Source organism: Sparus aurata, chromosome 1 (assembly GCF_900880675.1).
Source record: "Sparus aurata chromosome 1, fSpaAur1.1, whole genome shotgun sequence".
Classification (NCBI taxonomy): Eukaryota; Metazoa; Chordata; class Actinopteri; order Spariformes; family Sparidae; genus Sparus; species Sparus aurata.
This window is the reverse complement of record NC_044187.1, coordinates 3,505,978-3,576,780: the sequence shown is the minus strand read 5'-3', so window position 1 is coordinate 3,576,780 and position 70,803 is coordinate 3,505,978. Positions and strand designations below refer to the sequence as shown.

The 70,803-nt window shown below is 42.9% G+C and overlaps 4 protein-coding genes and 1 long non-coding RNA gene across 13 annotated transcripts in view; 4 read left to right on the top strand and 1 right to left on the bottom strand.

Moving 5' to 3' along the window:
- LOC115592217 (uncharacterized) overlaps nt 1-6,102 on the top strand; it is a 7,426-nt gene extending 1,324 nt beyond the window's left edge. For 2 of the 3 annotated variants that reach the window (XM_030434776.1, XM_030434784.1), the window contains 5 exons: nt 1-83; nt 1,028-1,178; nt 2,043-2,158; nt 4,931-4,957; nt 5,371-6,102. The exon at nt 1-83 is cut by the window's left edge. In XM_030434776.1, coding sequence (XP_030290636.1) covers nt 1,095-1,178; nt 2,043-2,158; nt 4,931-4,957; nt 5,371-5,926 — 783 coding nt within the window. In that variant the 5' untranslated portion in view covers nt 1-83; nt 1,028-1,094 and the 3' untranslated portion in view covers nt 5,927-6,102. Of the gene's footprint in view, nt 84-506; nt 1,179-2,042; nt 2,159-4,930; nt 4,958-5,370 lie in introns of those variants that run through there. The other variant, XM_030434791.1, reaches the window with a different exon arrangement.
- A 37,882-nt stretch (nt 6,103-43,984) lies between these two features.
- LOC115592245 (uncharacterized) lies at nt 43,985-47,723 on the bottom strand. The gene is made up of 3 exons (XR_003986095.1): nt 47,578-47,723; nt 46,913-47,005; nt 43,985-44,097 (listed from the first exon to the last, which is right to left on the bottom strand). It is a non-coding gene; the product is annotated as an uncharacterized LOC115592245 (long non-coding RNA).
- Nucleotides 47,724-48,857: 1,134 nt separating this feature from the next.
- commd1 (copper metabolism (Murr1) domain containing 1) lies at nt 48,858-53,486 on the top strand. The gene is made up of 3 exons (XM_030417650.1): nt 48,858-49,066; nt 50,426-50,716; nt 53,125-53,486. Exons 1-3 carry the CDS (start codon nt 48,893-48,895, stop codon nt 53,230-53,232), a joined length of 573 nt encoding a protein of 190 aa, XP_030273510.1. The 5' UTR covers nt 48,858-48,892; the 3' UTR covers nt 53,233-53,486.
- A 1,685-nt stretch (nt 53,487-55,171) lies between these two features.
- On the top strand, nt 55,172-62,537 carry LOC115592197 (N-acetyllactosaminide beta-1,3-N-acetylglucosaminyltransferase 2-like). 5 transcript variants are annotated; one of them, XM_030434860.1, is made up of 4 exons: nt 55,492-55,509; nt 57,864-57,984; nt 59,273-59,446; nt 59,540-62,537. In XM_030434860.1, exons 3-4 carry the CDS (start codon nt 59,411-59,413, stop codon nt 60,749-60,751), a joined length of 1,248 nt encoding a protein of 415 aa, XP_030290720.1. In that variant the 5' UTR covers nt 55,492-55,509; nt 57,864-57,984; nt 59,273-59,410; the 3' UTR covers nt 60,752-62,537. The 5 variants fall into 5 exon arrangements, 4 of the variants coding, with proteins under 4 accessions (XP_030290872.1, XP_030290720.1, XP_030290796.1 ...); XR_003986140.1 differs by lacking the exons at nt 59,273-59,446; nt 59,540-62,537 and adding an exon at nt 58,064-58,220 and having other exon boundaries at nt 55,172-55,509; XM_030435012.1 differs by lacking the exon at nt 59,273-59,446 and having other exon boundaries at nt 55,489-55,509.
- A 701-nt stretch (nt 62,538-63,238) lies between these two features.
- On the top strand, nt 63,239-69,871 carry LOC115578918 (uncharacterized). 3 transcript variants are annotated; one of them, XM_030412290.1, is made up of 10 exons: nt 63,239-63,472; nt 63,567-63,597; nt 64,244-64,842; nt 64,966-65,416; nt 65,899-65,940; nt 66,037-66,137; nt 66,248-66,309; nt 66,382-66,548; nt 66,707-66,862; nt 69,393-69,871. In XM_030412290.1, the coding sequence occupies exons 1-10, from the start codon at nt 63,281-63,283 to the stop codon at nt 69,776-69,778; spliced, it is 2,187 nt and encodes a 728-aa protein (XP_030268150.1). In that variant the 5' UTR covers nt 63,239-63,280; the 3' UTR covers nt 69,779-69,871. The 3 variants fall into 3 exon arrangements, with proteins under 3 accessions (XP_030268150.1, XP_030268134.1, XP_030268143.1); XM_030412274.1 differs by having other exon boundaries at nt 64,244-64,881; nt 64,969-65,416; XM_030412283.1 differs by having other exon boundaries at nt 63,240-63,472; nt 64,244-64,863; nt 64,969-65,416.
- Nucleotides 69,872-70,803: the final 932 nt, after the last annotated feature.

Sequence of the window (70,803 nt, the reverse complement as noted above, 5' to 3'; positions counted from 1 at the left end):
AGGATCAACACAAGAAAAGCCGACGCTACTACAAGAAGAGATGTGTGATACAAAGTCCTGCTCATTGTTTTGCAATAATTACAGTATGTAAAACGGCAAAACTTAAAAAAATTAACTGCTCTTTCCTCTTTATTTGTGTGAAAAACTGAAGTGTAGAAGACGGTAGCCTGACTTGAACTTCCGTCTGTATGTCCGTATCTCCATCTTCAATCTTTACGTCAGAATGAGCAGGCAGATCTGGTTTTACTTTCTGAGACACAAAACATTTTGTCCTCAAAGAAAGTATCAGTTCCTTTTTGAGGCAACAACAAACTGACTAGAAGACACAAAATGATCACAAAGAGACAAAACAGTTCAAATCCAACCTGCAGCCCCTGGTGCATATCATCCCCCTGCTGCCTCATCACTTCTCGTCACAATTCACAACATATAATAAATAAAAAAGGCCAAAAAAAAAAAAAAAAAATCATGACTCCAGTGACCACAAAAACACAAACGTTTACCAGAAATCAAAATTATTACAAAGAACTGTGACAAAGAAACGACCACAAAGAAGAAAAATTCCCACAGAGACAAAAAAACTAAAAACAAAACGACTACAAACAGAAGTCACCACACTCTGGCCTCTATGTGGGAGCAGTCGGGCCAATTGCCTCCAAAACCATCCATGTACATGTATATGATTGATTGATTGATTGATTGATTGATTGATTGATTGATTGAGCAGTGACACCATGTTTTGATGACCGATTTCAATTCCTCAACACTCAGTGTGATTAATGACAACAAAAGTTAAAAAATGTTCTAACTGTATTCATTTGTCAAGCTTTTTACTACTCAACCTAAAATGGGTAATTTTAAAGTCAAACCACAGCTGTTAGATGCATTAAAAAGTTAAAGTAATCTCGTTCTCAATATGTTTTCTTTGGTCCAGATGTAAAATCTAAGATGCATATCAAAGACAAGACCTCCTACAGTCTCAATATTCTTTCATCTTCCTAATTTTTGCTAAATATGTTCAAATAAGGTCATGGTGTGACTCTGAGGGGTTGGATGTCATCAACTTCTCCTCTATAAAAACGCCCTTCTTACTGATGGTTTGCATTGAAGCAGCACCTGAGAGGAAAACAGAAGAGGTGGGTGGCAGCATACGTCAGACATCTTTCTCTACGAAGAAGGTAAAAGATTTTCACTTGGCTGCATCTGGCTTTATTCTCAGGAGGAAGCAACAGGCTTCAGTGATCATTGTTTCTCAATGTATGCAGTTATTAGGCCTTTAATGGATCTAGTCTCTCCTGACAACTTGTAAGCTTTGTCAACAGTTTTCCAAAGAGTTCATAAAGCCACATTTAACTGTAAGAGGCTGAGAATGTCCGTGGTTGGCAGAACTTCTCTTTTACTGTTTTTTTACCTTTAGTCTTTTTCAGTTTACTGGATTAAATCCATCCAGCAGAATAATTCTAAGATGGTTTAAAGTATGTGGTGTGTTCACATCTCCATGCCTTGATTTTACGATTTTAAAGGAACATTCAGTAGTTTTGGTAAAACTCCTTTTTAATGAGGCAGTGGAATTTCTCAGGTTGGTGCAGGTTGGCCAAAAATAAGTTTGAAATATGGACCATAGTAACTGTAAGGCCTTATTTTAATACATATTTTCCATATAAAATGCCTATTCAAGAGTCTCACCAGCCCTTTCAGTTCCAGAAAACATCATTAAGCCACATTAAAGTGAGACTGTAGCTCTGAGCAGAGTCCACTCTGGCTGCAGGTGGCAATTACAGGATAATAAAACGTTGAATTTCCCTCAATTTCCCATGATTGTCATGAGTCAGCAGCTTAATGATCTTTTAGCAACAACAACCATTTCCAGTGTCCTTACTGAGCTCGACAGTTAATTTGACTTCAGGTTGGACTTATGGGACAGAGCATTTGTATATTTTCTGATAATCAAATAATTATTTATCACAGTAATCACAGATGTTATTCTACTGTACTGTAATGTACTAAATGCTCTGTGCTGATGCTGTTTGTGTAACACTCAGATGGCTGGCCAGTGCTGGGTGGCTGTAACACTCTGCCTGTTGCTGTTCGATGGAAACAGTTTGGCAGCTGTGGACCAGAACCAACTTGCACCACTTGTAGATGAGATCTTGTACAGGTGAGTCGACATATACACAAAAATAAAACCAGTTCCTAAAAACAATACAACAAGAAATCAAGACAAACTCTAGTCAAGTTACTTTTTGTAGTTCTATTTCGTAATCTCAAAAAAGTAACAGCAGTCTGAAGAGTCGTTTTATCTCAATTGAGCTAATAAAACTGAATTGGGCGAGTACAAGTCTTTCGTATTGATACATTTCTAATATAATGTGGTGGGCCGTTTGCCAATTGCATGACCAGTGCACCTTTCCACTTATCTAGGGTCAGATCAGGTTTTTTTTACCCCGATCCCGATTTGAGTCCTTTAATATTTAGTATCTGCCGATACCGAGTCCTGATCCGATACTCAGCCTTAACTAATGTTTTCCTAGATAATACAGCTGTATTAAGAAAAAAGGTACATGCAACCAAGCTGCTCCTTAATAGCTTTTTTTAATTTTGTTGAAACAAAATATTTACTTTCATATGACTCCTTCTTATTCTGCATATGCTATAGCAACATCAGCAGACCACATTCCTTGTGTTGGCAGGTGAGTCTGTGACGCTGCACTGTGACAGCAGACCCTCGTGTTCAGCCAGCTGAAGTGTGTGAGAAGCAGTTCACGCTTGATACCTCCATATCATCCATTTCCTTTTTCATATTCCTTAATGGGATAGTTCAGGTTTTTCTAAAGGGGGGTCATATAAATTACATATCTATAGTCGATCTGTTTCCTACCGTAATCACCGAAAGAAAGCGCGGTCTGACAGCGATGTAAAGCGGTGTGAATTTTACCTATACAACGTATAACTGAACTGATGTTCAAATTTTTAGGTGAGCCTTGTTTTAGGTGGTTAATTTCACTTTTTTGCTGGACCCTGTTCACTGCAGTACAAAGCTGCAAAGCTACAAAGCTACAGAGCGTCTGGGCTGGAGCGGCTCTCTACTTCTCCAAACTGAGGCTGCGCTGATCGGTGATTACGGTAGGAAACAGATCGACTATAGATATGTACTTTATATGACCCCACTTAAAAAAAAAACTAACTATCCCTTTAAGTTATCATGGCAAAAATACGTGGACTCGTTGCTTGTCTATTTCACACACATTCAGCATCTTCTCAATTGCCTGTCTTACATGATCTGCTGTATGAGACTCACGAAAGTGGAGTAAATGTAATGTAATGCAGAGATGGTATGGGCATACCAGGGATTCAAAAACTCCAGATGACGAAGAAAACCCTGATCCTCTACCACGGTGATGAGCTGGTTCTCAAGAGCGATTACTTCCAGGGATGTCCCGATCCGATCTTGGCATATATCCGCTGATCGGAATCAGCAATTTTGAACGTGGACCCAGGCCCGATTTTATTTTTTTTTTTACGTCAGAGCACAATTTGTGGCAGAAATCAGATGCGCGCGTAACGTTACTCTGGCAAACCTGTGGATAAAATGTCTGCAATGTGGATATAACTTAAATTAGATAACAAAAGCAGTCCAACAGCGACATGTAACATCTGCAGTGCGACCGTTTCACGGAGCAGCATTTAATACTACTCAATTTTTACGGCAAAAAAACACTTAAAGAATACAACGTATTCACTCGAGAGTACAGGCAAAGACACTGAAGCAACAAATACTCGCGGATACTTTCAAAAGGAAAGAGAAATATCCTCGAGACAGCGACATGGCCACAGACATTACAGAGAGGTAATTAAATTAATCGCTCTGGATAACCAGCTCATCTTTGTGGTTGAGGATCAGGGTTTTTGAATCCCCGGTATGTCCTGCCATCTCTGCATTACATCACATTGACTCCACTTTTGAGTTATAATGTGCCGGTATGCGCACTAGTTTCATGGGTCTCATACAGCAAAGCATGTAAAACAGGCAATAGAGGAGACGCTGACCACGTGTGAAATAGACAAGCAACGTGTCCATGTCATTTTACGTGACAGCATAGGGAATATGTAAAAAGAAATAGATGATATGGAGGAACCAAGCGTGGGCTGCGTCTCACACACTTCAGCTGCTGAACACGAGGGTCTGCTGTCACAGTGCAGCGTCACACACTCACCTGCTAACACCAGGAAGGTGGAGGCCAATGCTGTAATAGCATATGCAGAACAAGAAAGAGCCATATAAAAGGTACAATGTTTCAACAACATAAAAAAAATATATAAAGGAACAGCTTGGATACAGGTTAATGCAGCTGTATTATCCAGGAAAATATTAGTTAAGGCTGAGTATCGGATCGGGACTCAGTATCGGCAGATACTAAATATTAAAGGACTCGGATCGAGATCGGGGTAAAAAAACCTGATCGGGACATCCCTAATTAATTCAGTTGTCTTCTCTGTAATGTTTTTGGTCATGTCGCTGCCAAGTACATTTCTCTGTCCTTTTGAGAGTATTCGTGAGTGTTTGTTGCTTTGGTGCCTTTGCTTGTATTGCTTGAGTGAACTAGTATAACTTAGAGTGTTTGTTTTTTTATTTGCTGTATCAAAAAGCAGCTCTTTTGTTACCCCTCGCAAAACGTCATATTGCAGATGTTACATGTCGCCATTGGACTGCTTTCACTTTCTAATTTAAAATATTTCCACACTGCAGGCATTACATTGACAGGTTTGGCTGTTTGAGTAATGTTATGTGCGTGTCTGTGTGCACAAATTGCGCTCTGACATAAAAAAAAATAATAATTAATCGGGACATCAACTATCACATCAGGTTCTTATCTTCAGTATGAAATGATCAAACATATTAGTAACACTTTGCATCCGTTTCTTGTTGCAGGTACGGACCAAGCTACAAGGGTATAAGGTCAGTAATGAACTAGTAAAAGTTACTCATGTAGTGCTTTTTAAAATAATAGTTACAATTTGCTCTATAGCGGAGACAAACAACAGAAACAGGCAAACACATAAAACAAGCACCAGCAACTGACAGAACGCTACTTTATACAAAGTATGACCTGATGATTTTCTTTATTCTTGTTTTTAAATTCACAATAACAATGTATCTACATCAGGATAAATAGTTTAACGTATTTTAATGTTTGTTATATATATTATGTGCATATTCATACTATTTTTTATAAATGTATTTTATTGGATGATCAAACAAAGAGATGCCGGCAGTGGCAACAATTTGGTTTGGTCTCCAACCTCCTATATTGCTCAACTGTTTTGAATAATACCTGGTTTATGTCTTTTGGATTTCTTTTGTTCTGACAGAGGAACCCCAATGTTCAGCCTGGCAGTAACCATCCCATACAACAAAGGCAAGAAGATATATGACATCAATCAACTTGACAATTCAAGGAAAACAGTCGAGAGGAAGTTTCGTTATTGTGAAGTGTACACCGGCACGAGGGTGGTTGCAGCCACAGTTCTGAGATGGCCTAATGTTGTGAATCAGTGTCCTGGTGGACGTGTGCAATGGCCTGATGTTCTGACAAAATGTCCTCGAGGGGTTAAGACCTGGGCTGACGTTAACAGACAGTGTCCTAATGAAGTTTGGAAGGGTAGAGCAGATCATGCAGAGTACCGTACTCTGCAGCACATTAACACCTTGGTCAATCGTCTTAACAAAAATGATTTGTTGCTTTTCTACGTTCGTGCTTCCCCATGTGATAAAAGATGTACAAACGAAGAAAATAATTTGAACATTCTTGACAGCATCAAAGAGATTAAGAAATGGAAAAACTACGCTGTTGTGTTTTCTGACATATTCCAGCCTCGTAGTGGTTATGTCATACCTGAAAAGAATCTAAAGGGAGCCCTCGAGTGACTTGGGGGATCAATCGGTCTGAGCAACATATTCCGTTGTGATAAACAGGATAATAACCCAGAAAGTGCTATGCAGTGCACCAGCTGCTCTAGTGGTGGACAAGTTGCCCACAATTGTTATTCAAACAATTCACCAGGAGGCAGCGGAGGAGGTGGCAGAAGAGGTGGCAAAGGCTGAGGAGGTGGAGGAGGAGGTGGTAGAGGCAGAGGAGGTGGAGGAGGAGGTGGCAGAAGAGGTGGCAAAGGCTGAGGAGGTGGAGGAGGAGATGGTAGAGGCAGAGGAGGTGGAGGAGGAGGTGGCAGAAGAGGTGGCAAAGGCAGAGGAGGTGGAGGAGGAGATGGTAGAGGCAGAGGAGGTGGAGGAGGAGGTGGCAGAAGCAGAGGAGGTGGCGGAGGAGGTTGGGGTCTTTGAGGATTCGGCAGACGCACAGGATGACGGGGTCTTGGGGGATTTGGTAGGAGATCAAGATGGGGTCGTAGTTAAGTTTTGGGAAAGCTGTGATTCAGGTGAAACAGATTTGCTGGAACTTCAGCAGCTCCACAAATCCACCTTGACTGCAACAAACTCCCTCGCTTTGAAACAAAAAACTTTACTATATTACTATATTATTACTATATAGATCATGCATAACTCTCAAGTAATTTCTCATACTGATGCTATGACCTTTTTTTTATTTTAAAAAATAATTAAAAAAAAGATTTTACTGTCCTCAGTATTTACAGTACTGATGTCACTGTACACATCTCTTCATGTCTGTTTAATCTGAATAAAGCTTCACTAAGTATCCATTCTGGTCTGTGTGTCAATCATACCACTGAGATCAACTGCAGCAGAAAGATGTGGTCGAGAGCAAACTCTTCACTGTGCACACCCATAACACCATATCCAGATGAACTCTTCAACCTCCATCCTGGAATCATCAGCTGCAGAACTTCAGTACATTTATTTACTGTGTATTGCAGTTGTAACGCTTCATGTTCCTTTGAACAGAAACTCTCGGTCCTGCGGTGTGTTTACCTCAATTAAATCCAGCCCAACACACCACAGGATCATGCTGCCTACCAGCTGCTAATAGCTAACTAGCTCTCCTGCTGATTTCAACACGGATTTTTTGTGACTCACTGACACTAGAATTAAAGCTTCACAGCTGTCTGCCTCCACCCACCAGTCAAGTTGAATAATAATAAATTTTTTTGCAGAATACTAAGATGTCACAGTGACCTTTTGTAAAAAGAGATTTGACATTTAAAAGCAACATCAAATTTTGGTAAGTAGAGCTTGCCATAGAACTACAACTGTCAAATTCACAACTTTGACTCATTTTGGTATGCAGCTAAATTTTTGTCCTTACTGAAATATCGCAACAATTCCAACACAAAACTACCGCTGTGAAATTTTGCAAAGACATTCATGGTCCCCAGCAAGCCCTCAGCTAATGTCACAGTTAGCCCACTTTGGGATGTGCCAGGAGTGTTTTAGTGTGATAGTTTTCTCAGCCAGGGGATAACAGCTCCTCCTCCTTAGCATCAAGCTTCCTTTAGAGTGACTGATGTCAGACTGACTTAGAAAGCAGGTTGAGCAATACGTTACGGGTAAAATAAGACACTTCATAACACAGAAATAATGACAGATGCAGCAGCAACACCAGCAGTGGAAGACTGACATATACTATAACCTGGATATGTAAACAAAGAACTAAAGACAGAAATATTCAAAAGAAGAAATGCTACAACTGGAAGCCCACAGGAGAAGCTGAAAGACACCTCAAGAATGGTGCTGCAGATATATGGTACTTTAGGCAGTAACCATATGAACAATGCAAATGAGTAGGGCTGGGTATTGTTAAGAACCTCACGATTTGATTCGAGTTCTATTCTTTAGTTCGCAATTCGATTCAATATCGATTCAATTCAATACTGATTTAAATGCTTTGATATCGATTCAGTAACAAGTAGTTATAACCAAACAATTCATTAGGGTGCCTGTTGATAATTTTTTAATTCAAAAAAGTAATCTTAAATTATAAATCTTTCCTCTAGGAGGTTCTAGTCTGATTTGAAATGTAAACAAAGGCACACAATGTGTTGTTGCAACCATAGTTAAGCCGAGAAAGTGCCATTGTTTCTGGGACTGCATGGTTCATTTTTGTCTGACATAAACAGACATCACCGCTGTCCCTCCGCCCTCCGGCTAGACGCGAGGGGGTAAAACGTTGACACTGAACCCCTCTCTCTCCCCAGAGGAGAGTGCATCCCTGCGGGCGCACGGTGCAGCAGCCAGGGTGAGACCGGCTGCGCTGGGAGTTCACAGTCTCTGAAAGAGCGGTGTGTCAGGTATCGGCTACCCGGACTGAGAGGGGTCCGGCGAGGGACAGCGGGTGGTTGGGGGCTGCTGCTTGCCTGAATCAATTCAGAGGATTTTCTGAATCGCTTATTACATGGCTACTTGCCAACATGAAAAAAGACTTCAGTATATCATTACTAAATCATGTGCTGTTCTGATCTTTCTGATAAAAGCTTCACTCAGCATCCATTCTGCTCTGCTATGTGTCAGTCATTTGGAAACTACTGCATTACAGAATTATGGTTACCTGTAGTTTGATTTAAAACTGTGGTTCAACTGTTCAACATATCAAGCTGTGTCGTTGTAATCAGCACTCCATGTAAAGAGTACTAGTAAAGACAAAATAACATTATGCAATTTAAAGTGAAACTCTCGCCAAAAAGCAACCAAGGCTTTATTTGGGATTGAATATGAGTCAAACCTTTGTGTGAAAGCATAATTACGACGAAAGAGGCACTTTTAAGATTTACCGTAGTTTCTGTTTTGGGCACGTTAATTTTGAACGGGAGAGCTAGGGGCAGGACACGCTAGCTTCAAAATCGCTATTTTTAGAACACTAAGAAGGCTCGACACAACATGAAACTTTGCTCGTAGCATCACCAGGGTCTCTTCTCATGAACAAGAGCATTGAGAACATTGTTTGTGTACATAGAGTTTATGAAAAAGAAGGTTTTTGAACTACTCATGTTAGCTGTTTCAGCTCCTGCGCGTTGCCGTCATGGCAGGCAAAAAGTGTGAAAAGTGATCCCCAAATGCGACCTGACAGGCAGGAGAGTAATGGTGAACCGCTCCTCAAGTGTGCCTGTCAGGTCGCATTTGGGGATCGACACTTTTTGCCTGCCATGACGGCAAAACGCAGGAGCTGAAGCAGCTAACATGAGTAGTTCAAAAACCATTTACTACGGTAAATCTTAAAAGTGCCTCTTTCGTCCTAATTATGCTTTCACAGGAAGGTTTGACTCATATTCAATCCCAAATAAAGCCTTGGTTGCTTTTTGGCGAGAGTTTCGCTTTAACTTTGACCGATGTATAAAACAACTACTGACTCTAATTAGAGATGCACAGTAGGGCTCAACCAATATGGATTTTTGAATTTACTACATGTAAAACATATCTCTCATCATTAAAGCTCTTCTTGATGGGGGGTTGCGCTATGATATCACCGCGATGGCAAGGGAACTCCGCCTCGCTCCAAGTAGGGAGCGAGAAACACACACACCCACGTGTCCAAACCTCCAGCCAGGTGGTCGCTGAATAAAACTGCTACAACACCACAGAACCACAGAACAACATCAGCATTACTTAATCCTATTAACAGTGTTCAATACAGCTATCGTATGAATACATACAGCCACAATGGCAAGCAGTTTTATAGACGAGGCATTCGGCATTCCTGTTTACCATTTGGTCCCACAAACTTGTTTAGCTATAGTTTCAGGCAAAACACATATAGAGCATGCATTTGGCATTCGTGTTTCCACTTTCAAAGTGTATGGCAATATTTCAGCTAAGATAAAACAGTTAAAAGATGCTTTGAAAGTTTAAAACTTACCGTTGTGTTCAAGAGCAGGCACATAAAAAAAGCCAAAATCAGCCGATAATATCGGTTGGCCGATATATCGGTCTATCACTTATGCACAGTCTCATCTGCCAATTCCAACTGCTAACGATTCCAATTTCCTTTCTAAGAACCATAACAACTTTAGCTTGTGCTGCCTTTCTGAGAAAATGCTTGTTTTTGTTTTGAGTGTAAAACCAAGGGTGCCTTTTCATCATGACTTGTAGATTGAGGATGATAATTTTGTCAGAAATAGAGAAGAGAGCCAGGGTGGTTTCTACTGCCTGTGTGAAAGAGGAACACTTTTCTACAGCGTGCGAACACACATAAACCTTTTGAGTACACATTCCAAATATAAGACAGTAGAAAGAAAAAGAAACACAAATATACGTATAAGGTTTGTTTTCTTGTTGAGGCAAACCCAACCAAAAAAAGAAACACAGCATATAAGTTTGAAAAGACTAAATGTTACTCGTCAACATAAGCAACATCCGTGTGTCTCTGCTGCCCCTCTGCATGGACCCACAGTGAAAAGCACACAGAGTAAGAGGCGTTTGAAAAGTGACAACCAACCAAAGTTAAGACCCGAACTCTGAGCTGATATTAAAAGGAGTGCACATAAATTCAGTAAATAACATAAAATTTTCAGTTCAGACTGGTGGCCCTATTAAAAAGTGTGTGTGTGTGTATATATGTGTGTATACTAGGGATGGGCAATGATTTTCGATTATTCGAATAGTCGTTAAATCATAAATAATCGATTAGTAAATCATGTCTGAAAAAAAATATTCCTCTGTTTTACTGGCACCTTCCACACGGGGGCAGTATAGCATTTGATACGCTGTGTGATGGACTGACGTTAGATGCCACCGTAGAAGAAAAAACAAGCCGGAACCATGAAGAGAGTGCTGCAGCCGTCAAAAAGTTCAGTGTGGAACCATTTCAAAAAAACAGATGAAACAGAGGTGCAGTGTAATCTCTGCGAGGCAAAGCTTGCATATCACAAGTCTACGTCAACCATGCACAGTCATATGAGAGCGAAGCACCCAATAGAAAGTGGAGGCCCGTCGTCGTCACAGCAACAGTCAATGGCCAGCTATCTCACTACTAGACGAAGAACATGTGATGCCAGACGCGCGGAGCAAACAGCGTCCCTCATTTCAAAGATGATTGCAAAAGACATGCTCCCCATCAGTTTCGCTGAAGGTGAGGGTTTTCGGAGTTTGATGGCATTTGTTGAGCCAGAGTTCACAGTCCCATCAAGAAAAACCATTACAGCAAGACTTGAAAAACTTTTTGATGCAAATGCAAGTGAGCTGCGCACTCGGTTACAGAGTGTTGAAAAACTGTCTTTGACCACTGATTCATGGACAGCACTGACAACTGAATCATACGTAACAATCACTTGCCATTACATTCACAACTGGGAAAAACGGAGTGCTGTTCTGCAGACCAAAGCAATGCCAGAGCGACATACTGCTGAAAACATCGCCAATGTGCTTTCAACCGCTACTGAACACTGGGGGATCAACGGAAAAGTCATCGCGTGTGTCCATGACAACGCCAGCAACATGGTGCTTGCCAACACCGAGCACACAGAGTGGGATTCTCAGCCTTGTTTTGCACATTCGCTGCAACTTGCCATAAACGATGGATTCAAGCTTCAAAACATTAACCATGTGGTTGCATCTGCCAGTCGTTTAGTTTCACATTTCCATCACAGTACAGCCGCAACACAAGCGTTGAAACAAAAGCAACAACTTCAGCACTTGCCTGAGCACAAATTAGTGCAGTACTGCCGAACAAGGTGGAATTCTATTCATGACATGTTCCAGCGACTACTGGAGCAAAGATGGGCAACTTCTGCAGTCTTGTCAGACAGAACATTCACTAAACTATCAGATGCACGAACCCTCGAATTGACAGATGACAGCTGGAGTGTAATGGAGGAGCTCATACCTGTGCTTCACTCGCTGAAATGTGCTACTACTGCGTTGTGCGGAGAATCCGGAGTCTCCATCTCCATGGTTTACCCGGTTACAGCAACTCGTATATCAAAAGACCTCAAAGAAACTGAGGGAGAGTCTCCCAAAGTGACTCAGTTCAAGCGCACCGTGTCTGCTTCACTGGAGCGGCGACTTGCACCTGCAGATGGCAGCAGCGCCAGCAAAGTGGCATACATCGCATCTTTCCTGGATCCGAGACACAAACACCTGAGGTTCACATCTGGTGAAGTTAAACTTGCTTTGCAGACAAAGGTGTGCAATCTCCTCTCGATTAGCCCAGAGGTCGTGGAAGAGCTGGTCGCAGTTGAATCCGAAGGGGAGACTGAGCTAATGGCCAAAAAAGCACAAAGTGATGCTGCGTCTGACTCTGCCATCGCAGTCCTGTTCGGTGAGGATTACAACGTGGAAACAACAGATACCACTACTGAACTAAACCAGTACTGCCAGGACACCCCTCCACATCGATCCCATGGACTGGTGGAAAATGAACGAAAATAAATATCCCCGACTGGCAAAATTAGCAAGTGCATACTTGTGTGTTCCTGCCACATCTGTCCCGTCCGAAAGAGTGTTTTCCACGGCGGGACTTATTGTAAACAGACTTCGTTCCCGTCTTCATCCTGAGCATGTTGACATGCTGATTTTTCTAAATAAAAATATGGAATAGGTTGTAGTCCTGAATCATCGCTCGGATTAATCTTTATGAAGACGGGCATGTTAAAAATGTTCATGTCAGCAATGCTGTCTCTCAGGTATGTTCAGAAAAACATGTTCAAAATCAGTATTATTATGGCTTAAAGTCAGCGCACAATTTTCCCTATGTGTTTACTGTTTGTTGTGATTACGTTATTACGTGATTTCTGAAAAGATAAACCCGCACAAGCACCTTTTGACTTGAGTTGTTGTTTATATGTGAGAAAGACAGTATAATATGTGTTCGACTGTGCCTTTTGCATATAGCACAGGGTTTTGTTAATTTATGTTAGGCCTGGAGAGTGAGGACTATGTTGCATGAACATACAGAGTTGTAATAGCCTTTGTCAGGCTGATTCGCAATAACCTGTCCTGAGAATCGCTTTGTTCTATGGGTTATGGAGAATGCAGCATAGTTAATTATATCCTGTTTATAATGGGGTTAAACAGTGTAACAGTTTATGTACATTATGTTGTGTTGTGAATTCGAAGTTATTCCAGCAACACTTGCATCACTGTCAAAATAAAAAGACAGAGTTTGAAAAAACGTGGGTCTCTTTCTGTCTATGCTGCTGCGGCGGCGGCGGCGGGGGGGGCGATTATTCGAAAAATAATCGACTACTTCCCTGTGATTATCGAATAGTAGTTCTGCTTGAAATGCCCATCCCTAGTGTATACGTATATATATATATATATAAAAACATAGGAATATATCATAAACATAGGAATGTTTATTATTCATATAAATGTAAAATTACGAAGCGACAGGGAGCCAATGCAGACGGGCAGAAGAGCCGCAGATAAGCAGATAAGCTACCCCAAACAGTTAAGCTAGCAGTAAACGTCACAATAATGCACAGGTTTTCTCACAGACACATGAAACCAAACTCAAATCCCCGCAGCTCGCTTGAGAGCACTTACCGCTGTCTTCACAGTACTTCCAGGTCCCCAAAACATGTATCAAGCTCTAAATAAAACCAACCGTCCGCTACACCTTGAAAATCCGTTAAACTTCTCAATAGCTGCCGACCCTGAACAGTTTCAAACAAAGATGGCCGCCGGAAGTAACTTGTAGTCATTTTCTCTCTCATTTTGTAAAATATGAAACCGATAATCAAAATATAACAACGCAATTTGTTATGAGATTACTAACAACACACACACACCATCCTCCAGGAACGCGAACTCCAACATTTAGATGTTTTTAAAGTTTTGTTAAATCATTGAAAATGTGATGAAAAGAGGCGGGACCTACAGACATGATGTGTGACATCACAACTAGTTTGGAAGTTATTAAAGTTTGAACATCCGGTGAGTCACAAGTGAAAACATGTGTTTACTCTGCGTGTCCTTCTTTAGTGTTCACTTTGGATGAATAATATTTCTTTCTTGCAAATTCACATTTTAAATACTTAAATCACACAAGAAGAAGCAGGACTGTAAATGGAAGCTTACTAGTATATAAATTTGTCTGGTTCATGCTGAATGTTGTCATTAAAAATCAAACTCTTACGTTGTGACTTCTTTAGAGGAAACCACCGTCCCTCCATCCAAACAGATGAAGCTGTACAGACTCCACACAGCCGCCCTCTGCATCCTGGACTCCCGTGATTCCACCAGATACGTGTCCGTGGTTCCGCCACTTTAGTCTATGTGTTAACTTCCACCAGGTAGTACTGCGCCGTGGCAATAAATAATAGGAATAAATAAATTACAAATGATATAAACTGGAAACAAAACATCTCCAAAGCGTCTTTATGGTGAGCTGACCTCGTCCTACTTCTTCACGTGGGGGATCTTGTTCTCCACAGTGTTAGCTGGCTGGTTCAGGAAGATGACGACCACGTCGCTGCTGCTCACATTTTCCCCGACCGTCACCTGGAGGCAGAACAGAGAGTGGTGAGTGTAGGAATCTTCTTATTTCACATTTATATTAAAATATTCTTTGCTGAATCACATATAAAATCCTGAAGACATTAATGTATTAAGGTAAGACTATTTAAATAAATCATTTAAATTCAGTTATTCTCACAATGTGACAGACATGACAGACATGTTAAAACTGTTTTGTCCAAAAAATATCCCCAAAATCAGCAAAAAAAGTAATATAAAGTGTTGTTTCTCTCTTTTTTAAATATTTGAATAAACTAGAAACACAAGAACACAGTTGACCTTTGACCTTATGGATATAAAATGTCACAACTTCATCATTTTATCCCATTGGACATTTGTGTAAAGAATTTTGTCATAACTATCATATGAATTGTCGTGAGGTCATAGTTACCTTGATCTTTGACCTCCAAAACCTAATCAGTTCCTTCTTTGTGCACACGGACAGATGGGCAACCCAAAAACATAAGGCCTCTGGTCAGCACAGAGGCAGGACAACATGCAAAATAAGCTTTCTTCCCAACTTTAAAATATGCTAACTGTTTAAATGTTATCATCTCTATTATTAAAAAAAGGTGTTAAAAGGCGTGTGTAGTTTTTGTGTTGCCTCACTCTTAACGTTGATCCTTTTCTCGTACAGCCGATTCATCTCTTCCTTCTTTGTGTTTCTACTGAAATCTCCTCGATCTGCGATCAGGATGAAGAAGCAGTTTTAAAGATCAACACAAGAAAACCTGACACTACTACAAGAAGAGATGTGTGATACAAAGTTATGCTAATTGTTTAGCAATAATTACAATATGTTAAACAGCAAAATGTTCGTGCTGCTCTTCCTCTTTGCCTGAAAAGCTGAAGTGTAGAAGATGGTAGCCTGACTTTAACTTCCTCATGAATGTCCGTATCTCCATCTTCAATCTTTATGTCAGAATGAGCAGGCAGATTTGGTTTTACTATCTGAGACACAAAAACATTTTGTGCTCAAAGAAAGCATCAGTTCTGCAAAGGCCTTTTTCTGAGGCAACAACAAACTGACTACAAAAATACGGAAAAATACTACAAAGAATTACAAAATAGTTGCACCAAGCAACATTTCTGAGTTGTTTTTACATCTGTCTGAGATTCTGAGAGTTCTGGTTCACCTGCGTCACATTGTTCTGTGTCTCCCCCAGTCTGGGGCTCTGGCCTCTATGTGGGAGCAGTGGGGACCTTTTCCGTGTTTGTGCCGAGGGGCCAATGATTACATGATTGATTGATTGCTTGCTTGAGCAGTGACACCATGTTTTGATGACCGATTTCAATTCCTCAGGACTCAGTCAGTGTGATTAATGACAACAAAAGTATATTTTAATGTGTAAATGCAACTGTTTATACATTAAATTGTCAAGCTTTTTACTACTCAACCTAAAATTGGTAATTTTACAGCCACAGCTGTTAGATGCATTAAAAAGTTAAAGTAATCTCGTGCTCAATAGGTTTTCTTTGGTCTAAATGTAAATTCTAAGATGCATATCAAAGACAAGACCTCCTACATTATCAGTATTCTTTCATCTTCCTAATTTTTGCAAAATATGTTCAAATAAGGTCATGGTGTGACTCTGAGGGGTTGGATGTCATCAACTTCTCCTCTATAAAAACGCCCTTCTTTGTGACGGTTGGCACTGAAGCAGCACCTGAGCAGAAAACAGAAGACGTGGGTGGCAGCATCCGTCAGACATCTTTCTCTACGAAGAAGGTAAAAGATTTTCACTTGGCTGCATCTGGCTTCATTCTCAGGAGGAAGCAACAGGCTTCACTGATCATTGTTTCTCAATTTATGCAGTTATTAGGCCTTTAATGGATCTCATCTTCCCTGACAACTTGTAAAATTTTTCAACAGTTTTCCAAAGAGTTCATAAAGCCACATTTAACTGTAAGAGGCTGAGAATGTCCGTGGTTGGCAGAACTTCTCTTTTACTGTTTTTTTACCTTTAGTCTTTTTCAAGTTTGAAACATGGACCGTAGTTACAGTAAAGCCTTATTTTAACACATATTTTCCACATAAAAGGCCTATTCAAGAGTCTCACCAGCCCTTTCAGTTCCAGAAAACATTATTAAGCCACATTAAAGTGAGACTGTAGCTCTGAACAGAGTCCACTCTGGCTGCAGGTGGCAATTACAGGATAATGAAACATTGAATTTCCCTTAATTCCCCATGATTGTCATGAGTCAGCAGCTAAATGATCTTTTAGCAACAACAACCATTTCCAGTGTCCTTACTGAGCTCAACAGTTAATTTGACTTCAGGTTGGACATATGGGACAGAGCATTTGTATATTTTTTGGATAAAAATCTTTTGATAATCAAATAATTATTTATCAGTCAGTGATCACAGACGTTATTCTACTGTACTGTGATGTACTAAATGCTCTGTGCTGATGCTGTTTGTGTAACACTCAGATGGCTGGCCGGTGCTGGGTGACTGTAACACTCTGCCTGTTGCTGTTTGATGGAAACAGTTTGGCAGATGTGGACCAGAACCAACTTGCACCACTTGTAGATGAGATCTTGAACAGGTGAGTCGACTTCGAATTCCTAAAAACATTACAACAAGGAAACATGACAAACTCTAGTCAGGTTACCTTTGTAAGTCTATTTCATCATCTCAAAAAAGTAACAGCAGTCTGAATAGTCGTTTTATCTCTGTTGTGCTAAGAAAACTGAATTGGGCGAGTACAAGTCTTTCGTATTGATACATTTCTTATATAATGTGATGGGCCGTTGTGTGTTTATTGTTTATTTTTCATACCAAGCTTGTTTCTGACAATTGCATGACCAGTGCACCTTTCCAATTATCTAGGGATGTCCCAATCAGGTTTTTTTTTACTCTGATCCAAGTCCTTTAATATTTAGTATCTACCGATACAAGTCACAATCCGATACTTAAACTTAACTTATTATTTTCCTGGATAATACAGCTGCATTAAGAAAAAAAGTACCTGCATCCAAGCTGTTCCTTAATAGTTTTTTTTATTTTGTTGAAACAAAGTGTATACTTTCATATGGCTCTTTCTTATCTGCATATGCTATTGCAACATTGTCCGACCACATTCCTTGTGAAAATGCCCATATCTGTCCCGATCCATCCCTACAATTATCACATCTGGGCCTGTATTCACAAAGACTTTTATCTTAACGTTAGGAGTACTCCCAAATCGGACTAAAAGTTTTTATGTAGGAGTCGTTTCTTAAAAGTAATTCACAAAGCCGCTGAGACCTACTTTTAGTTATGAAAACAGTGAACTCCTAAACTAGAAGTAACTCTCTGTTGCTATGGATGACGTCATTTTATAAGGACGCACTTAAAAGCAGTGACAACGGTGATTGGTTGTTGAGTGACAGGACAGCCCATTGAAAAGTCATTTAGGCTATGCAATGCATGAAGTGAAAATAAGGAAGTTGCCTATAAGCCCATGACAAAGCCTATGAAAAGATATTGGATAAATAAATGTATTTATGAGGAGAATTAAGTGCCCCCCCCCCCACCGAAAAAAATAAAAATAAATACAAATTTGAAGATTGCGATGAAAAACGTGAATTGCTCGAAAAGCTGCGTCAAACCACTCTCTATTAAAATTCGGGTCCCGGGCCATTTTCCAACAATGTCCAGTATATTGTAACATGCGTCAAAGACAATTTGTGTATTGATGGAATGCAACTTTTTCCAATTGACAAAAGCCCTATTCGCACGGGACTAGTATAACCTGGGGACCTCCGGTAATTTGTAATAATTGCAGAGGTCGTCTGTGATCTTAATCCCGTGCGAATCTGCCACGTCCGTCATTTGTAAAGTAAAAATTCTACCACAAATTACCTACCATATTTCTCCAAACACAGAGGTCAGGTGATAATCTTAGTCCCGTGCGAATCGGCATCTCTGTGATTTGGGGTCGTTTTTTGTTTTTCTTAAGGTTTTTTGTGCTTTACACACCTTTTTCTGCCTTTTTCCCAGTCAAGAATTATGGAGGCTGCAAATTATAAATGAAAGTTTTGACAGCATTTTGGGTGCAAATTCTGTAGGATCATCAGAAGAGTGAAATCTCAAAAAGATAATTAGATGGATAACATGCATGGCAGCATGTGGTAAGGAACATTCTTCTATCTTTCAACAGGCTCACCAGTTATTATATCAAAAATATCCATATCAAACTGTTGTGCTGCTACAGCAAGGAGATTGGGCCCAGCAACGGCTCCGGTGCGATCTACCCGGGGATAATGTCAGTAAATACGAATTAAAACACAGACTACACTCATCCTGTGTGAATGCGCCCCACGAAACACAGACGTGGTGGGGTAATTTCTAAATCACTTGAGTCCCCAGGAAGAGCTGCATTTTTCCTGTAGCCAAATACCGGAGTGTTGCCAAACATTTTAACTCCGGCATTATCGGATTGTTTCGGTTGGTTGGGGACTTTATTGAGTCCCTCACCAACTCAACCACGGTTCATCTGACATCGTTTTAATAATTCCTTGTTATTTAGCACCTCCAAAATATTCGGCTGTGACCAGGGGCCTCATTTATAAAACTGTGCGTAGGATTGACGTCAAAAGGTTGCGTATGCACGAAACACAGAAAGTGCGTACGCACAAAAATATCCTGATTTATAAAACAGTGTGCACGCAAGTCCTACACCGATTTCCCTTTATAAATCAAACTCCACTCTAAATGTGGCGCACCTGTGTGCGGGTCATACCACGCCCATATTTGCCTATGAATATTCAGAGAACCGCCCACAATTAATATTGAATCATGACTGACAGCGTGCCGAAAGCAGAGAGAAAGGCGAAGAAGCGCAGTTCCACTCAGTGTGAGGTGGAAGTTCTTGTCGGGGAAAAGAAGAAGAGAAAAAGAATCTTTATCTGTCAGACATGAAACATACCTGAAATTTGTCCTCTGCATTTAACCCATCACTAGCTGCACATTCTAAGTATACACATACATACACACACAAGCTAGGAGCAGTGAGCTGCTATGTCAGTGGAGATGAGGAAGGCTGTATTATTACTGTATTATTGTACTCCCTGGATGAGTCGCCAGCTCATCGCAGGGCCCTTACTGATGGCAGTGGCTGCCACGAAGGTGCCAACTGCACATCAGAAGCAGTGTTGGGGTTGGGGTTCAGCATCTTGCTCTAGGATGCTGCGGCTTGTAACTCAGTCCCGCCCTGGGGAGCCAGGGATTCGAACCAGCGACCTTCCGGTCACTAGTCCTCAGCTCTACCCACTGAGCTACATAAAATCCCACGGTGTGCGTAGAGAGTTGCGTCAGCTTCTTTTGTGCGTACGCAACGTTTATAAATGAGGCCCCTGGTCTTAGCGAGTTAGGAGTCCTCTGGACTACTTCTCAGGTCTCCCAGACTTAGGTGCTACTTTTAGGCTTAAAATGTTTTGTGAATAACTCTTATTTCCAAAAATTAGGAGTCCTAAAGTTACGACTGAAACGGCCATTATTTTTAGGAGTTGCTCCTAAATTTGTCTGATAGGAACTAGTTTTAGCCTTAAGATTCTTTGTGAATACGGGCCCAGGTTCTTATCTTCTGTATGAAATGATCAAACATCGCAGTAACAATGCATCCGTTTCTTGTTGCAGGTACACACCAAGCTACCCGGGCAACAATGGTGTAAGGTCAGTAATGAACTAAGTAAAGTTACTCATGTAGTGCTTTTTAAAATCATAGTTACAATCTGCTTCAGAGCAGAGACAAACGACAGAAACAAACACATAAAACAAGCACCAGAAACTGACATAAAAACGCTACATTATACAAAGTATGACCTGATGATTTTCCATATGTTTGTTTTAAATTCACAATAACAATGTATCTACTCCAGGATAAATAGTTTAACTTATTTTATTATTCATTATATCTGTGTATATATGTAGTATTTATTATAAATGTATTTTATTTGATAATCAAACAGAGAGATACTGGCAGTGGCAACATGTGACTGAAATCTGCAGTTTGGTTTGGTTTCTAACTTCCTATATTGCTCAACTGCTTTAAAAAACACCTGGTTTATGTCTTTTGGATCTGTTTTGTTCTGAAAGAAGAACCCCAATGTTCAGCCTGGCAGTAACCATCCCATACAACGAAGACACGAAGAAGTACGACATCAGTAAACTTGACGATGGAGGCAGTGTCAGGAGGGAGATTCTTAATTGTGAAGTGTACACTGGCACGAGGGTGATTGCAGCCACGGTTCTCAAATGGCCCGAAGTTCTGAGACAGTGTCCTGATGGACCTGTGCAATGGCCTGATGTTGTGACAAAATGTCCAGGGGTTAACACATGGGCTGATGTTAAGAGACAGTGTCCCCCTGAAGTTAAGGGTGAATTGAAGGGTCGAGCAGATCATGCAGAGTACCGTACTCTGCAGCACATTAACACCTTAGTCAGTAACGAAAATGATTTGTTGCTTTTCTATGTTCTTGCTTCCCCATGTGATCAAAGATGTACAAACGAAGAAAATAATTTGAACATTCTTGAAAGCATTCAAGACATTAAGAAATGGAATAACTACGCTGTTGTGTTTTCCAAGATATTCAAGCCTCGTAGTACTAAAACCATATCTGAAGAGAATCTAAAGGGAGCCCTCGAGCGTCTTGGGGGATCAATCGGTCTAAGCAACATATTCCGTTGTGATAAACAGGATGGTAGTATGCATTGCACTAGTTGCTCTAGTGGTAATCAAGTTGCACACTCATGTGTTTCAGACGATACAACGTCAGGTCCTAGCCCTAGCCAGCCCCCCACGTCATCCACAGGCACTCAAGGTGGTGTTGATAATGGTAGAGAAAATGAAGTTGAGGGGGCACCTTCCTCACAAGGTGGTCTTGATAATGGTAATGGAAATGGTGTAATTCCAAATGCAAGTGCGCCACCCTCAGAAGGCGGTCCTGACAATGGTGTTGAAAATGATGTGATTCCAAATGGAGGTGTGCCACCCTCAGAGGGTGGTCCTGACAATGGTGTTGAAAATGATGTGATTCCAAATGGAGGTGAGCCACCCTCACAAGGGGGGAAATGCAAAGGAATGAGCGGGCGTAAAGGATGTAATGGCAGAGGAATGAAAAGACGTGAGGGGGCAAAAGGCAGAGGAATGAGAAGAGATAAGGGGGGAAAAGGCAGAGGATTGAGAAGACGTAAGGGGACAAAAGGCAGAGGCATGAGAAGACGTAAGGGGGGAAAAGGCAGAGGAATGAGAAGGCGTCAGGGAGGAAAAGGCAGAGGAATGGGAAGACGTAAGGGGGGAAAAGGCAGAGGAATGAGAAGACGTAAGGGAGGAAAAGGCAGAGGAATGAGAAGCCGTATGGGCCGAAAAGGCAGAGGAATGGGAAGACGTGAGGGGGGAAAAGGCAGAGGAATGAAAAGACGTAAGGGAGGAAAAGGCAGAGGAATGAGAAGACGTATGGGCCGAAAAGGCAGAGGAATGGGAAGACGTAAGGACCGAAAAAGCAGAGGAATGAGAAGACGTAAGGGGGGAAAAGGCAGAGGAATGAGAAGACGTAAAGGGGGAAAAGGCAGAGGAATGAGAAGACGTATGGGCCGAAAAGGCAGAGGAATGAGAAGACGAAAGGGTCGAAAAGCAGAGGAATGAGAAGACATAAGGGGGGAAAAGGAAGAGGAATGAGAGGGCGTAAAGGGGCAAAAGGCAGAGGAATGAGATGGCCTAGGGGGGGAAAAGGCAGAGGAATGAGAAGGCGTCAGGGGGGAAAAGGCAGAGGAATGAGAAGACGTAAAGGGGGAAAAGGCAGAGGAATGAGAAGACGTATGGGCCGAAAAGGCAGAGGAATGAGAAGACGAAAGGGTCGAAAAAGCAGAGGAATGAGAAGACATAAGGGGGGAAAAGGCAGAGGAATGAGATGGCCTAGGGGGGGGAAAGGCAGAGGAATGAGAAGGCGTCAGGGGGGAAAAGGCAGAGGAATGAGAGGGCGTAAGGGGGGAAAAGGCAGTGGAATGAGAAGGCGTAAGGGGGGGAAAGGCAGAGGAATGAGAAGGCCTAGAGGGGGAAAAGGCAGAGGAATGAGAAGGCGAAGACAAGGGGGAAAACGCAGAGGAATGAGAAGGCGAAGACGAGGGGGAAAACGCAGAGGTGGTGGCAGACGCAGAGGAGGTGGTAGACGCAGAGGAGGTGGCAGGCGCAGAGGAGGTGGCAGGCGCAGAGGAGGTGGCAGGCGCAGAGGAGGTGGCAGGCGCAGAGGATGATGGGGTCTTGGGGTGGTAGGATTTTTTTGGGACAGCTGCGATTCAGGTGAAACTGATTTGTAAGAACTTCAGCAGCTCCACAAATCCACCTTGACTGTGACAAACTGCCTTCGCTTTGAAACAAAGAAGTTTACTATATTATTACTATATCCACCTGTTTCCTTGGAAGCCTATGGGGGCTGCCATGACAAATAACTATTTCCACCGGCGGTTTTCTGTTTCCGGTTGCCTTGCAACTGCATGACTGACTGCTTCCGCCAAGCTAGCCCAAAACAACTAGCATTATGTCATAAATGCTAAATTGTTTTTAAAATGAGCTCAGGTACAACATGTGCCGTTGTTGGTTGCCACAACAATTCATGAAAATATAGTTTTTCGGGGAACGCTGCTGCATGACTGCCCTAACCCGGCAATGCTAGAGCAGCCGCCTGTTTCCACGACTCCACTTTCCTTCAGCATTATCCACGCTGTATGTTCAGCTTGATTGACGCTGTGGCTGGGCTCCACTGCTGCCTTCAGAAATATAAACTCGCTGTGTTTCTTCAACAGTACTTTCCTTATTTTGTTACGGTGCATGTAGTTGTATGTGTGCTTTTGTTACTGCGTAATTCTCCGCCATCAACGCCTTCAGAAAATATAAGATAATTAACGTCAATGTAGCTAATGTCGGGCCATTGCTTCATGTCATCTGCCCACTCCGTGAGAACTGACGGGTGAGACACTGTTACAGAACTGTCCTCACGACTTTTTAAAACATTCGTACTGTGTACCTACCTCCCATTTTTGTCAATTTTATCGCTTTCTTTGTGTTAAAAGCCGTTTTTTAGAGCAAGCATGACAGCTATGCTAGCGTAAACACCGAGTGCAACCAGTTCAACCGGAAGAGCACAGCCGGATACCGCTATGAACCATGGGTAAACTCACGAAGTCAGGAATAAGGTGGATAGAGCAAGAATCATTTTAAGTAATTTCTCATACTGATACATGACATTTTCTTTCTTTTAAAAAAATGCAATTTTTAAAAAAATATTTTACTATCTTCAGTATTTACGGTACTGATGTCACTGTACACATCTCTTGATGTCTATTTAATCCGAATAAAGCTTCGCTAAGCATCCATTCTGGTCTGTGTGTCAATCATTTGGTAAACCATGAACACAATCAGAACAACCCAGTTTATATTTCATTACCACTGAGATCAATAGAGGTAGAAAGATGTGGTTGAGAGCAAATTCTTCACTGTGCACACCCATAACACAATCTCCAGGGCTCCAGATGAACTTTTTAACCTCCATCCTGGAATCGTCAGCTGCAGAACTTCAGTTCATTTATTTACTGTGTACCACAGTTGTAACGCTTCATGTTCCTTTGAACAGAAACTCTCAGTTCTGCGGTGTGTTTAGCTCAATTAAATCCAGCCAAACACAACACTGGATCATGCTGCCTACCAGCTACTAATAGCCAACTAGCTCTCCTGCTGATTTCAACACAGATTTTTTGTGACTCACTGACACTAGAATTAAAGCTTCACAGCTGTCTGCCTCCACCCACCAGTCAAGTTGAATAATGGAAAGAATATTTTTTTTGCAGAATACTAAGATGTCACAGTGACCTTTTGTTAAAAGAGATTTGACATTTAAAAGCAACATCAAATTTTGGTAAGTAGAGCTTGCCATCGAACTACAACTGTCAATTTCACAACTTTGACTCATTTTGGCATACAGCTAAATTTTTGTCCTTACTGAAATATCGCCACAATTCCAACACAAAACTACCGCTGCAAAATTTTGCACAGACATTCATGGTCCCCAGCAAGCCCTCAGCTAAAGTCAGAGTTAGCCCACTTTGGGATGTGCCAGGAGTGTTTCAGTGTGATAGTTTTCTCAGCCTGGGGATAACAGCTCCTCCTCCTTAGCATCAAGCTTCCTTTAGAGTGACTGATGTCAGACTGACTTAGAAAGCAGGTTGAGCAATACGTTACGGGTAAAATAAGACACTTCATAACACAGAAATAATGGCAGATGCAGCAGCAACACCAGCAGTGGAAGACATATACTATAACCTGGATATGTAAACAAAGAACTAGAGATAGAAATACTTAAAAGAAGAAATGCTACAACTGGAAGCCCACAGGAGAAGCTGAAAGACACCTCAGGAATGGTGCTGCAGATATATGGTACTTTGGGCAGTTACCATATGAACAATGCAAATGAGTAGGGCTAGGTATTGTTAAGAACCTCACGATTTGATTCGAGTTCTATTCTTTAGTTCGCAATTCGATTCAATATCGATTCAATTCAATACTGATTTAAATGCTTTGATATCGATTCAGTAACAAGTAGTTATAACCAAATAATTCATTAGAGTACCTGTTGATAATTCTTAAATTAAAAAAAGTAATCTTAAATTATAAATCTTTTCTCTAGGAGGTTCTAGTCTGAATTGAAATGTAAACAAAGGCACACAATGTGTTTAGTTATAAAATAGTGCAACCATACTTAAGCTGAGAAAGTGCCATTGTTTCTGGGACTGCATGGTTCATTTTTGTCTGACATAAACATAGACATCACCGCTGTCCCTCCGCCCTCCGGCTAGACGCAAGGGGGTAAAACGTTGACACTGAACCCCTCTCTCTCCCCAGAGGAGAGTGCATCCCTGCGGGCGCACGGTGCAGCGGCCAGGGTGAGACCGGCTGCACTGGGAGTTTACAGTCTCCGAAAGAGCGGTGCGTCAGATATCGGCTACCTGCCTCCACAGCTCCGGAGGCGGGGACTGAGTGGCGTCCGGCAGGGGACAGCGGGTGGTTGGGGGCCGCTGCTTGTCTGACTCGATTCAGAGGATTTTCTGAATCGCTTATTACACGGCTACTTGCCAACACGAAAAAAAACTTCTGTATATAATTACTAAATCATGTGCTGTTCTGATCTTTCTGATTAAAGCTTCACTCAGCATCCATTCTGCTCTGCTATGTGTCAGTCATTTGGAAACTCCTGCATTACAGAATTATGGTTACCTGTAGTTTGATTTAAAACTGTGGTTCAACTGTTCAACATATCAAGTTGTGTCGTTGTAATCAGCACTCCATGTAAAGAGTACTAGTAAAGACAAAATAACATTATGCAATTTAACTTTGAACGATGTATAAAACAACTACTGACTCTAATTAGAGATGCACAGTAGGGATCAACCGATATGGATTTTTTAATTTTCTACATGTAAAACATATCTCTCATCATTAAAGCTCTTCTTGATTGGGGGTTGTGCTATGATATCACCGCGATGGCAAGGGAACTCCGCCTCGCTCCAAGTAAGGGGAGAGGGAGCAAGAAACACACACACCCATGTGTCCAAATCTCCAGCCAGGTGGTCGCTAAATAAAACTGCTACAACACCACAGAACCACGGAACAACATCGGCATTACTTAATCCAATTAACAGTATTCAATACAGCTACCGTATGAATACATACAGCCACAATGGCAAGCAGTTTTATAGACGAGGCATTCGGCATTCCTGTTTACCATTTGGACCCACAAACTTGTTTAGCTATAGTTTCAGGCAAAACACATATAGAGCATGCATTTGGCATTCGTGTTTCCACTTTCAAAGTGTATGGCAATATTTCAGCTAAGTTAAACAGTTAAAAGATGCTTTGAAAGTTTAAAACTTACCGTTGTGTTAAAGAGCAGGCTTCCAGCACTCTCCTAAAGGGGGAGGGGCTATGCATGGTCTGCACATGCACTGCAGCGTCTCCAGCAACACGGAGCTGCCTGTGGACGCCTGTCTGTAAATAATGCTGGATCGGTGAACGCAGCAGCCCGCATCCGCCAATGCTGATACGCGTAAAGAACGCAAAAATCGGCCGATAATATTGGCCGGCCGATGTATCGGTCTATCACTAATGCACAGACTCACCTGCCAATTCCAACTGCTAACGATTCCATTTTCCTTTCTAAGAAACATAACTTTAGCTTGTCCTGCCTCTCTGAGAAAATGCATGTTTTTGTTTTGAGTGTGAAACCAAGTGTGCATTTTCATCATGACTTGTAGATTGAGGATGATAATTTTGTCAGAAATGGAGAAGAGAGCCAGGGTGGTTTCTACTGCCTGTGTGAAAGAGGAACACTTTTCTATAGCGTGTGAACACACATAAACCTTTTGAGTACACATTTCTTAATATAAGACAGTAGAAAGAAACAGACAAATATACATATATGAATGGTTCGTTTTCTTGTTGAAGCAAACCCAACTAAAAAAAGAAACACAGCATATAAGTTTGAGAAGGCTAAATGAGGCGTTTAAAAAGTGTCAACCAACCGCAGTTAAGATCCTAACACTGAGCTGATATTAAAAGGAGTGCACATAAATTCAGTAAATAACATTAAATGTTCAGTTCAGGCTGGTGGCCCTGTTGAAAGGTGAGCAGTATGTGTGTAAATGTGACTGGCACAGAGTCAGACAGATCTGACACTGACCAGCAGGTCATGGTAATGCCTGAAACCAGACGACTCTGGTCCCTGGCTGGACGATCGGTGTATCTCTACATCTAATTGACTCTCCAATATATTCAAAATAGAGAATAATTCTATTGTTTTGGTGTAACAGATTTTTACAACACAGAATTGACCTGTGACTGCAGTCTCACAAGAACAGGATCAAACGTGCAGTAGTTGAGCATCTTAAGGTTAAGTACTGTATGAGAGGGTATTAGTGTTTGGATCCACAGTGAGGGTCAGCTCACAACAATACACAATGAGAGTACAGATAGAGAAAGCAAGAATTTAGGCTGAATATCAGACACTCACAGTGGGACATCATCCTGCTGAACCCCATGACTCACAGCAAACTCCAATTCCTCCAATCAAAAGGCCGGAAACTCTCCAGGGGGAGATCAGTTAAATGGGACTGTGGCTGGTTTAAGTTGAACCTCAGATTCATTGACCTCTTCAGGAGTTTATGTGATTTCTATAGGACAGAGCAATCAGGCTCAGACTAAGACACAGGTCAAGTTTAAACAAAAGCTTCTGAGGAAAAATTCATTTTCATTTCAATAATGCCATGTTTTGGTGCATTTATGAAATATAAGAACAAGCCTACTTTAAATAGAAATAGAGTAGCAACACAGAACTACACTATATTGTCAAAAGTATTAGCTCACCTGCCTTGACTCACATATGAACAGTGTGACATCCCATTCTTAATCCATAGGGTTTAATATGATCCCTTGGTGCCTTTGCAGCTATAACAGCTTCAACTCTTCTGGGAAGGCTTTCCACAACCTTTAGGAGTGTTGATGGGAAGTTTTGACCATTCTTCCTGAAGCATTTGTGGGGTCACACATTGATGTTGGACGGGAAGGCCTGGCTCTCAGTCTCTGCTCTAATTCATCCCAAAAGTGTTCTATCAGGTTGAGGTCAGGACTCTGTGCAGCCCAGTCAAGTTCATCCACACCAAACTCTCTCATTCATGTCTTTATGGACCTACTTTGTGCACTGGTGCACAGTCATGTTGGAACAGGAAGGGGCCATCCCCAAACTGTTCCCACAAAGGTGGGAGCATGGAATTGTCCAACATCTCTTGGTACCAACCAGATTACCAGATAGAGAAGCGTGATTCGTCACTCCAGAGAACGCGTCTTCACTGCTCTAGAGTCCAGTGGTGACGTGCTTTACATCACTGCATCCAACGCTTTGCATTGCACTTGCTGATGCATGCAGCTGCTCGGCCATGGAAACCCATTCCATGAAGTTCTATACGCACTGTTCTTGAGCTAATCTGAAGGCCACATGAAGTTTGGAGGTCTGTAGCGATTGACTCAGAAAGTTGCAGATAGTTGGCAACCACTGCTCACTATGTGCCTCAGCATCCGCTGACCCACTTTGCATTTTATGTGGCTGACAACTTAGCGGCTGAGTTGCTGTCGTTCCCAATCGCTTCCACTTTGTTATAATACCACCAACAGTTGACGGTGGAATATTAAGTGAGGAAATTTCTCGACTGGACTTGTTGCACAGGCATCCTATCACAGTACCATTAACTGAGCTCCTGAGAGCGACCCATTCTTTCACAAATGTTTGTAGAAACAGTCTGCATGCCGAGGTGCTGCTTTTATACACCTGTAGTCATGGAAGTGATTGGAACACCTGGTTTCAATTATTTGGACAGGTGAGTGAATACTTTTGGCAATATAGTGTATATATGCAGGCTTTCTTAAGTCCCCCATGTGGTTGTGGACTTAAAAACAGTAAAAAACAAACAAACAAACAAAAAAACTGGACAGTTCCCATTTTATTTTGTCAGTGTGAGTTAATCCTTCTTTTATGACACGAACAGCAGTTAACTCTCAGACTTTAGCAAAAAGCATAGTGATAGCTCATGATCACCCAATTAATCACAACTTGACAGAACAGATACAATTATGGGTGTGTAGGCTGCACATTTTACTGTTGGAAAATGTAACAAACACTGAAGGCCTAAAACAATGGTGATGATAAAAAATATATATGTATTTATTATTCATGTAAAATGTCGAAGCCACAGGGAGCCAGTGTAAACTATCCCAAAGCTAGCAGTTAAGCTAGCAGTAAACATCACAATAATGCACAGGTTTGCTCACGGACAAAAAAAAACAAAATCCCCGCAGCTCGCTTGAGAAAACTTACCGCTGTCTTCACAGTACTTCCAGGTTCACAAAAACGTGTATCCAGCTCCAAATAAGACCAACCGTCCGCTACACCTTGAAGATCCGTTAAACCTGTCAACAGCTGCCGACTGCGAACAATTCCAAACAAAGATGGCCGCCGGAAGTAACTTGATGTCATTTCCTCTCACACTCTCACACATTCACACTCAAACACACACGCACTTGATTTACACTTAATTACATTCCAGGAACGAGAACTCCAACATTTAGATGTTTTTGAAGTTTTGTCAGGTCATTGAGAATGTGATGGAAAGAGGCGGGGCCTACGGATATGATATGTGACATCACAACTAGTTTGGAAGTTATTAGGGTTTGAACATCCAGTGAGTCACAAGTGAAAACATGTGTTTACTCTGTGTGTCCTTCTTTAGTTCTCACTTTGGATAAATAATACATTTATCTTGTAAATTCACACTTTAAATACTTGAATCAACAGGAAGAAGCAGGACTGTAAATGGAAGTTAACCAACATATAAATCTGTCTGGTTCGTGCTGGATGGTGTCATTAAAAATCAAACTCTTACGTTGTGACTTCTTTAGAGGAAACCACCGTCCCTACATCCAAACAGATGAAGCTGACATGACTCAACACAGCCGCCCTCTGCATCCTGGACTCCCGTGATTCCACCAGATACGTGTCCACTGCTCCGCCACGCTAGCAGAGCTGATAGGTTTCACTGTAGTCCCAGCAGTCCGGAGCTAGACGGAGCAGATACGTGAGCTGACCTCATCCTACTTCTTCACGTGGGAGATCTTGTTCTCCACAGTGTTAGCTGGCTGGTTCAGGGAGATGACGACCACGTCGCTGCTGCTCACACTTCCCCCGACCGTCTCCTGGAGGCAGAACAGAGAGTGGTGAGTGCAGGAAGTTTCATATTTCATATCTATTATCATGTGTTGCGTCACATATAAAATCCTGAAGACAATAAAGTATTGATAAGACTATTAAAATAAATAATAATTTTATTCTCACAATGTTGGAGCTTTTTTAGGGCCTGTGGAAGGATTACTGGTAGAGAAAGAAGACAGAAATGCTTTAGAGAGCCTCGTTCTGCTGTAAGCAGGAGCAGCCGTTCTGTTGCTGGCCACTTTCATTTCCATTTCTAATTTAAAAAAAAATGAAAAAACTGCTTTGTCCAAAAATGAGCAAAAGAAGTACTAGAAAGTGTTGTTTTTCTTTCTTAAATAGTTGAATGAACTGGAAACACCACAGCATGGTTGACCTTTGACCTTATGAATATAAAATGTCACAACTTCATCATTTTATCTCATTGGACATTTGTGTATAAAATCTTGTCATACTATCATATGAATTGTCGTGAGGACACAGTTACCTTGATCTTTGACCGCCAAAACCTAATCAGTTCCTTCTTTGTGCACATGGACAGCTGGGCAGCCCACACTTTAAACATCCTAATCATTCAATGTTACCGTCGCTATCATTAAAAAAAGGTGTTAAAAGGTGTGTGTAGTTTTTGTGTTGCCTCACGCTTAATGTTTCTTCCTCTTCTCTAAAGGTACAACCGATTCATGTCTTCACTCCTTGTTTCTACAAAAATCTCCTCGATCTGCGAATCAGGATGAAGAAGCAGTTTTAAGGATCAACACAAGAAAAGCTGACGCTAGTGCTGGGCGGTATGACCAAAAATGTATATCACGGTATTTTTTTCATGCATAATCAGGTGTTCACAGCATTTTCTACTGGTTGAGAGAGCAATTACTAGCCCCTTTTAGATAGAAAAGGCGGCACATTTGCTGCAAGGTAAAGGCAGCACTCTATCTATCTATAAGGGAGGTGTAATTTTCCTCTCTCAACCAGTTTCTCATTCCTTCTTCCCAAAAAGCGCCACTGAGGTAGGTGTAAACATGTGACAAGACGTGAATGACGAAGTTGGGCGTGAACAGTGACATACAACATATGCATCAGAAGAAATGTGGCGACACATGATAGATTTACTTAATTATAGACTCATGGCCCATATTCTCGCCTCCTCAGTCAAACACACGCCGATGTTAAATCCGCTATTAAAGGAAGCGTGCGGTGGAGCGCCTCGCCCTCCATTAGCTGCCTCAAGCAACAGATAGCTAACAGGAAGCAGTTCGAATTTGTCTTCAAAATAAGAGCTTTATATTGCACCTCACTGAATTTTAGAATGGGGTTCTTAGCGGGGGGCTTTCAATTTGAAAGTTGCGACCGTAAGTAGCTTGCCACTACAACAACAACCAAACAGCTACAGAGACCGAGGAGACGCTGCATCTCCCGGATCTCAGCGGCTTTCCAGTTGCTCATCTTGACGTCCGCGGATGAAGTGATGAACTGCAATGTCTATCCTATCCATCTCCACCATAGCATAACACCAGAGCACTACTGTTTACCCCCACTACGCCTGGCCGTCGCACCACGCCTGTTTAGAAGCGCAACATTGAAAAGGGTCCGGTCTGAAACAGTGTCCCGCGGCACAGTGTTCCGAACGTTGTGTAATGAAATACAGCGGTATGGCGGTATACTGAAAATTCATATCATAACGAAAATATACACCTGTATTCGGTCTTAACCGGAATACTGCCCAGCACTAGCCGACGCTACTACAAGAAGAAATGTGTGATACAAAGTCCTGCTAATTGTTTTGCAATAATTACAGTATGTAAAACGGCAAAATGTTCGAAAATAGCTGCTCTTCCTCTTCATTTGCCTAATAAGCGGAAGTGTAGAAGACGGTAGCCTGACTTGAACTTCCTTATGAGCGTCCATATCTCCATCTTCAATCTTTATGTGAGAATGAGCAGGCGGATTTGGTTTTACTATCTGAGACACAAAACATTTCTTCCTCAAAGAAAGCACCAGTTCTCCAAAGGCCTTTTCTGAGGCAACAACAAACTGACTAGAAGAAGACACAAAATGATCACAAGGAGACAAAACAGCCCAGAGTTCAAATCCAACCTGCAGCCCCTGGTGCATATCATCCCCCTGCTGCCTCATCACTTCTCGTCACAATTCAAACATATAATAAATAAAAAAAAAAAAATTATGACTACAGTGACCACAAAAAGAAAAAAGTTTACCAGAAAACAAAATCATTACAAAGAACTGTGACAAAGAAACGACCACAAAGAAGAAAAATTCCCACAGAGACAAAAAAACCAAACTAAATGACTACAAACAGAAATCACCACACTCTGGCCTCTATGTGGGAGCAGTGGAGCCCATTGCCTCCAAATCCATCCATGTATATGATTGATTGAGCAGTGACACAATGTTTTGATGACCGATTTCAATTCCTCAACACTCAAAAAATTATGAAAACTTTTGTTGTCATTAATCACACTAACTGTTTATACATTCATTTCTAAAGCTTTTTACTACTTAACCTGAAATGGGTAATTTTAAAGTCAAACCACAGCTGTTAGATGCATTAAAGGTTAAAGTCATCTCGTTCTCAATATGTTTTCTTTGGTCCAAATGTAAATTCTAAGATGCATATCAAAGACAAGACCTCCTACCGTCTCAATATACTTTCATCTTCCAAATTTTTGAAAAATATGTTCAAATAAGGTCATGGTGTGACTCTGAGGGGCTGGATGTCATCAACTTCTCCTCTATAAAAACACCCTTCTTTCTGACAGTTTGCACTGAAGCAGCACCTGAGAGGAAAACAGAAGAGGTGGGTGGCAGCATACGTCAGACGTCTTTCTCTACGAAGAAGGTAAAAGATTTTCACTTGGCTGCATCTGGCTTCATTCTCAGGAGGAAGCAACAGGCTTCAGTGATCATTGTTTCTCAATTTATGCAGTTATTAGGCCTTTAATGAATCTAGTCTCTCCTGACAACTTGTAAAATTTGTCAACAGTTTAACTGTAAGAGGCTGAGAATGTCCGTGGTTGGCAGAACTTCTTTTCTACTGTTTTTTTTTCCTTTAGTCTTTTTTTAGTTTGCTGGATTAAATCCATCCTGCAGAATAATTCTAAGATGGTTTAAAGTATGTGGTGTGTTCACATCTCCATGCCTTGATTTTAAGATTTTAAAGGAACATGTAGGGCTGGGCGATATATCGATATAAAACATACATCGATATATTTTTTAAATGTGATATGGAATTAGACCCTATCGCATATATCGACGCAGTTCAAATTTGCGCTGTGGTCCTTGCTCCGGGCGAGCCGCTGACCTGGAGCTCTCTGCACTGCTCCCCCCGCCCCTCCTCTTTCATGCAGAGAGAGGGGAGGGGCTGGAACAGACACTCCGACACTCTTCAACAACTATTGTTGCCCCACAAATCATCGTACGGCCACAGTGGCCTCTGTGCCCTTGGCCTGGTCAGCGTAGCGAGCTTGCCTTTAATTACAGCCACCTGAGTGCACAGTAGTCACTCACAGTAACTTCAGTGAGTCCGCGGTTCGCGCAGGTGGAGTCTCATCATCACATTGATGATCTCACGTGAAAGTCTCTCAAACAGCAGCAGCGTCTCTAAACAGAAGAACGAAACTTAGAGCACAGCGAGCGAGCGCAGCCGGTTTTGACATGATACGTAACTGACTTATGTGGTAGGATTTAGTCCAGTAAAGTTGGAAATATATTCACAGATTCGAACTTCTTGGATCAATAACTCATAAGTGAAACCTTGTTAAAACACAAACGACGCCTCTTTCCTATTGTAGTAAGGTAGACAACGAGCTACAACTGTATTTTCATCAAAACGAGCGTCTGGACATTAACTCTGGTCTGTATGGTCAGCCAGCTGTGAGACGAGGGCGCAGGGACCGTCTACAAAGTGCAACACAGAAAAGAGACACTGCAAAAAATATTCAATATCTTCACTATGATTCAGAGTGTAGTGTCACTAAAATCATTCCACACAAAAGTGGTCTCCCATATCGCCCAGCCCTAAGAACATGTAGTAGTTTTGGTAAAACTCCTTTTTAATGAGGCAGTGGAATTTGTCAGGTTGGTGCAGGTTGGCCAAAAATAAGTTTGAACAAGCAAACAAGTTTGAAATATGGACCATAGTCACAGTAAGGCCTTATTTTACTACATACTTTCTATATAAAAGGCCTATTCAAGAGTCTCACCAGCCCTTTCAGTTCAAGAAAACACTGTTAAGCCACATTAAAGTGAGACTGTAGCTCTGAACAGAGTCCACTCTGGCTGCAGGTGGCAATTACAGGATAATGACACATTGAATTTCCCTCAATTTCCCATGATTGTCATGAGTCAGCAGCTTAATGATCTTTTAGCAACAACAACCATTTCCAGTGTCCTTACTGAGCTCGACAGTTAATTTGACTTCAGGTTGGACTTATGGGACAGAGCATTTGTATATTTTCTGATAATCAAATAATTATTTATCACAGTAATCACAGATGTTATTCTACTGTACTGTAATGTACTAAATGCTCTGTGCTGATGCTGTTTGTGTAACACTCAGATGGCTGGCCAGTGCTGGGTGGCTGTAACACTCTGCCTGTTGCTGTTTGATGGAAACAGTTTGGCAGCCGTGGACCAGAACCAACTTGCACCAATTGCAGATGAGATCTCGAACAGGTGAGTCGACTTCAACACAAAAATAAAACCAATTCCTGAAAACATTACAACAAGGAAACATGTCAAACTCTAGTCAGTAGGGGTGGGAAAAATGATTTATGATTCTGAATCGATTCACAAAAAAATCTATTTTCTACATGTTAATTGACAACGTAATGTTGACGGAACGCAAGAGGTGGAACTCAGAAGTGCAGAAGTGCAGCGCCCGGACAGTGTGACAGCGTGCACACAACAAAAAACGTGGGATGTGTCGTGAATGTCTGTACTCACAAACAACTCATGGGTGGAACGTCTAAGGCATTTGTTCGCGCCGAGCGGCTCGAGAGCAGCGTGGAGACCGCTGTTGGCTGTTAGCTGATAGCTGTTAGCTGATAGCTGATAGCTGTGGCGTTGAGTGCGCAGCATCCAGGTTAAGTTGCAACACCTGTAACTAACTATTGGGTATTTCTGTAATTCCGCTGTGCGTTCCCAGCCGCATACATCATTATTAAGCTGAATCCAAGTTGATTTGAAAACTGTACACTGTCATACAACCCTGACAGTATGTTGAAATCCAGCCCGAACTCAGCGTGAGATCAGTCAGCTGCAGCAAAGTGTGAGACGTCCAGATCAACCTGTGATACAAACACCTGTATCGACCGTCGACCAGCTGCAGCTGTATTAATGTACTACATGTATGCTGCTACAGGAACACTTTGCTTTTCCTTTTGGTTCCATGCAAAGCTGGATGATTGCTAGCAAATGTAACCTTCCAGTTGACTGGCCACATTTCTTTCATTTGTTTTATTAATTAAATATATTGGAAGTAAATTAAGTATGGATCATTACAAATACTTTTTTTTTAAAAGTACCAAGTAGTCACACAGTGAGAAAAAAGTAGGAAGTGATTAGCAAACTCAGATTTAATTATTTTTTTTTTTTTTTTAAATCGTGCATGGAAATGTACATAAAAACTTGCTGCAACGAGAATCGAATCGTTGACCTCTGAATCGGAATCGAATCCAATCGTGAAGTGCCAAGAGATTCCCAAGCCCTACTAGTCAGGTTACCTTTGTAGTTCTATTTCGTAATCTCAAAAGTACTCACAAGTAACAGCAGTCTGAAGAGTTGTTTTATCTCAATTGTCTTTCATATTGATACATTTCTAATATAATGTGGTGGGCCGTTGTGTATTTATTGTTTACTTTTCATACCAAGCTAGTGTCAGACAATTGCATGATCAGTGCACCTTTCCACTTATCTAGGAATGTCCCGATCAGGTTTTTTTACCCCGATCCGAGTCCTTTAATATTTAGTATCTGCCGATACAAGTCACAATCCGATACTTATTATATTATATTATATTTTCCTGGATAAAACAGATGCATTAAGAAAAAAAGTATCTGAATCCAAGCTGTTCCTTAATAGTTTTTTATTTTTATTTTGTTGAAACAAAGTGTATACTTTCATATGGCTCTTTCTTATTCTGCATATTCTATTGCAACATTGTCTGACCACATTTCTTCTGAAAATGCCCATATCTGTCCCGATCCATCCCTAAATTATCACATCTTGGGCCCTGTATTCACAAAGACTTTTATCTTAACGTTACTGAACGAGTACTCCTAAATCGGAATAAAAGTTTTTATGCAAGTCATTTCTTAAAAGTAATTCACAAAGCCTCTGAGACGTACTTTTAGTTATAAAAACAGTGAACTCTTGAACTAGAAGTAACTCTCTGTTGCTATGGATGACGTCATTTTATAAAGGACGCAGCTAGAAGCGGTGACAACAGTGATTGGTTGTTGAGTGACAGGGCAGCCCATTGAAAAGTCATTTAGGCTATGCAATGCATGAAGTGAAAATAAGGAAGTTGCCTATAAGCCCATGACCAAGCCTATGAAAAGATATTGGATAAATAAAAGTATTTAGGAGGAGAATTAAGTGTTAAAATGTTTTGTGAATAACTCTTATTTTCAAAAATTAGGAGTCCTACAGTTACGACTGAAACGGCCATTATTTTTAGGAGTTGCTCCTAAATTCGCCTGATAGGAGCTACTTTAAGCCTTAAGATTCTTTGTGAATACGGGCCCAGGTTCTTATCTTCTGTATGAAATGATCAAACATCGCAGTAACAATGCATCCGTTTCTTGTTGCAGGTACAGACCAAGCTACCCGGGCAACAATGGTGTAAGGTCAGTAATGAACCAAGTAAAGTTACTAATGTACTGCTTTTTAAAATAATAGTTACAATCTGCTTTACAGCAGAGAGAAACGACAGAAACAAAACACATAAAACAAGCACCAGAAACTGACATAAAAACGCTACATTATACAAAGTAGGACCTGATGATTTTCCATATGTTTGTTTTAAATTCACAGTAACAATGTATCTACTTCAGGATAAATAGTTCAACGTATTTAAATATCTGTGTATACTTGTAGTATTTATTATGAATGTATTTTATTTGATAATCAAACAGAGAGATACTGGCAGTGGCAACATATGAATGAAATCTGCAATGTGGTTTGGTTTCTAACTTCCTATATTGCTCAACTGTTTTAAATAACACCTGGTTTATGTCTTTTGGATCTGTTTTCTTCTGAAAGAAGAACCCCAATGTTCAGCCTGGCAGTAACCATCCCATACAACGAAGACACGAAGAAGTACGACATCAGTAAACTTGATAATGGTGGTGAAAATGAAGATGAGGGCGTAATTGAAAATGAAAGTGTGCCACCCTCAGAAGGAGGGAAATGCAGAGAAATGAGCAGGCATAAGGGATGTAAAGGCAGAGGAATGAGAAGACGTAAGTGGGGAAGACGCAGAGGAATGAGAAGGCGTAAGTGGGGAAGACGCAGAGGAATGAGAAGGCGTAAGTGGGGAAGACGCAGAGGAATGAGAAGGCGTAAGTGGGGAAGACGCAGAGGAATGAGAAGGCGCAGGGGGAGAAGAGGCAGAGGAATGAGAAGACGTAAGTGGGGAAGACGCAGAGGAATGAGAAGACGCAGGGGGAGAAGAGGCAGAGGAATGAGAAGACGTAAGTGGGGTGGACGCAGAGGAATGAGAAGGCGTAAGTGGGGTGGACGCAGAGGAATGAGAAGGCGTAAGTGGGGTGGACGCAGAGGAATGAGAAGGCGTAAGTGGGGTGGACGCAGAGGAATGAGAAGGCGTAAGTGGGGTGGACGCAGAGGAATGAGAAGGCGTAAGTGGGGTGGACGCAGAGGAATGAGAAGGCGTAAGTGGGGTGGACGCAGAGGAATGAGAAGGCGTAAGTGGGTAAGACGCAGAGGAATGAGAAGGCGTAAGTTGGGTGGACGCAGAGGAATGAGAAGGCGCTGGTGGGGAAGAGGCAGAGGAATGAGAAGGCGCATAGGAGGTCGGGGTTTTAGGGGATTGGGCAGACGCATAGGACGATGGGGTCTTAGGGGATTGGGTAAGCTATTTCGATGGGGTCGTATTTAAGTATTGGGAAAGCTGTGATTCAGGTGAAACAGATTTGTTGGAACTTCAGCAGCTCCACAAATCCACACTGACTGCAAGAGACTTCCTTTACTTAGAAACAAAGAAGTTTACCATATTACTATATAGAGCATGCATAATTTCCAAGTAATTTCTCATATTGATACTATTTTTCTTTAAAAAAAACACATTTTTTTGAAAATGATTGTACTGTCGTCAGTATTTACAGTACTCGTATCATTGTACACATCTTTTCATGTCTGTCTATTCTGAATAAAGCTTTGCTAAGCATCCATTCTGACCTGTGTATCAATCATTTGGTAAACTCTGAACACAATCAGAACAACCCAGTTTATTTCTCATTACCACTGACATCAACAGTGGCAAAAAAGATGTGGTCGAGAGCAAACTCTTCACTCTGCACACCCATAACAATACATCCAGGGCTCCAGATGAACTTTTTCACCTCCATCCTGAATTGTCATCTGCAGAACTTCAGTACATTTATTTGCTGTCAACCACAGTTGTAACTAGAGCCCAATCGATTTATCGGCGGACCGATATTATCGGCCGATATGAGGCATTTTTCAAACTATCGGTATTGGCATTTATAATGGCCGATCAATGAATATTTGAATAATAAAATAAAAACGGACGAAACACCCTCCAACCATGTTGTGAGTGTTGCCGTCCACCAGAGGGCACTCTACAACAGGCAAAGCCTATGCCACCTGATTGACGGACAGGATGGCCAGTCTGATCTCTTCTTGTAAGGTCACGCGTAGGGCTGGGCAATATGGACCAATAGTCATATTCGATAAATTTAGGCTGAATATCGATATACGATTTATATCCCGATATTTTTATTGCAAAGTGAGAGCAAATGCTCAGTCAAAATCAAAGCCAAATATAACATGTGGCTGGGAATTTAATCATTTTAGGGCAAGGCCATTTGGGGGCGCCAAGGCCACATGACAGGGCAGATAGACCACTAAGTAAAATTTGTTGATTTACCTTTCAGACTGATACCATAACATCCTAATTTATAATGAGACATGGATAATGTATTAAAACACTTTTTAAATACCAATATCAAGTTGATGTTACATTAGAAAACAGGGGTAAAGTAGGGTTAGGGTGAGGTGAGTTTTGTGACAGTACACTGAATATTAGTGTTATTGAATATTTCTCCCAATAGAAATTCCCCAAAATTATGGCAAAGCACATAATTTATATCAAAGGGCCCTTGAGATCCTCCATTGACTGAGCCCAGCACATTATCACTTCCTCCTTTGCCCCATGGATGCGTGCTGTAGACAGCTCCAGATGTGCAACATCTATGAAAGTAAGTAGCCACTGTCGCCGAGTTAGTGTATGTAGAGGTTTCCACCTGGTTGCAACCAACTTTTTAGCTGCTGTCAGGCCAGCCAAAAACACCCGCTTTTGGGATTTTTGTAGCTTCAGCTGAGAGGGATCATTTAAAATAAAAACAGATGAGTGCAGTGGGACAGGGATGGACATTAAAATGGACAGTTCTCCCATTGCACATGCACCATTTTCCAAAAGTTAGCCACAACTGGGCATTCCCAAATCACGTGGAAAAAAGTACCTACTGTGCCTGGAAAACATAGTGTACAGTTGGGGTTATCTTTAAGTTTCATACTGTAAAGTTTAGGAGGAGTCATATATGTTCGGTGAATGAAATTTAAATGAATTTGTTGGTGGTTGGGATTTCTGGATGACTGTTTAACTGTCTCCAAGACACCATCCCAGCTAAAGTAAGGGTGCAGGTCAGGGATTTCTGCCCGCCAAGACGCATCCCCCGGCAGAGCAACATATGACTTTTCCAAGAAATAGCGATACAATTTAGACACAATTTTTCTCAATTATTGGGCCTGACGCAGAACCTTGATCAAAGGGATTTCGACCAACTGATCAAAGGGCGCAGAGTGAAAGCCCAGTGATATAGCTTAGGGTTAGGCAGCGATAATCCCCCATCAGCTCTATCTCTCTGTGTTGTGGATAACCTGAGACGGGGGCGCTTACCATTCCAGACAAATTTTGATATTACCTTCTGGATCTTGTCCCAAAAACACAGAGGAGGTGGTAAGGGCAGCATCGCACTCACAAAGTTAATCCGAGGAAGCACATTCATTTTAATAATAGATATACGGGACCTTAAAGAGTTTGGCAGAGCAGACCTTTTATCAAGGTCACGGATAAAATTGGATAAGGTTTCGTCATAGTTGGTTTTGAAGGTGGTTTGTACTGCTGAGAAAATCTTAATGCCCAAATTGTATTTCTGTTTTGAGATGTTGCTGCTGTTTGAGAGGCTTTCACGTGAGATCATCGGGATGATGAGGCTCCACTTGCACGAACCACAAACTCACTCAAGTCACTGTGAGTGACTACTGTGCACTCGGGTGGCTGTAATTCAAGGCAAGCTCGCTACGCTGACCGGGCCAGGGGCAAAAAGGCCACTGTGGCCGTATGGCGATTTTTTTCCCACCGGGCATCAAGACCAAAGTGCGGGGCAACAATTGCTTGTTGAAGAGTGCCGGAGTGTCTGTTCCAGCCCCTCCCCTCTCTGTGCATGAAATAAGAGGGGCATTGGTCTGATCTGTCAAACTACCATCGCTATTCCAAAGAAGTCGAATGTTGAGAGGGACTTTCAAACTGTTCGTAAAAAGTACGACACTGACTTAATGGCAGATGCAGCAGCAACACCAGCGGTGGAAGACTGACATCTCTCTATAAAAGCGAGTAACCTCTGTCTGTGTGTGTGTGTGTGTGTGTGTGTGTGTGTGTGTGTGTGTGTGTGTGTGTGTGTGTGTGTGTGTATTCCTCAAATATCTCTGCGGATCAGGATCAGACTGACCAGAGCCAATCACTGCATTGCCCACCGCGACCCCCCACCTTAAGAAACAAGCAGATTTATACCTGCAGCGGCGGGAGCTGGACCGGGATTTTGCCGGTGGTTCGGTCCCGTTCTGTTCTGTGCATCTAAACTGACTGTTGCGGATTAATGAGACTAAAAGAGTCCGGATCGAGTCTGTTCGGGTCTGAGGAGATCCGGAGACACGCGGACAACAAAGTGGAATCAGATCTGTGGATGTTCGTGTGTAGCTAGCTGCTAGCCGCTAGCCGTTATGCGCGCACCAGAGCCAATCACTGCAGAGCCCACCATGACCCCCCACCTTAAGAAACAAGCAGATTTATACCTGCAGTGGCGGGAGCTGGACCGGGATTTTGCTGGCAGTTCGGTCCCGTTCTGTTCTGTGCATCTAAACTGACTGTTGCGGATTAATGAGACTAAAAGAGTCTGGATCGAGTCTGTTCGGGTCTGAGGAGATCCGGAGACGCGCGGACAACAAAGTGGAATCAGATCTGTGGATGTTCGTGTGTAGCTAGCTGCTAGCCGCTAGCTGCTATCCGCTAGCTACACAGCCCACCTCCCGATCGAGGCGATGGACCGGACTCACCAGCATGTCCAAAACCAGACTTAGGGTAAATAATGTCCGCCACCCTTTTTCGCGAACATTGCCATCACGTTTGCTTTGTGTCTGGTGCAGGAAGAAACGGTAAAAACGGGCTTTTGTCACGAAAGTGTCCAAGCAGCAAGTTTGGTTGTTGAGGAACAGGAAGTTGTGGGAGGGACGTAAGCAGATGAATGACAGACAGCGATACTGAGAGTTGAGAGATTTGTGACATTTAGCATGTTTGGAGTGTATAGTTAGTGTGTTATGTAGTGTGTAGTGGAATCGGTTTTTTGTTTAATGAGTCAAAACAATTAGGAGACTGCTGAATGAGCATTGCCTGCATTTGAATGTAAATAGTTACATGTAACTTTGTACATTTTTAAAATGTATGCACATATAATATAAACATCAATTTATATTTGCATTATAAGTAATAAAAAATGGTTTGTAAACATATTTGTGGTTTTCACAGTAAAAAAATCTAACTTTTTCTACTCGAATTTTATGGTTTTTTTTGTGATTTTAGGTCCATTGTGTTAATACAGTATGTCAAAATAAAAAAGTAACTCTACAGTCACATGTGAGGTTGTGCTAAAAAAATAATGACACTAAGTAAATAGTTTTTAATAGTCAAAAACGGCCAATTATACCCTGGAATATCGGATTTCACAACAAACCTAAATATCCCTGACGTCCCACCTTCAAACACAGCCTCATTTAGCCATCCATGAAAAAGCTGCTTAACCTCCCAATTTTCTATAGGAATACATTTTTCTTACGGGCACTGCACTAGTATACTATAAACCTAGATATGTAAACAGAGAACTAAAGATCGAAATGTTCAAAAGAAGAAATGCTACAACTGGAAGCCCACAGGAGAAGCTGAAAGACACCTCAGGAATGGTGCTGAGATATATGGCACTTTAGGCAGTAACCATATGAACAATGCAAATGAGAGCACTGAATAAGCCAGCAGGGCCTCTCAAGGTTGCAAGCTAGGGATAAGTGACAAAACAAATGTCAATCGACTGAATCAGCATGATTCTGTGCTAACAACAATACACAATCGGCAGTGGATTTACACTGTAGGGATATATGAAATCTGCAAATGTATTTATTTCTGTTGTCATTTTCAGCCGTAACTAGATCATTTACAGTTACCTAGTTTCTTCTATTCATCACTTCTCAGAAACATGGCAGAGGCAACATCAGGAAAGTGGGAAAACATAGTTGGAGCGTAGGAATGTAGTGGATGGGGTAAAGACAGAAGAGGTAGCAGGAGCAAAAGGAGGAGGGAGGTTCTCAGGATACAACAGGATGATTTAAAATCTATATAAACATATACTGTCATATCTCATGAATTAAAAGACCCAAGAATTGTTCGTAATTGAGAAAAACATTTTCTATTTGACTTTACCACCAAAGACAGTGGAAAAAAGTGCCCTTTACCTAATTAATTAATTTGCCAAATTTTTTAGACTGTAAATGCGTAATTTCTTTCTTCAAACCTTACAGAAGTCCTTCAGGGAGCTCGTTCTGCCTTTCTGAGAAAATGCTTGTTTTGTTTTGAGTGTAAAACCGAGTGTGCGTTTGCATGACTTGCAGATTGAGGATGGAGGAGGCAGGGTGGTTTATACTGCCTGTGTGAAAGAGGAAGACTTTTCTACAGCATGCAAACACACAGTAAATATTTCCAAATATTAGTGTAGATGCAATAGACAGTGAAAAGAAACAGAAAAACACACATACTATGTGAATTGCTTGCTGTCTTGTTGAAGCAAACCAAACTTAAAAGAGAGACACAAGGGCTAACTGAAAATTTTAGGAGCACAATCACAAAATTTAGGGGTGCACACCATGAATCACATATTACAATAATTACGAAATTAATATATGTTCAGTTTCACACCGTACTTTCGGTAAAGGGTAGTTCTTCCTTGGCAATTAAAAAGACAAACTTAAATATTTATTCGGCCTCCTCAGCACACTGATTAACAGCCTCTTGCCTTCTAAGTGCAACTGACAGTGGAGTTGCATTTTCATTGGAGTTACCTGCAAATTTCGTGGTTCCCCACATGCTGCGGGCGTCGCCTCCAAAATTTGCAGTTCTTGGAATTCTCCTCTCTGAGATACCTTAAGCAGTCAAATTCATGCAGCCATTCTTCACGTAAACGGTATTTTCTGCTCTTTTTCACCACACTTGTGTCTTCAGACTCTGACTCCTCCTGCCACGGCGCAGTACTGTCGTCAACGGGCGTTGCAAGACCGAGGAGTTCCTGCAATAATCACATAATCACTCATGACCGCTCCGATCCGGTTTTGCAGTACCGCAGTTAAAGGTATGTGTTATATAAACAACAAAACAAAGTGTTCCTGACAGAAGGATTAGTAGTAGAGCTTGTATTTGTTTCTTTTTTGAGAATCGTGTGCTGTCATCAACACACCCCGTTTTATTTTTGGAAAATAACCGGATGTTATGTTGTTGTTTTGATGCACGACTTCCTGTCTGCTCTGTGCTAAATTAAGCTGAATTGCTGCGTCGTGCTACGGCATCCTCCAAAATAGTCCTGCATATTTGTTCCATATACTGCCGGAGCTAGGACGGAGCAAATATGCAGCGCAGAGGACCTGGTCGAAGTTAAGACATAGCAAATTATCCTGATGAATACCACACACAGTTCTAGTAGCAGACACATCTCTACATCAACTGTTAAGAGGAGACTGCGCGAATCAGGCCTTTATGGTCAAATAGCTGCTAAAAAATCCACTACCAAGAAAAAGCAACAAGCAGAGGAGATTTGTTTGGGCCAAGAAACATAAGGAATGGACATTAGACCAGTGGAACTCTGTGCTTTGGTCTTATGAGTCCAAATTTGAGTTCTTTGGTTCCACCAGCCGTGTCTTTGTGCGATGAAGAAAAGGTGAACGGATGGTCTCTACATGCATGGTTCCAACTGTGAAGCATGGAGGAGGAGGTGTGATGTGTGGGGCTGCTTTGCTGGTGACACTGTTTGAGATTTATTCAAAATTGAAGGCACAATGAACCAGCATGGCAACCACAATATCCTGCAGCGACATGCCACCCCAACCGGTTTGCATTTAGTTGGACCATCATTTATTTTTCAACAGGACAATGACTCCAAAAACACCTCCAGGCTGTGTAAAGGCTATCTGACCAAGAAGGAGAGTGATGGAGTGCTGCGCCAGATGACCTGGCCTCCACAGTCACCTGACCTAAACCTAATCGAGATGGTTTGGGATGAGATGGACAGCAGAGTGAAGGCAAACGGGCCAACAAGTGTTCAGCATCTCAAGGAACTACTTCAAGTCTGTTGGAAAACCATTCCAGGTGACGACCTCATGAAGCTCACCGGGGGAATGCAAAGAGTGTGCAAAGCAGTAATCAAAGCAAAGTGTGGCTATTTTAAAGAATCTAAAATATAAAACGTGTTTTGAGTTGTTTCACACTTTTTTGTTAACCTCATAATTCTGTTCAATGGGAATTCAACACAATGTAGTAATTCATAGTTTTGATGCCTTCAGTGAGAATCTACAATGTAAATAGTCATGAAAATGAAGAAAAATCATTAAATAAGAATGTGTGTCCAACCTTGACTGGTAGTGTACATGTATGAATGGTTTGTTTTCTTGTTGAAGCAAACCCTAACTAAAAGAAGAGACGCAGCATAAGTTTGAGAAGGCTAAATGTTACTTGTCAATGCGAGAAACACCCCTGTCTCTGCTGCCTGTCTGCGTGGACCCACATTGAAAAGCAAAGAGGCAGCAGAGGAAAAGAGGATGGTGTTTCAAAAGTGACAATCAGCCGAAGTTAAGACCCTAACACTGAGCTGATATTAAAAGGAGTGCACATAAATTAATCAAATAACATCAAATGTTTAGTTCAGGCTGGTGGCCCTATTGAAAGGTGAGCAGCATGTGTGCAAATGTGACTGGCACAGAGTCAGACAGATCTGACAATGACCAGCTGCTCATTGCTGGTACTGTCTGAAACCAGACGACTCTGGTCTCTGGCTGGTCGATCAGTGCATCTCTACATCTAATTGACTCTCCAATATATTCAAGATAGAGAATAATTCTATAGTTTTGGTGTAAAATCTTTGGAAAAGATTTTTACAACACAGAATTGACCTGTGACTGCAGTCTCAAATGAACAGAAATGAAACGTGCAGTAGTTGAGCATCTTCAGGTTAAGTACTGCATGACAGGGTATTAGTGTTTGGACCCACAGTGAGGGTCAGCTCACAACAATAAACAATGAGAGTACAGACAGAGAAAGCAATAGGGCTGTAACGATACAAGTGTAGAAACTGAAATTGCGACACTAGGATCCACGAAGCTGTCTCGCGGTGTGAGAAGTTAGAATCGTGACACAACTTCTAGTCCAGTTCCAGCCCTATGAGCTATAAGTAGCCCCTTTCACACAGCGACGCCACAAGTCTCCGCAGTTGGTTGTTCACACAGAGCGAAGACGTGACGGTCCACATCATGATGATGACGTCTCTGTCTTCAAGGTGTTTCCCAGGTGTCCCCCGTCAATCTAAACCCGCGGTAGTAGTTTATAATATGGATGCTGTTATAATGTGTCGGTCGCCCCCCATCGTGGCCCAATTGTTGAAAAACGCGCACTATAGTGTCCTCTTGGGAACCAAAACACGTGCCAAAGTGCCCTCCTGGTTGGCAAAACACACTAAACTGCCTTCTTGGGAGAAAAGATGACAAACTGCCCTCTTGGTTGGCAAAAACGCACGCTTAAGTGCCCTCTTGGGGGCCAAAACGCACGGTAAAGTGTCCTCTTAAGTGGCAGAGTGTGCTGTATGTGCCCTTTTTTTCTTTTCGCCCCTGCCCTTCAAAAAGTCTGTGCACGCCACTGCCTCAAATACTATCAGACGAGTATACAAAAGTTATTGAAATGTTACATAAATAAAATGTTTAATTAAAAGGGGGGGAAAAATCAAGGTTTGTATCTAATCGTGGGTCAGAAATCGTGATATAAACCAAGTCGTGAGTTTGGTGTATCGTTACAGCCCTAGAAAACAAGCAGAAAATTTAGAGTGAATATCAGACACTCACAGTGTGACATCCTCTTGCTGAACCCCATAACTCACAGCAAACACCAATTCCTCCAATCAAAAGGCCGGAAACTCTCCAGGGGAAGATCTTCATCTATGTTAAAGAAAAACAAAAAAACTGATTACATTTTTTTGCAAAACAGTAGCATTTCACATCTCACACACACACACACACACACACACAGGTAAAACATGTCAGACTAAAGATTTCTCAGCAAAAAGATTTGCTTTAATCTACCTTCACTTTGTGATCTAAGACAAACAAGAAGACTGCACAATTGTACCCCAGAGCAGTTGTTTAATTTTCAATTTTACCATTGCCTCAAAGTGAAATCATAGCATTTTTAAATGAGTGTGGCTGGTTTAAGTTGAGCAATCAGGCTCAGACTAAGACACAGGTCAAGTTTAAACCAATCAAGTGACTTTTACCTAGACAACAGAGGTTTAAAACTGAGTCGGAAAACACATGTGTGTCTTATAATGTATTATTTATTTACATGTTACACATCGAAGCCACAGGGAGCCAGTGCAGACGGGCAAAACTGTGCAGGTTAGCTACCCCAAAGCAGTTACAGTTAAGCTAGCAGTAAAACATCACAATATTGTACAGATCACAGACAATTAAAATCAAACTCACATCCCCGCAGCTCGCTTGAGAACACTCACCGCTGTCTTCACAGTACTTCCAGGTCTCCTAAAAACATGTATCCAGTTTTAAAACAGACCAACCGTCCACTACACCTTGAAGGTCCGTTAAACTCCTTAACAGCTGCTGACCGCGAACAGTTTCAAACAAAGATGGCCGCCGGAAGTAGCTTGTAATCATTTCCTCTCTCATTTTGTGAAATATAAAACCAATATCTAAAATGTAAAAACGCAATTTGTTATGATATTACGAACAACAAAGGGTTGGTTGAGATTTAGAGAAAAGTATTAAACTTTTTCTGATTAAAAAAAAAAAAAAATTCCAGCTGGTTGAGTTAAGCTGAAATTCCTGTGAAAATATCAGATATAAAGACAGGAAGACGTTTTCTTTTTTCAGTAGTCTGGCTTACATTTGACTTCATGGAAAATCTGACTAAAATACAATACTAATCATAAAAAAGAAAACGCTTTTAAATAAAAAAAAAAAAAAAGTGCTGTTTTCGTGAGACGCTCATATCACAAAGAGTATGAAAGACAAAAAAACTGCTGCTCCAATAGACCGCATATTTGTTTAATATAAGTTCTGGTTAGAAAATCCCTGCATCAGGCAAGGATGTAAACAACATATGCTATTTTGTGATTGTGAGGGAGGAACTGTTGACCATGTTTTTACAGATTATTTCCATGCCACTGCTTTTTGTCTTGATTTACAGAAATACCTTTCAGACATGCTTAAAAAGATGATGTCATTATAAGCGTCATTATGGAAGGTATAGTTCTTTCGTGTTTCATATGACTGAGCCTACAATTAAAAAATATCTATTCCAATCTCATAATATATCAGATACTTTGATACTGTGATACTTTGTCTGCCTGGTCATCACTGTGTCCAAGTCCATCCCTTTATTTAAACAGATTTAGGTTAAATGTTTTATATAGGTTATTAGAAGTAACTAAAAAGTAGTGTTATTACTCTGCAGACAGTAATATTGTAACGTGGTATATAACTTTACAATGAGAGTTAATTAATAAGATGTTATTTTGACAGTAACTCGCCCAACACTGTCCATTATGCAAATCAACTGCCAGTTTTCAACCCGGAAGTGACGCAAACGTTTCCAATAAAACACAGCGTAACCCGTTTTGAACCGAGAATGAACAAATACATAGTTAGTAACTGATCTCTGATGGTAAAAGAAGAGTTTTAGAAGGAAAAGCAATTAAACATAACAAACTAACGCTTCTGACGCGGTAAAACCACATCTCCCAGAATGCCGCACGAACTTCACGTGACGTGATCCACCCGGCCTCGTCATGTGACCGTAGAAGAAAAAACATGGCGGACGCCGAAGCAACGAAGGCTCTGAGCGGGCTGCTGAACGGGATCGCTCAGAAAGTGTATTATAACAACAGCGACATCACGGAGGAGCTGCTGAACACCGAGCTGTTCCCCGAACTGACCCGGGACCAGTTCACGGCCCTGCACGACAAGATGAGAGGCCTCCTGAAGGTAAACACCACACCTGCGTCCTGGACGTTAGCCTGCTCTGTTTGTTTGTCTGTCTGTTTGTTTGTTTGTATGACAACGAAGCACCTGGAAAACAAGACTTCCATTTGTATTTCATGAGGTCGAGCTGAAGCAACAGCTGGCAGAAGAAAAGTAGTAGAATGTAGAAGAAAGCTGCTTCTAGATCAGTTGTCAGGTGAATATCAGCTAATAGCTGCGTAGCTAATTAACAATGTGAGTATAAATCATGACAGGGCTGTTAATGATGTTAATGTTAATGATGTGAAGCTGAAAGTTATTTAAACTGACGCTGTCATTCATTAGTCTCTTCCTGAGTGTCTCACCTGTTGTCAGCAGCAGGGGGCAGCACCAACACATACCTGTGATCAATAGAACTTTATTGATATAGCACCTTTTTAAACAAATCAAATGACAATCAAAGTGCTTTACGACTTTTAAGTTATTTCTTTAATCGATCGTTAGCTGCCTTAACAGTTGATTATCGATGATTAAGTAACATGTTTTCTTTTAGAAAGCTGTTTAACCAGTTTGATGTAAAATCAGAGTCGGCTACATTAGGTGTTAAAAACAGATAAAGAAAACATGAACTTACTTTCATGATAAACTAGATAATGCAAAGTAACAATAATTTATACTGAAAGGACAAAATGGTTAAAATGAGATAAGTGTGAGTCAAATGTCTGTCAGTATTTTTTTCACTGACAGATTACTTGTATTTAAATTAAACACATTTGCTCATTCCTCTTTTTTTATGTTTTATTTGGATATAGTTGAAAAGTAAGTATCTGCTGGGATCTTCTCCAGATCCTGAATGACAGAAATGACCTAATTTTTGTAGCCGATAAAAACATGACGACCTTTTTAAAGTGTACATCTAGTTTAAAATCAGTCAAATAAAACCCCTATTGTTATTATTATTATTGTTATTATTATTATTGTTATCATTATTATTATTATTATTATTGATGATGTTCTTTTGGTAAGGTTTAAACACCACAATTTTTATTTTCGAGAATAAATTCAAATCAAATCAGTTGTATCTATATTGCCCCAAATCACAGTGACTTTGCCTCAGTGGGCTTTACAGTGTGTACAGTGAGTGACATCCTCCGTCCCACCGACAGACAGAACTTCTGATACAAGTTAATTATACGTCGGTAAAGAGACGACTGAGCCGCCTGAGGCATCACACGCCCTCTCCTCTGTGGTGACCTGGAGGAGGCCACACAAGATAATTAGCAAAAACGATCAGAATGTCTAAAGGTTGAGATTCCCTCAGTGGTTCCTGTCCACTTCTGTGCTGCTTCTCAGCTCATCCTCCTCATTCTCTCGTCCTCTTAGTCCATCGCCACAGCAGACATGGACCACGCCCAGCTGGAGGCCTTCCTCACCGCCCAGACCAAGAGGCAGGGTGGCGGCGGGGTGACCGCCGAACAGGCCGCCGCCCTCTCTCGCTTCTGGAAGAGCCACCGGGCCCGGGTGAGGGAGAGCTTGCTGGCTCAGAGCCGCTGGGAGCCGGGCTTCAGGGGCCTCTCCTGGAGGGTGGACCTCCAGACCGGAGCCAGCCGGGGCGATGCAGTCCACAGCGGCCCGGTCGCCCTGATGGAGCTGGAGCTGGGCAGAGCTGGAGAGGTGAGACCGGTCCACTGACACAGAACTACACTAATACAAGACAGAACTACACTAATACGAGACAGAACTACACTAATACGAGACAGAACTACACTAATACGAGACAGAACTACACTAATACGAGACAGAACTACATTAATATGACAAAGAACTACATTAATACGAGACAGAACTACACTAATACGAGACAGAACTACACTAATACGAGACAGAACTACACTAATACGAGACAGAACTACACTAATACGAGACAGAACTACACTAATACGAGACAGAACTACACTAATACGAGACAGAACTACACTAATACGAGACAGAACTACATTAATACGAGACAGAACTACACTAATACGAGACAGAACTACACTAATACGAGACAGAACTACACTAATACGAGACAGAACTACATTAATACGAGACAGAACTACACTAATACGAGACAGAACTACACTAATACGAGACAGAACTACATTAATATGACACAGAATAACAATTTTGTTGCAAGAAAGTGAAAACTAGTCGAGATGTGAATTTCTGTAAATGAAAGATTCTTCAGTCTGCTAAAACAAAAACAAAGACTTTCTGTTACTAACTTGATTACTGTAACTATTCACTTACAACTGTTTAAATGAATGAATGACTTAACTAAAAGTTAAGAGTACTTAAAGAGTACAGCTGCAGGAGTCTTATTGATTTAATATAAGTTTCAAAATGATTTTTAATAACCCCTGTCATGCACTGAGAGGCCGAGGTGAGTATGAATATGACAGTTAAAGGGTATAAGAGGGCCCCCTAGTGGTAAACATGACATCCTGTATGTTTAACGTTCCACTTCAGCTCCAGATATATTGGGTTTTAAATTGGGTTAACATCCATCCAGCTGAGACGAACTGTGCAATCTGTGGGGTGAAACGAGGGCAACGTTCAATATGGCGCGAGGCCGGTCTGTGGATGTGACCGGATTACTGGTGTGTTTAATCAGCCACGCTCCCATGAGACGGCTAAATTTACCCAGTCTGGGTCCAGAGCTAAAAACAGTGTCAGAGCCGCTGCCTGAGGAAAACAGAAGTGAGGCGACGCTGCTGTTGATGTGTGCTGACCTTAACTTCAGAATAACATCCATCAAAGCTGAAGTGAAGAGAGGAGGCCGGCAGAGGCTTCATGTGTATGTGAGAGACCGTTTAGGTTTGGGTTGTCTTCCTGTTTATGCTGCACTAGATTCTAGATTCAGATGGATTACTGTCGGATTCTTGTACGATTTTAACATTTAACTTTATTACTGTCGTGTCCAGTTTCCACAACACGTCGTGGAGATGTGGGAGGTGCAGAGGAGTCAACAGGCCACACTCACAACACATTGTTTCCTCCAGTAGAAGTTCAGAGAACTGTGTGAAAGTACTGATTCAGCTTGTTTACTCCAGTAAAGTAATAGATTACAGGCTCTGACGTGTACTCAGAGTATCAGAGTAAAAAGTCTCCCTCTGAAGGACATTTGTGCTCAAAGCTAACTGAAGCTCACGTCATATTAATAGAATTCAAAGACTATTAAAGTTAAAGGTAGAATCAGTAGGATTTTTAATTTAAGAGTCGGATCATGTAGATGGATTTATCATCTGACTGCTCTGCAGATGATTGATGGGTCTGAGAATTGTTTCCCTCTCATCCCGTCCTCCTATTTTCATGTTTATGGTGAAGCTGAATGTCCGGAGGAAATTACATCTCATTGTTTGGTTTGTAAAATGCTATGGATGCTCTGAGCCCAGATGTCCCCAACAGATTAGATAGATATTACATAGATACTGAGCATGTTGACCAGCAGCAGCCCTCCAGCACCGGGCTGAAGTCGGTCCAGGTCAGAGTTCAGCTTTCCTCAATCCGGTCGTTTTATTCAGCGGCGCCCAAAATCAGCAGGCTGTCCGCAGAGTGCCTGTTTAAATAAAAATAGATGTTTGGCTGTGAAGACTTTAGAGGCTTCTTCCAGCAAGATTTTGAAGTTAATCTTTTCCATTTAGACTTTCAGTGTGAGCATTTCCACAAATTATTGTAATTATCGGCTAACTCTCCTTGAGTTCTAATAATCTGTACCAGCCCTGATAAAACCACATCGATCCTTCTCTGCAGGGCTTCTTTTTATAAAGTTGTCGGACACTTTGGGGAGACATTGGGGTGGACAGGAGAGATAAATGTGTTTCTGATGTTGTGATGTTTTCTAGGTGATTGTGAGATTTTAGATGTTTTATTTCTACAGAATTATTATTCATCCCTGTCGCCTGTCAAAGACAGAGGAGCTACATCGAGGCTCAGCACATCTCACTGCTGCTCTCTCAGTACTGGACCAGTTTCTTCATTGGGAAAACGTAGAGTCCAGGTTGATAAAGTGTGTGATGTCTTCCTTCTCTCTCTCTCAGGACTCGGAGTTTGTGTGTCTGGAGTTTGACGAGGCCAAAGTCAACCAGGTGCTGAAGAAGATGGCCGACATCCAGCAGAGCATCGACAGCATCGTTCAGCGCACGTAAAGCGTTTCCCCTCAGACGGCAGAGAGGATGCAGACGTCTCTCCACACACACGCTGTTCTGTTGGGTCGGTTTCATCTCGTTCAGCGGCGACACACGGACGTGGGAGTCGTTGGGATCTGTGTTCGCCACAGTGGATCCAACATGGCCCCTGCTCACAGACAAAGACTGGACCGACTGTAATGATTCTGGAGGATCTGTTGACTTGTTGATGGACCAAAAGTTGTTTTTGTTTTGTTTCTTAAAGTGTCCACGAGGAACTTGAAGTGTCTCTCTGATTCCTCTGATGATTATAAATGAGCTGTAACATCAAACAGACCATCAGCGAACACACGGCTGTTTTTATATAGTGATTATTATCGTCTGTGCTCGGGTCTGATCACATGTATCACATATTAATACGTCACCTCAGTGTGATCCATCCTGTGGTCTCTCTGTCACTCGCCTTCAAAACAAAAGCACACACTGGCAAAGATCTTTACAGCAGCAGCAGCTGGTGTCATGAAACTCCAATCAGTAAATCAGAAAGTTCCTCGTCGTCACTTGAAGCTTCCATAATTCAAAGTGCTGAATTGTTTAACCGTTACTATTATTTGCCAAACCTCCCGGTTCTCCCTGGAGACTCGCGTTCTTCATCGGCCCATCAGATCACATTTCTCCCGGTTTATTTTTCACCCTTACTCCCTTTAATAGAGGACATGTTCTTGTTTCTTACTTAAATAAATCCACTTTTTAAATCCAAAAGTGAACCTCTGAGCTCTCCTCCCGTCGGTAACATGCTGGAGCAGAGCAGAATCTGATGAAGTCCGGGTCAGCCCACGACTGAGCAGCTCCTCCACACTGCAGATGTTTTCACAGGGAGAACAGATTGTACCTTTAAAATGACATGTAATAATATGACAGAAAAAAGCAAGTTTAATTGTTTTTTCATCTTGTTCTTCACCGGCTGTGTTCTGAGACGAGGCGACATCACTTCAGAAGTGATCAGACATCCAGTAATCTGAATCACAGCTCTGCTTTTTATATCCTCAGACATCATTGTGAGCTGATAAACTGTATATAATTGTGCCAATTAAGATTAAAGCAAAAAAAAAATGGATGGAAGTTTGCCTTAATATTTGTTCCTCTTCTCTGTCCTGATTTAAAGATCAGCTTCATTAACAACCATAAAAACAACAATTACATAATCGCTGTCCCCATGTTATTCACAGGGTGTGTCTTCAGGAGATAACTCTGTTTTCTCCACTTTTGAAATGAGGCAAACTGCTCATTGGAAACATTTCCTGGTCTTTGTAACAAACCTCGGTGACGTCGTGGACTTTGAGTCTCGTGTCGGGACGTCTCGGCACTTTCTCTTCCGCCTATCTCATGTAACGTCTGCTCGTCCTCTTTGTTATCAGATAAGTGGGTCAAGGAGGCAGAGGTTCGGTTTATGGATGGAACACACACACACACACACACACACACACACACACACACAACTGAATTCTAACTGAATACTGTATGAAGTTTTTTAATGTTCAAACTCTGAACTTTATTGTGTTTTGTAAATAAACACAATCAGTGTGATAACTGCAACATGCATCATGAGAAGAACCCGTGTGTGTGTGTGTGTGTGTGTGTGTGTGTGTGTGTGGCAGCTTTGTTTGGATCATGTGTTGACTGATTTGCTTCGTTTCAACTCTTGTCCCCAGTTGCTCTTTTACATGTAGAGCGTATTTTACAGCTTCAGTGGTCAGAATCATAAAACCACAAAGGTGTGTTAACCCAGGTGTGTTTGAGCGCTGACAGTTACCGTTTGTACTCTGTCTTTCTTATCTCAGTTATTTAATTTTACTGCAGCACTAAACTTACTGAACATGCTAAAGATAGTTGCTAGTCATTATTGTTGAGGGTGGAGTGGAGATGGCTGAGCAGCCCGGGGCCTCACAGTCTCTGCAGCCGCCTCTGAACACCAACAGTTCAAACTCCACCAGCCTGAGGGAGGAGTCAGTGCGCGCGCAGCACGCAGCAGAGCCGCGCGTCTCCACAGCACCTGAGCACCTTTCTTCTGTCGGCGAACACACGACGTGACCTTCCTGCTCCTGTTGGGAGTTTGAGGACCGACGAGGAGTTTGACACAGTCCAGATTAGAACGAGGACCAGCGTGCGTAAAACGTCTCCAACACGCGCGTCCTGAAGGAGGAGGAGGGCGCGTCAGACCGTCCAGGTGGAGCAGCTGCAGCCTGTTGATCCGCCCGGACCGACCCGTCCATTTCACGGCGAGGAGGCGACACACAGGTCTGTCTGTCCGTCTGTCTGTCACAGAGTGTTTCAGCTTCATGTGTTGGGTTTTTATCAATAGTTTGATCAGGAGACAGAAGGTGCAGGTCGAGTCGGTGCGCACCGGACTCTGACACCTGGATGACACCTGGCGTCTGTGTGTGGGTCCAACTTTTATCATGTCATCTTAAAAAACAGAGTAAAAACGCTCTGAGCGTCGCCACATTTCGGAATCACATGCGTCACCTTCACATGTCTCAGCACTTTTATCACCAACATGAACCACGAAGTCTTTTCTCTCCACCAGCAGCTGCAACGCGACCAAGTGCATGAAGTCAGAGCAGACTGATCAACAGGCTGATCAACAGGCTGATCAACAGACTGATCAACAGTCTGATCAACAGACTGATCAACAGGCTGATCAACAGGCTGATCAACAGGCTGATCAACAGGCTGCAGCAAGTTTAGAAACTCATTACATAAGAGATGCTGTAATAATACATGTTGAGAGAAAAACTTAAAGGAGCAGTCTGTAGTTTTTTCAATCAGTTTTATTCATATGTCTAAATAAATAAACTCTCTTTGTCTTCATGACTGATAAACTGAAGAAACAAACTGACCTTAAAGGACAACGACAGCTTTGTTTGTATGTGGCGGACCCTGCCACCTTTCTAGCGTCAAACTGAGAACAGCTTGTTTCTTCACTGACTGAAGAAACACAGTTTTCTGAGTCAGTGTCGTGACACCGTCGTCAGACTGCGGTGATATCGAGGCGCCGTCATGATGTCATGGAGGCGTGAGGGTTTGAATGGTTGATATCTGTGTTCTGCTGCATCAACCTTTGTTTTTATCATCCCTCCATAATGAGTTTGACAGTGTTACAGGAGGGTGATGTTAGACCAGTGAACTGCTCTTCAAACCTGGAGCCTACACTACCCACAATGCAACTCAGCCAATGAGTGATATTCCAGCCTCCAGGAAGATCACCAGGCTTTGAAGCCGTTTTTATTAGTGACCAAACGTCGCCACGTGATGCACTGTGGCCCAAAAAGCCGTTCACAATACTTCACGATACTTTATCCCCATAAAAGTTAGCTGGGCACTAAACAGGAAGTTAGCCGGCCTGAGGGGACGAGCCGGGTATTTTTGTCGCTGGGATGATGAGATTTCTTTGGCTTCATGCGCCACAGAGCAGCTTTCATAGGAATGAGCGGGGCTCCGTCACCGACACATCACAGAAGACTTTATTCTGCTGTTTTCACCCGTGTGGTCGTCCTGAGGCCTGTAAACACTTTAATGTGTGAACATAAGTTTGGTGCAGATGTTCTGTTATCTCTGCATCTGAATGTGTTACCCTCAGTGACTGCTCGTGTTAAACACACAATATATTGCTGCTGTTTCCATCCTGACCAGAAATCTCCTCGCTGCACCAGACTCCATTCATTTTCCAGTTGATTTACAGCTGCAGCACTTCTGAAACAGACGCTTGTTTTCTAACTGAATATTGTATAAAGTTTTTTAATGTTCAAACTGATTAACTTTATTCTTTATTTGTAAATAAACACAACCAATGTGATAACTGCAACGTGCATCATGGGAAGAACCAGTGTGTGGCAGTTTTGTTTGGATCATGTGTTGACTGATGTGCTTCGTTTCAACTCTTGTCCCCAGTTGCTCTTTTACATGTTAAGTGGTCAGAATCATAAAACCAGAAAGGTGTGTTAACCCAGGTGTGTTTGAGCAACAGTTCACACAAACATTTTAATTCAGTCATTATCTCCTCAGTAACAAAAAGAGTTTGAATGATATCTGTTCACATCAGTTTGTGATCTCGAGGCTTCTGCAGACTGTGATCACAGCAGACGAGCTGCACGGAGACAGCTGGTGTTTCAAATCAAGTCTGCAGCTATTCTGTTTTACTGTGAAGCTCCAGAACTGTCCTGTGGACTACAACCCTTCACCTGGAGGAGGAGAGGAGGACTGGATTATATTTGAGGGTGAACTGTTCCTTTAACTGCAGAGTTTTGATCTTTGAGCAGGAAACATTTTAACCTTTGGTGTCTGTGTGAGAACTTCTTCCTTTTTAAATCGCAGTGAAATCTGTAAAACTCTAACGATCGCTGTCACTTTACCTGTTGCATTAACATTTAAAACAGCTCAGTCGATCCAGACGGGACTGACAGGAGAGCTGTGAGTTATGAACTCTATCTGTCTCTGAGGCTTTATGATGAGCAGTAAAGGAGATTTGCCCTCAAGTGAACTTTGATAAGGTGTTCTGCCTCACGTTCAGTCAATCAGTAACTGTCGGGTTCAGTGTGAAGACTTCCAATAATCCAGTTGTTTTATTAACGTGTCACTGTTTTAAACTTCAGATGGCTCCAGAAACGACTTCCTGGTTCTTGGTGAAGACGTCCCTCTCCCCCCTGCAGGAGGCCGGGTGATGTCCCGGTCTCCACCTCATCGGCTGACCGATCGTCTGCACACCTGCCACAGGTGAGATCAGTTCAGTCAAAGTCATTTACAGACAACAGGCCAACAAAACAACCTCTAAACTACTAAATGACATGTGAAGAGTAAGCAGGCTGATGGAACAAAGGAGATGTGGCACTTGAGCCGGGGGAACTCTAAAACTACAGCCTGAGCAGAGGGTGTGGTGTGTGACGCCTCTCACCTTACCAGCCACCTACACAGTATGGCTCAGGTGTTTCCCCCCCGATGTTCAGGTTACCAGACCTGCACACACAGACACAGAACAGTTTTCTGAGGTGATCCAGAATGAAAACCTGCAGAATTCAGCAAAGTGTCTTAACTTGTAAAGTGAATGACGATGATCATTTTAGTTCACAAAGATTGTTTGTTTCTGAGCAAAAATAAGCAAATATAAAAGTATCTTAAGCAGGTTGAAATAAATGTTTTGGACGTAAATGTTTGTGACCTGTTGTTATTGTTGTCCTCTATAACCTGATGAAGGTGTAAGTAGCCAAACGTTGTTGTCATTAAACTTGATTGCAGCTGAAGTGGACAACGTGCAGAAGTGTTTTCCTGACTTCGTCGGCCGTCGGTCTTCTTGTTACGCACCTGACGATCTCAAGGTGTTAAAGTTCTGTTCCTAAGTACGTTGGAGAGGTACGAGTGCTCAGCGGTGCCTCGTCCTGCACACTTTACATATACTGTAATTTGTATCAGATATTCTGTCAATGCAGTTTGTAAACTGTGATTTTGATGTTTTGTTCTGTACATGTGACTTCTACTGGGAGAGGAAACCGCCCCTGTGGATCTTCCTCAGCTTTCTTCCATCTTTTTGAAACATGCTGATAATCAATAAAACGCTGAATATCAGCTCTGATTTTTCAGTCTACCTTTAGTTGATAAGTTACCCATCAAATGAGTAATACATCAAATAATACAGTAAATACTGTTGGACTGTGGACGAGGCCAAACGGTGAAACTTCTCTGGTCGATCAGTCAGATTTAAATTAAACATTTATTGTGTCATCTTTGGACGTTTTCTTTCCACAAGTGTGACAGACGTCATGTGACGTGACACTGTCTCCTCGTCACTTAAACTCGCTGGAGAACTTGATTTATTTTGCGCTGCTGTGTCGTCACTCTCATGCTGGAGGTTGTTAGCGTGTGCGTCCTCTGCTGTGTGAGCAGTCAGCACACAATGACGAACACTAACTGGTGTCATGTGCACGGCTGAATTGGAAATGTGTGATTCCCGTCTGTCGCTGCTGGAGGAGGAGGAGGAGGTTGAAATGTTTCTGGCCCGTTCTTGCAGGATTAGGGATCAGAAATGCGGCCTTGTGTGCAGCCGGTCTGAGCTCTGAATCCAAACGGAGGGAAATCCAGTTCCCCACTGAACTTCTGTACCAGAGTCTTCCAGTTTAAAGTCTTCAGGGTCGACCTCGCTGCCTCCATGTTTCCAAATGTCCCTTTATATGCTGGCTTTGCTGTAAGTCTGCCCGCTGAGGCCACCGTGCTGCAGATCTCAGCCTGTTTCTTGTTGATTATCAGTGATTTTCTTCTTTTGTTCTCCCGTGTGTAGATCCAGAGGGGAGGCAACATGCCTGTGGTCCGCAGAAGAGTACGTGTGCTCTGCGCGGTGATGGCGCTCAACGTCTTCGTCTGCGTCCTCGTGACCGTGTCGTGGAACTTCAGGCGAGACAAAAGTGGCCAGCAGAAGATTAGAATCCCCTCCAAGAGGTTTTGGCAGCAGCAGGTGTGGAGCAAATCCTTCTGGAACAAGGAGCAGCAGCGCCTGGACTTCATCTACAACCCGCTCATTAGCTCTGAGCTCTCTATCGAGCTGCCGGATTGGCTGGACGACAGCGGGCCGGCCGACCCCTGCCAACCAGACCACAGAGTCTCCGCGCAGATCTTCAACTTCACCTCCCTGCCGCAGTACTTCCAGGATTTTCTCCTGTACATGCGCTGCAGGACGTACCCCATGCTGATAAATCAGCCGCATGTTTGTGACGACGAACCCTTCCTGCTGCTGGTCGTCAAGTCGCTCATCCCACATTTCGACCGGCGGCAGGCCATCCGTGAAACGTGGGGACGGACGGGCGTGTTCGCCAACAAGACCGTGGCGACCGTGTTCCTGCTCGGCAGCAGCTCGCCGGAGGACCACCTCCCGGACCTGCTGGAGATGCTGGGCCACGAGGCGGAGCTTCACAAAGACATCCTCCAGTGGGACTACAGGGACACCTTCTTCAACCTCACCCTGAAGGAGGTCCTCTTCCTGGAGTGGTTCAGCCAAACCTGTCCGCACACCCAGTTCATCCTCAAAGGTGACGACGATGTCTTTGTCAACACTTTACAGATTATTGACCTCCTCACAGGCCTGTCGGTGAAGAAGGCCAAGGATTTGTTTATCGGTGATGTCATCAGGAACGCCGGTCCACACCGAGACCAGAAACTCAAATACTTTGTCCCAGAGAGTGTGTATGTGGGGCAGTACCCGCCGTACGCAGGAGGCGGGGGATATCTGTACTCTGGAGATGTGGCACTTCGCCTTCACAACATTTCTCAGCAGGTCGTCCTGTATCCCATCGACGACGTCTACACGGGGATGTGTCTGAAAAAGCTGGGCCTGGCCCCCGAGAAGCACGCCGGCTTCAGGACTTTTGACATTGCGGAGAAGCAGCGGTCCAACCTGTGCGTCTACAGGAGCCTGATGCTGGTTCACAGCCGGACGCCTCAGCAGATGTTGACCATCTGGCCGTGGATTATCGATCCCGATCCGGACTGTCAGTGATCACCTGCGTCCAGTTCTGCTCAACGTTTGTTTGCACTGTTGTCATTTTCAACTCCTGTTTAACTGTGTTCAATCCAAGCAAAACCTCCATGTCAGTTTTCTGAAGTCATCCAGATTATTTATTAACAGCGTTTTCAAGTTGACTTTGTCTTTTCTTTTCTTTTCTCATCCACAATCTGGATGTAAAACGAGCCACACGTTCCGAAGCTCCACATGATCTCACTCTGCTAACTGATCCAGCATCAGTTTAACACGGGAAGTTAGCAATAAAATAAAAAGAAACAAACCAAAGCTAGCAGACAAACAGTTCACAGGTTATGACTTACTGTGACTTTTGGGCTGTTATTAAAGGTACAATACGTAAACAATCAGAACTGAACTGAAACAGTTTAGAGATATCTACAGACGTTAGCATGCTAACCAGCTAGCCCGTCCATCTGTGTCCAGAACATTTCTTTACATTACACGTTATATATCGCACCTTTAATATTGTCAAACAGTCGACCCAGTGAGGATGGGCACCAAAAATACGTAGTAAGACTACGCAGAAATACATTAACACTAGGCGGCACTACATTAATGCTACGTGGAACAACTTTATCATTATGCAGAACAACTTTGACACTACACTGAACTACGTTAACACTACGCAGAATTTCCTTAACACTATGCGGAACAACTATAAAACTACGTGGAATAACAATAACACTACGCAGAACAAACTTTAACATTACGTGGAACAACTTTAACACTATGAACAGCACTACATTTCAACAGAGTGAAAATGAACGGTGATGTGTATTAGTTTTTGAAAATACAGATTCTTTGTTTTGGTTTAAAATATTTTGTTATTAAAGTGGCTGCGAGGAACTTAAAGTGTTTATGAAACAGTCTCTGATTCCTCTGATAATATTAAATGAAGTGTAACAGTGAACGAGACCACCAGCGAACAGACGGCTGTTTTTATATAGTTTCTGTTAATGCCCGTGCTCAGGTTCAGTCACATATATCACATGTAAATACCTCATCATGATCCTACAGTAGATATTTTTCTTCGGCAGGCGCTGGTGATCGCCGTCCGTCGTCCAATGGGGCGCGAGAATCACCAAACACAGGAAGTTCCTCGTTGTCACTTTGATTAAATGTTTCTGTTTAAATGCCTACATGTTGTAGACGATGTTTAGGGTTTCTGGATGTTATGAGAAATAAATGATCTGTGAGGCTGAGAATACACAAAGTGTTTGTTGTACAGCTGGGGGAGTTTGTGACCGCTCATGAATTTAATATTTCAGTTTGAAGATGAATTTTTTGAAGAAAATCAAAGATGTGAACTGGGAAACGTTTTGAATTCTGGGTGAGTCGGCGCTGAATGACCCAACAAGTGTTTTTCTGCAGTAAAATAACAACTGCAGTCTAGAATCTGAACTCTGAACATACAGAACCGTGTTAATGATCTGCTGTGGACCCACTGATCCCACACAGATCAGTAGTTTCTATGTGAAACGTTTGACAAACTATTCAACAGATTTTCTTAATTAAAAAGTATCCGTCCAGTAATTATGAATCGCTTTGTGTTCAGTTTCAGCTTCTATCACCTCACCTGTGATGTTGCTGCTGTTGCCGGGCAGATTTCAGGCTGAAACTGAGTTTAACTCACATGAATGTTTCAGAGTCGACTCGAGAAAACAAAGAAATTAGTGATTTTCTTTTTCTTCTCTGCTGCCTGTCAGTATTGTTTTTGTGTTATTTTCTTTCCACTGGTAAAAAATAAAAGCAAATGAAAATATCTCTTGTCTCATCTTAAGTTGCGCCTTATAAAATGTCTTGTATCATGATAATAATAATATTATTGTGTGTGAGAATAGAAAGGTGAAGTAAAGCTTGAGTAAAAGTGATATTTAATGTACTAAAGTGTCAAAGAAATCCTAGTAAACATAAATTAAATGTATATTTACATATCTGTACACGCGCAAAGATGAAATGCAACTAAGTACATTTATTCGATTACTGTACAAATGTGATTTGACTTTGACTCGAGTGTTTCTAGTTTCTTCTCCTTTACACATTGACTCCACTACATTTATTTAATAACTTCGGTCATGAGTTACTTTTGGGATTAAAATGTGCCTCGGCTCTGATGCAGCATGTAATCTGAAAGTAACTAGTAACTAAAGGCATCAAATAAAAGTAGTGGATTAAAAAAAGTACAACAGTTGGCTTTAAAATGTAGCAAAGTGTGTAAAGAGATACTCAAGTGAAGTACCTCAGAATTGCACTCGATTAAATGTATTTAGTTACATTCCACTCCACTGATAAAGCTTTGTACTCTTTATTCTGCACCAACCTGCTGCCTACATTACCCACAATGCACCCCTCCCTGTGACAGCTGTGTCAGCAGCAGCCTCTGGTGCTCCTCACAGCTGCAGAGGTTTATCAGGAGAGTGAAGGCTGGATATGAAACACGGTGGCGCCTCCCGGTGGATCAGTGAGACAACAGCAGCCGGCAGCAGAAGCTCAATCAGCTCCCTGATGAGCTGCAGCTGCTCTCTGGAGAAGGACAGCAGCAGTTTATCTGAAGCTGTGAGGCTCGACTTCATCCTGTCACACATTTACAGGTGTTCAGTGTTAAAGATGCCACGAAGGAACAACTTCAGCTTTAGAACTGTTCTGCTCTTATTTCTGCTCATATTTGGTTTATGTTGGAGACGCTGTGACTCACAGGTGAGCTGCCAGAATGCACAACACTATAGACTAAATATAAATATATAAATCATACTGCTGCATACACCTGTGTGTTGTTTTCATGTGCTTACAGGTGAACACAGACGAAGCCAACAAGCCTCCAGGTGAGACTCAAGTGAATGTGTGATTTTACTTCTTGATTCAAAACGCTGAAAGTAGTCCCCCAACACATGCACCGTTTCCTCCTCACGTGTGCAGAACCTGCCTTAGAAACATCATGTTTTTAAGTTTCCTCCAGTATCACAGAAACACAGTGACAGTTGTCTGAACATCCACAGGTTCACCGCTAACAGGAAGTGCTAACAGGTAATCCGGCAAGGTTTTAAATCAAGTCTCCAGCTGCTTCAGGTGTTCAGCAGAATGCTGCAACTCCAGAAATGTTTTGACGAGACTTCACCTGACTGACTTTTAATCTGCGGGTGAACTGCTCCTTTAAACCTAGTCTGTATATAGTTCAGGTCTTCTAACTTAATTTTCTTTGTGTACTGAATTAAAACTGATGACTACCTGAAGCAGAGAGGAATCTAAACATGAGGTCAGTTTGGCAGAAGAGTTCAGTTCACCTGTGTTTGTGTTAGTGGAAACATTTAGAACCACAGCTGTTAACTTGTGCTGTAGACTTTAACACTCACGAGTTGAAGGTAAACGAAGCTTATCGACTGAAAGAAAATGAATCAGTGAAGAAAACAGGTGAACATGATTCTGAACAGAGCTCGTTATTGATAAAGCGAGTGCTGTTTCCTCCCTCAGACGGAGGAGAGGACGGGGCGTTCTTCGCCCTGCGGAGCTGCCACCAGCTGCTGCACGGCGACGCCGGCGAGTTCTTCTCCCCGGACTACCTCTGCTCCAGCCCGCCTCTGTGGTGCAACTGGACCGTCCAGGTGGACCCGGGAAAGAGGGTCCACCTCCACCTGGAGGACCTGACCCCCGATGAGGCCTGCCACCTCAAACAGGACCAGCTCCACGTTGACGACCCCGCAGGACATTTGGTGGGTCACAAGGTTCTGCAGAAGTGCTGGCGGGAGGCCAAGTTCACCTCCTCCTCCAACACTCTGTATGTGGTGCTGCTGATCGGCGGCTGGCCCAGCCCGCCCTACAGGGGCTTCTACGCTCGCTACCAGGCGTTTGGACCACCGGTGGCGTACAACCCACAGGACGGGTTCTTAAGGAGAGACAGGAAGTCAGAACCACCTCTGGACTTCAGTGAATATGGACCAGAACTGAACGGTGAACAGATGCAGCAGCAGCAGCAGCAGCATTCGGATCTCATGTACGATTATTATGATCAACCTCGGGTCAGAACAGCTGAGCCCGAGGAGGACGCACACGCCGAGGAGGACGCACACGCCGAGGAGGACGCACACGCCGAGGAGGACGCACGCGCCGAGGTGAAGCAAACCCTGGTCTCTGGTACCAGAACCCTTCACAGTATCTTTATGTTTGACGTATTTTGACGTTCTCTCGTCTTCTCTCAGGTGGATGAAAACCTCCACCCAGCCTCGGAGAACTCCACCCGGGTCCTCCTGTTCACAGCCGCTCCCACAGCGCCAACATCCACTCAGGGGACCCCTCAGTCTGGAAGAGGTGTCACTCAACCCCCGTCTGACCCGCCTGACCCAGACATCAGTCCTGCATCTCCACAGCAGCAACATGACAGTCAGAACCAGAACCAGGAGCTCGGACTCTCCTCCACCCGAACCCCAACAGCAGCACAGAGGGATGTGGAGGCAGCAGCTGCTCTGGAGGGAGAGGGCAGCACACGGAGCCTGACGGAGGAGGCTGGTGGGAACAGGATGGAGGTCAGCGAGGACTCGGACCAGCTTCCTCCCCCGCCTGAAGGACCAGAACCAGAACCAGAGCAGGCTGAGCAGACTCATCCTCACCCCAACATGGTGGAGCTGCTGTCGTCCCACAGAGGGAACTGTGAGTGTTTAGAGAGTGTCGGTGATGAGACCAGGACAAAACATTTAATATTCTGCAAGATTATTAAGTTAGTGAGGAAAAAAACCGTCTGTGAGATTTAAGATCATGAATGTAGAAGAAATGTTTTCTGTCAATGAACCGAATCACTTCCACAAACATTTAACACGTCACGTTGGAGATCCTCAGAATCGTGGATGTTGCGTTCAGTGTCCAGTCGATCCGAGCCGGACCTGTTCTGACTCCGATCTCCAGAATTAATGTTGGAAGTGAACGTTGTTGTAAACCTTCTTTATTTAAACAGACCAGGCTCTGCAGATATCCAGCTGTTTAATGTTTACAGATGTTGAAAAACCGTCTCGGACTGTTTTCTCCACCTCCTGATGTGAAAGTCAGAAAATGTTTATGCTAGGTGTGAAATTTTAAATTTAAAAAGCTTTTATTCTGACGACGGTGCTGTTTAACTTTGTGTTTGTCTCCTGTAGTCAACATTAGAAATCACTCTGACAGTCCACATCTTCCTGGTGGTGAGTAATCACACCGCTGACGTGCATCTTCTCTGCAGAGTGATTTATTTGTAACAGTCGTTGTGCGTTTGTCTCGTGGTTCTCGGCCTCTGACAGATCACCTGTTTGAAGTGGCCGTTGAGGTGGACTTCCGTCCGGACCTGGAGGAGTCCTGGGACGACCAGTCCCGGGCCCTGCTGCTGTCAGTGAAGGCTCTGGTATGCTCATGAGAACAAAGACGTTCAAGGTGCCGCATGTGGAGTTGTTGTTCGGATTATAAGATGAGACACGGACACCTGAAGGTTCAGTGACGTTCATGTTTCCGCAGATCGGCGAGGAGCTGAAGGGTCTGCGCACGCCGCTGTCCCTGTCCTCAAAGAGAATAAAAAGGTTTGTACGTTTGGTTTGAGATTAACTTTTCTCACGTGGTGTTGACTTCCTGAATGTCTTCTGGTTGTGCAGGCTCAGGGTCGGAGTGCTGTACATCCTCTGGCTCCACATGGGACAGGGGCCTCGAAGTCCTCAGGTCCCGAGGGCCGTCCACTCCGCCCTGCAGGACCTCATCGAGAAGAGTGTCGGCACCAGAGGAAACCCAAACAAAGGTGTCATCATCTCACTGTCGACTGCAGGTACGGCAGAGCTCGACCCGTTACTGAAGAGCCTGAATGTACTGACCAAAACTATCCAGACTGATGAGGGGGAAATATGTGGTTTTGATTTTGAGGTGAACTGTCCCTTTAACAAATGAAGTCATAAAGAATCATCTCTCTCTCTCTCGTGTGTGTAGATGTAAACGAGTGTGGGACCCAGCTGGTGCTGTGTGACATCAACGCAGACTGTTTGGACCATTACGGGTCGTACTCGTGCCGCTGCAGGCCGGGCTTCAGGGACGAGTCCCGTCTTGGATCAGGAGGAACCACGTGTGTCGATGTGACGGCTGCAGGTACGCTGTCAGACAACTGCTCTGTTTAAAGGAACAGGTCACCCAAAAATGTAATCCAGTCCTCTCCTCCTCCTGATGATATAAAGTCCTCCTCTCCTCCTGATGATATAAAGTCCTCCTCTCCTCCTCCTGATGATATAAAGTCCTCCTCTCCTCCTGATGATATAAAGTCCTCCTCTCCTCCTCCTGATGATATAAAGTCCTCCTCTCCTCCTCCTGATGATATAAAGTCCTCCTCTCCTCCTCCTGATGATATAAAGTCCTCCTCTCCTCCTCCTGATGATATAAAGTCCTCCTCTCCTCCTCCTGATGATATAAAGTCCTCCTCTCCTCCTCCTGATGATATAAAGTCCTCCTCTCCTCCTCCTGAGGATATAAAGTCCTCCTCTCCTCCTCCTGATGATATAAAGTCCTCCTCTCCTCCTCCTGATGATATAAAGTCCTCCTCTCCTCCTGATGATATAAAGTCCTCCTCTCCTCCTGATGATATAAAGTCCTCCTCTCCTCCTCCTGATGATATAAAGTCCTCCTCTCCTCCTCCTGATGATATAAAGTCCTCCTCTCCTCCTCCTGATGATATAAAGTCCTCCTCATCCTCCTGATGATATAAAGTCCTCCTCTCCTCCTCCTGATGATATAAGTCCTCCTCTCCTCCTCCTGATGATATAAAGTCCTCCTCTCCTCCTGATGATATAAAGTCCTCCCTCCTCCTCCTGATGATATAAAGTCCTCCTCTCCTCCTCCTGATGATATAAAGTCCTCCTCGCCTCCTCCTGATGATAATAAAGTCCTCCTCTCCTCCTCCTGATGATATAAAGTCCTCCGTCTCCTCCTCCTGAGGATATAAGTCCTCTCCTCTCCTCCTCCTGATGATATAAAGTCTTCCTCATCTCCTCCTTGATGATATAAAGTCCTCCTCTCCTCCTCCTGATGATATAAAGTCCTCCTCTCCTCCTCCTGATGATTAAAGTCCTCCTCTCCTCCTGATGATATAAAGTCCCTCCCTCTCCTCCTGATGATATAAAGTCCTATTCCTCTCCTCCTCCTGATGATATAAAGTCCTCCTCTCCTCCCTGATGATATAAGTCCTCCTCTCCTCCCCTGAATGATATAAAAGTTCCTCCTCTCCTCACTCCTGAGGATATAAAGTCCTCCTCTCCTCCTCCTGATGATATAAAGTCCTCTCTCCTCCGCTCCTGATGATATAAAGTCCTCCTCTCCTCCTCCTGATGATATAAGTCCTCCTCTCCTCCTCCTGATGATATAAAGTCCTCCTCTCCTCCTCCTGATGATATAAAGTCCTCCTCTCCTCCTCCTGATGATATAAAGTCCTCCTCTCCTCCTCCTGATGATATAAAGTCCTCCTCTCCTCCTCCTGATGATATAAAGTCCTCCTCTCCTCCTCCTGATGATATAAAGTCCTCCTCTCCTCCTCCTGATGATATAAAGTCCTCCTCTCCTCCTGATGATATAAAGTCCTCCTCTCCTCCTCCTGATGATATAAAGTCCTCCTCTCCTCCTCCTGATGATATAAAGTCCTCCTCTCCTCCTCCTGATGATATAAAGTCCTCCTCTCCTCCTCCTGATGATATAAAGTCCTCCTCTCCTCCTCCTGATGATATAAAGTCCTCCTCTCCTCCTGATGATATAAAGTCCTCCTCTCCTCCTCCTGATGATATAAAGTCCTCCTCTCCTCCTCCTGATGATATAAAGTCCTCCTCTCCTCCTGATGATATAAAGTCCTCCTCTCCTCCTCCTGATGATATAAAGTCCTCCTCCTCCTCCTCCTGATGATGTAAAGTCCTCCTCTCCTCCTGATGATATAAAGTCCTCCTCTCCTCCTCCTGATGATATAAAGTCCTCCTCTCCTCCTCCTGATGATATAAAGTCCTCCTCTCCTCCTGATGATATAAAGTCCTCCTCTCCTCCTCCTGAGGATATAAAGTCTTCCTCTCCTCCTCCTGATGATATAAAGTCTTCCTCTCCTCCTCCTGATGATATAAAGTCCTCCTCTCCTCCTCCTGATGATATAAAGTCCTCCTCTCCTCCTCCTGATGATATAAAGTCCTCCTCTCCTCCTCCTGATGATATAAAGTCCTCCTCCTCTCCTCCTGATGATATAAAGTCCTCCTCTCCTCCTCCTGATGATATAAAGTCCTCCTCTCCTCCTCCTGATGATATAAAGTCCTCCTCTCCTCCTCCTGATGATATAAAGTATTAGAGCTTCACAGTAAAACAGAGTTGCAGCGTTCTGCTGAACACCTGAAGTCTCTCCTCACATGTGCAGAACTTGCCTTAGAACCATCACGTTTTAAAGTTTCCATCAGTATCACAGTGATCAGGTGACAGCTGTCTGTTCATCCACAGGTTCACTGCTAACAGGAAGTGCTAACAGATAATTCAGCAAAGTTTTAATGCCTTTTGTTTTCGGTTGGAGGAGATGATGACTGTTTACATTGTTGTTGAACTGTTCCTTTAGGCTGAAGCTCCTGTGTTGAACAGCTGCTGACTTCCTGTTGTGTTCCTGCAGGCTGCAGCTCCGGTCTGTCTCCGGAGACTAAAGGCGTCTACGTGCTTTTCTTCCTGCTCAGCTCGCTCATCCTGATGCTGCTGGCGGCGGCCGGCCTGCTGTACCGCCGTCACCACCGGGGGGCGTTCCTGGTTCGCTGCCACAGCCATGGCAGCATCTCTCCTCCTGACCCCAAGAACAACCAGCGCCACCATCACCATGACGACCGCTACTCCAGCCCCGTTGACTCTGACCTGCCTCCTCCTCCTCCGCCTGTCCGGGGCTTCAGGGAGGCGTGGCCTCAGGGGAAGGAGCGCTGCCCGGTCGTGGACATGCCGCTGCTGCGCTTCAGCCCGCTGCTGCCGCCTGACGGCCACGTGCCGCCGCAGGACGGCGTGAAGATGTGACGCTGCTCTGTGTCTGAACTCATCGCGTCAAAATCTCTGCACTGATTTCACTTTGTTGTATCTGCTGTCAATAAAGTCACAACAGAAACTAAACTCCTCGCTCGTCTTACTCTGCTGCACCAGAACAAGAAGATATTTATAAACCTGCTGAAAAGTAAACTCCCAAACGTGACGGACTGCTGATGTTCTGATCATCCGTCCCTCGAGTGGTTGCATGTTTGTTGCGCCCGTTAACGTTGCTAATGCTAGCTAGCTAACGACAGGGCATCACAGTATGATTTCCACAAACTGACACAGATAAACGCAGATAATGACACATCATGACACTTTAATGACCTCATGCAGTCATATTAAGTACGATGCTTGTGTTGACTGTGTCCTCTGTGACAACCTCCACACAACTCCCTCTCATTGTGCAGAAGTGACTAATGAGGGGAGTGTAGTTGGTCCAGTTTGGAGTGTGGAGGCTGCACCGTCACAGTTCATCCATCTTTATTCTACGTGTTGGACGACATCATGGAAAAGAACCGCGACACAGAACTTGGACTTCTGTTTCAGCAGCTCCTGAGGGATGAAGACGACCGTTAGACCAGACCAGAGTGACTCTCTGGCCCAAGGACACTCCCAGTTTCAAACTAGCCACCTCCGCCTCGCTGTGTGCAGGGAGTGGGAAGTGTAGTGTGTGTGTGTGTGTGTGTGTGTGTGTGTGTGCTGGCCCGCCTCGTCAGAACCACTTTAATAGGCTTACAGCAGCTAATCCCGGCCGGTGTGCCGTCACATGGGGAGTCTGCTGACCTGACTCTGTATCACAGGGGGCTCGTTCCCTCGGCCTCCTCCTGCCTCCACCTGCAGGAGGTTTACAGCTCGGAGAATCAGCCGGACTCTATCACAGTTTGGTTTTACGGCACGTTTCCTGACTGCAGTTTTTGCCTGAGGTTGCGTTACAGTTTTCAGGCGACACGCGTCTGAAATCTCGACCGCGACACATCTGCATCTGTGGCTCGTGTTTCTGCTCTTTGACTAGC

What these genes read in the sequence shown, in the direction of transcription:
- commd1 (XM_030417650.1), top strand. Translation starts at nt 48,893, where the DNA reads ATGGCGGACGCCGAAGCAACGAAGGCTCTGAGCGGGCTGCTGAACGGG. An exon ending in AGATGAGAGGCCTCCTGAAG is followed by an intron (nt 49,067 to 50,425) that starts GTAAACACCACA and finishes TCGTCCTCTTAG; the next exon opens with TCCATCGCCACAGCAGACAT. An exon ending in AGCTGGGCAGAGCTGGAGAG is followed by an intron (nt 50,717 to 53,124) that starts GTGAGACCGGTC and finishes TCTCTCTCTCAG; the next exon opens with GACTCGGAGTTTGTGTGTCT.
- LOC115592197 (XM_030434860.1), top strand. Translation starts at nt 59,411, where the DNA reads ATGTTTCCAAATGTCCCTTTATATGCTGGCTTTGCT. An exon ending in CTTTATATGCTGGCTTTGCT is followed by an intron (nt 59,447 to 59,539) that starts GTAAGTCTGCCC and finishes TCCCGTGTGTAG; the next exon opens with ATCCAGAGGGGAGGCAACAT.
- LOC115578918 (XM_030412274.1), top strand. Translation starts at nt 63,281, where the DNA reads ATGAGCTGCAGCTGCTCTCTGGAGAAGGACAGCAGCAGTTTATCTGAA. An exon ending in AGGAGGACGCACGCGCCGAG is followed by an intron (nt 64,882 to 64,968) that starts GTGAAGCAAACC and finishes GTCTTCTCTCAG; the next exon opens with GTGGATGAAAACCTCCACCC. An exon ending in CAGTCCACATCTTCCTGGTG is followed by an intron (nt 65,941 to 66,036) that starts GTGAGTAATCAC and finishes GGCCTCTGACAG; the next exon opens with ATCACCTGTTTGAAGTGGCC.